Source organism: Cimex lectularius, unplaced genomic scaffold, assembly GCF_000648675.2.
Source record: "Cimex lectularius strain Harlan isolate CLEC.00 unplaced genomic scaffold, Clec_2.1 scaffold134, whole genome shotgun sequence".
Taxonomy (NCBI): Eukaryota; Metazoa; Arthropoda; class Insecta; order Hemiptera; family Cimicidae; genus Cimex; species Cimex lectularius.
Window position 1 is genome coordinate 1,130,778 of NW_019392747.1, and position 72,089 is coordinate 1,202,866.

Below are 72,089 nucleotides of genomic sequence, written 5' to 3' on the forward strand. Positions count from 1 at the left end.
CGAGGGCGAAATGTAATTGTTTTCCATCCTATTGAATTCCCATCATAATTGCTGAATCCTTCCTGAACACCCCCGTGCATCTTAGCCCAACAGTCCACGGGTATCCTCATCCACTTCCCTCTCAATTCAGGTTCCTTCATTCTTTCCTGTGTCCCCTCCCAACCCTTGGTTACAAGGGGGGTGTCCGGGCACAAAATAACAGTGCAGCCCTGAGGGCGTGGCAACCTTTCTAAAGCACAAGCTGTACTCTTGTCCGCCTCGGGTCGGCATGGGCGGCGGGTGCCTTATCAGAGGCACATGAGGGTTAGGGTACCAGATCCTGTCTGCATAGACGGGGAGGGCGCATAACCATCTGTACTACGGGGTTACAGAAATGTTCCAAGGTTCAGCCTGGTTACACTGGGAAGTGTGGGAGTGGTTCGTGGGGACGCCCCTGGCGGGAACTTAGTGAAGAGGCTGTCTTCGTATATGACCACCTTTATACACCCGGCCTCACGGGATACGGCGGATCTTACGGCAGCGTATTAGTGTTATTTCAGATTGTGTTGAAAAGTCCCTCGAATGCGTGAGTAGTGGCTGATGGGAACGGGTAGTGAATCGGCTGCTCCTACTCGAGTATGCTTTGCACGTAGGTGTAGGCTGAGCTCGATTGGAGGGTTTTACCATAGGGGGTACTCCTCTAGGGGGTGGTTAGCAATTCCACTTTAAACAAAACCGCGGCCGGAGCGGATCTGGTAGTTTCTACGCTGGGGAATCCTCAATACTCTGGGATCTATCTAGGGAGTGCGCGGGAGATCAGACTGATGTATTTCGGCTTAGGTAGCCTTGCGCGCGGCATACGGTCTGATGCTTAATGCAGACCCGACCACTCGGAGTTGTCTTGGGCCTTCAGGGCTGAGCTGCCTCTACACTAATGCTGAGGGAGTAACACCATTCTGTCGTATGTAGAGGTGCGTCAGATCTCATCTTGAGAATTAAAACGTCCGATAAGGCCGAATAGTCTAGTTGTGGACGTTAAAGATCCTCATATTCCTTTTTAGGACGACCGAGTATGCGGGAACCCAAATGTTACTAAAAGTTTTGATCGTATGTCGAGTAATCGTCTAAGCATGAAAAATCGTATGTTACAGTCTGTGCGTCTAAGTCGTGTACGGGAAAGCAGTCCACGGGATCGTCGGAGTCGAGGGCGTCTGGTTGTTACCGACTCGGTGCTTGTCGAGCAAGGTCAAGAAGAGTGATTTTTTTGTTTAATTTTAACAATATTTCTTTCTGTTTCGTTCCTTTCTTCTTTTTTTCTGTATATAGTCGACTGCGTCGCCAGTTGCTTTAATATGATTTGGGTTCTCCTAGTGCCAACAAAATTAACTTGGAAAAATTAAAAATTAAATTGTTCTCTACAATAAATAATAGATAGATATTTTAAAAGAAATTAAAAAATTAACCTTTGTTTATCATGTTAATTCATTTTAAGACGAGGGTAATTCGACATGTTAAAATGTTTGTACCTTCGGTTACTGATGTCGGTGTGATTCTGCTTAACGATCGATAAGGATAATTTACAAACAATTGCCCACCAAATCAAAATGAGAGAGAGAGAGAATATAAAAATTAAGTGTACGTTTAATTACAATTAACTTTTTTTCTGGACTGGGAAGAATATGAGTTGTTATCAAAAGAGGCACAGTTGTAAAATTTCCAATTTAATTCCACAAATTGCATTTTTTGGACGGATTCATTTTCGAGCCGGCCGGGCATTTCCACACTTCGGCGAAACGGCCGAAATTCTGCAAGGCAACGTTTACCCTCACAAGAGCTGGGCTGTGCTCGTCTTGTTTCAAGATTTGGCTTAAGCTCTCATCTGTTTCGTCAGAACACCAGTGCTTAAAACAAAAAACAAGTTATTTTGATTTTTTTTAAAATCCGAAAATGCATGGCTTCCCTTACATTTGCGAATGACATGAAGAAAAGCTGTTCGTCGGAGAAGGCCTGGAGCCCTGGAAGTCGTTGTTGTTCTCCCATTTCGGCGTATCGTTTATACGCCCCGTACGCAAACCGCAGACCACCGTCATCTGCCAGGTTCTCAGCTAACGTCAACACCCCATCCACCTCGAAAGATGAAAAACTGTAATAATCGCCTTATAACGATATTATAAATTTAAATTACTGTGGCATTTAGACGTGGAATGACGTAATTGTTGTATTCTTCTTCAAAGCAATATGTCCGATTAGTATATTGTTCAACCGACCTATTCGACCACCAAGGGTACACATTTCCCGATTTATCGTACATTCGACCTGAAACAATTCAACGTTGTAACCGACCGGCTGATTCTTAATTCAACGACTTAATTTACACCTATACTGTCGAATCCGTGCGTGATTTCATGACCTATCACTGTACCGATGGCCCCGTAAATAAGAGATCTAAAGAAATTTTGATAATTTTTTCATTAATCAATATTTTACTGGTTTAATCAATTGTTACAGTTAAACACTTACTCTGTTCCCAAATCGTAAAATGGAAAGTGAAGTATTCCAGCCGGCACAGCTAAAATAGAAAATACCCTTTAAACAATTTTTATAATTTTAATAAATATATACAGTTGACTTGACTTACATTAAATTATTATCATACTTACTAATTGAATTGGCACTCGGGTTATAATAAGCGTTAACTGACAATGGATCAAAAAATGCTCTACAATGCAAATTAAAAACTATTAAAATTCTATGTGTAAGAACAATGTCTACAGATACCTAATAAACATAAAACATTTTTAAACATTAAAATTATAAAATGTTTATACAATCTCAAGACATCGATTTCATTTACAAAGAAAAACAATGTTTTCCTTAATTGAAACAGTGGTGAAATAGAAATTCAATAAATTTAAAAAAGAAAAGAAAGTAGTACTAGTTTAATTAGGGGGCCGAGGTAGCCGAATAAGGCGTCAGACTCTCGGCTAGTTGATCCCGCGGTCGTGGGTTCGATCCCCACCGTCGCCTCTGGACTTTTTCTGACGCCTAAGGGGAAGTGTGGCCCCCGGACACTTGAAAAAAATTGAAACGGCACTCTTCAATGGAAGGAGCGGGATCAGATCTCAGCGACCCTGAATTTGGTCCCAACCCCCTTCAAAAATGAGTTTCTTCGATGGAAAAACACCGGCACACCGGGGGTTCAAATTCACACTTGTGTTGCGAGCCCCCCCAAAAAATGGATCCAGGGATAAAGTGCAATAAGCTGTACAGTGCAGTGCTCAGGAGGGAACTCCTCCAGTTCCTGATATCCATCGTATATAAAAAAAGTAGTTGAATTAAATTTTATATTGGAATGATGTGTCCCACATTATATAACTACTGCCTTCCACAAAAGGCAAATTTTGACCATGGCTTGCCTTCAAAACCTAAATCATCATGACACAGTCTTTTTTAAGTTCGCCGTAAAATATTAGATGACCACCACGTTCGATAATAACCCACATGGTGTTATTTAATACAACTTTCTAATGGCTTTTGGCGCTAGAAAATAGAAGACGCTGAAAAGAAAAAAATGGCCGAGGCGAGAAAACAATGAAAAATGGTCGTGCCTCGTGTAGTACAGGCTCATCATCGAGAAAGTCATTTAAAAAAAATGAGAGAGAGATGGAAAATCACGAAATTCAAAAGACACTCAGCCAAATAACGAGAACATATCCAAAACGCATCCAAAGACAAACAGAGCTACAGATTCGAAGATATCTACTTATCTTGACAAAAAATCCGAAAAAGAAAAATGATAAGAAAACAGTAACGAAGCGAAAGTCCAAAACCACGCCTAAAAAAATTCAAACAAAGAAAGGAAAAGCACAATAAACTAAAATGAACAACCAAACATCTCCCAAAAAGGTAGGTCACCGATGGAGAACCACATCCTCATAAAATTGAGAGAGTATTATCTCTAAAGAAACCGATAAAAAAAAATTAGAACGTAACAAGAAAAATTTAAATCATAGGATGGAATGGGCTTGTCAACACAACCACTGTTAAAATCTTCACGTTAATTCATTTGGCATAAAAAGGAAAATATTTATAAACTTAAACGGTTCCTACCCGGTCTATTAATTCTATCTAACCGACCACTACTGATTGAGGTGCGGCAACGAGCTCTCGGAAGCCACACACAGACCAGCCGGGGTCTCACAATGGAGAGTTCTTGGTCTCATATTTTTTATCATTTACACTGCTGACCTACCTATAAACCCTAATACCGTCATCACTTCCTACGATACTTACGGTACTTTAATTCAAATTCTATACAAGCTTCGCCCAATATTAAAGAACACCTTGAACTTACCGAAGACTGGTACAATAAGTGGATGACAAGACTGAAAGAAGAAAATGTACTCAGTGTAAATTCACATTAAAAAACAGTTTTGCCTTCCACTATACAACCACTACAAAGAGATCTGACTTCCATTCCGTCAATTGTCGCACAATACACAGGAGACAAAACTTAACAGAAGGCTGAACAACTACGAAGACTCCTAGGACGGAAATCTGTCTTGACCTTATACAAGACTTCACTGCGGCCACGTTGGAAATACTATGGGGTTCTGATAAACCATCCACCATCAGCATATCCAAATCTTTCAATAAAAATTCCTCAGACAAATCGTCAAAGATCCTTACTACGTCATTAACCTCACTATCCTCAATGACCTCAATATTTCTTTTGTGAACGAACTAATTCTCGATCCTAAAATTCTCACACCCACCTCTTCATTCCCGCGAACCCGTCACGTCCTTAATCGACGATGAGCTTGAGACTTCCTTGCTCCTTAATCTGTCATAGAGTGCCAGAATTGGCTGGTTTCTCAGGAAAATCTCTTCCGGGTGCAGCGCTGGCGTGTTGGTCTGTGACCGTGTTAAAAAATGTTTGTGATCAAATGTTGTGATAAGGTGCAACCTCATAAAAAAATAAAAAGAAAAGATTTCAAGCATCTATTGATACGTTACAAACAACATATCCACGGAAGATGTCTTAAGTCGAACCGGATGAACAGATCAAAATGGTCGGAATCGGTCAAACTGCATCAGCCACCATAATAAAATACCGCAATTTAAACATATAATTTATTTCTTAGAATGAAAAAGTTTACTACTTTTCTTAGATATTATTTTCAATTTAGTTCTAGCGTAAAACAATCGATAAATAATCTTTGCTTACGTTGAAAAGTTGTTCTCTTCAGCCAAAGAGGAAAACATGTCATAGCTGTGAAGGTCGATTAAGTTCAAGAAGTTCGTTAAGTACGAGTCTTCTTCTAACGTTACCTGACGATTTATAATTAGAGTATTATACGGTTTCTTTTTTGTAATTGCTTAATTAAAAATATTTACATTGTACAATTGATTTATTTCGTCTACGTCTCTCATAACATCCGGTATGCCTACGAAAGAAGACATTTTTTTCAGTTTTTCAATTGAGGATCTCTTTGTAGAATCATCCATCCACGGAAGTGTCCGGATTTCTTCAGCAAACACGTTCTTTACAGCGTCTATTAGGTACATGATCTAGATGGGGCAGTTTTTATATAAATTTTGACTGTTATTAATAATATATTTTTATAATATTTCACCTCGTTAATCGTTTTGTTTTCCATTTTCTCGACGAGGAAAAACCCTGCAGCAGGCGCCATTAATTGATTTACAACGCTCAAACAAAAATAATTCCTATAATATATACTTATTGGTTATATTTTCTTAAAGTAGTGATATTTTGAATAATTACAAACTTGAATGTCAGGTAAAACTTTTTTTTTTTACCTAGTTTCTCCGTACTCCATATCCAACAGCTTGGTCCAAAATGTGTTTATTAAATCCGAAAGCTCTCTGTTAACGTGGGGCGCCAAATTTTCCAGGACGTTCCACCAAATGTATATACCTGTGACAATAACGCATTTAACGTCGTATTTTCGTAGCCCGTCCAATTTAAATCAGTCCAACCAATATTTTTGTCTTCGACCTTTTCAAGGAATTCGGATATCAGTTGAAAATAGTATTTCTGAAAGACCTGCAATTTGGTCTGATTCAAATCAATTTTCACTTCCCAAACATCTTCGTACAGAATACTTATATACTTGGCTAAGTTCAACTGTGGGAGGTAATTAAACATTCAATTTAAAAAAACTATATAAATGTTGAAATCCAAGAACATACCTTCGATTTTCCTGATACCGTATTTTTGTCCAGATAAATTTGTAGTTCCTCAACACTTATCTCTTCAGGAATCTCGTTGAGAATGGATTTCGATATATTTGGACTATTCTCCAACTGGGCCAACATTATACTATTATTACATTGTGTATTAAATAAACAAACTAACTTTTGAAAACAAGATAGAAGAAAATGTTAACACATCTAGTTCAATTATGAGATTTCATTTTGAAAACTATCATCTCGACCTGCCTATCCTTCCCATTTGGTTCTGCCATATAAATATAAAAGATGTCCTTTTTATATGGCCCGGCTGAAAAAAAAGTGCTTAATATTTTTTAGTCGTTTCAAATTTTTACCTTTTTAACGTTAAAACACCACACAACAACAGCCATTAAAAATTAGATTTTAAATTGGTCAAAAAATGGCAAAGTTATGGCAAAAAGTTTGAAAAAACCCATTTTGTTTGTTTCGTTGTTAATTCCAATAATGTGCTTCTTCACTAAGGAAAACATTAATTGGTTTTATTGTTTATATTCTGTCGTTGTTTGTCAAACTCGCATTATGAGAGCAAATCTTAATTCCTGGAAGTAAATAAATTTTACAATAATAACTATTCTTTACATTCAGTATTCCATTCAAAATGAACCGAAGAGCACATTTTTCCGCCATACGTATGATTTATTGATAATGGTGGTATTGCACGTCGTGCAGTCGAGTTGTACGCCCACAAATTTCCTCATCGCTCCAGAGTAAACCACAAAAGTTTAATAGTGTTGCTCGCAATATGAGGAAATACGGGTCAGTTGTTGTTCCACCACCAAGAAACCGGCTGCGTAATTGCGACGAGGAGCTAAATACTTTACTGTATCTTTCAATTAATTAAGGTTTTTTTAGTTGAGATAAAAAAGTCGTGTTCTCGGCTAGATATGCCGCTGCTCTACCACTTGAGCTATCGTGACTTCGATCCACTCGGACACTAACTTCCCATCTCAACCCCACATTTTGAATTTTCCCTCCTTTTTGCCATTTTTCAAATTCAAAATTCAAAAGGTGGGGTTGAGATGGGAAGTAGTGTCCGAGTGGATCAAAGTAACGATAGGTCAAGTGGTAGAGCAGCGGCGAATCTAGCCGAAGGTCGTGGGTTCGAATCCCGCTCGTGACACTGTCTTTTTTATCTCAACTAAAAAACCTTAATTAATTGAAAGATATTAATTGATCAAGCGGACCACGACAATTAGTGAATTTTACTGTGTGTTCGCTAAAATCCTAATTCCACTCTCGAAACTGTCGGAAGGGTTTTAGATTTTTCAAAAATTAAAATTAGAGATGTACTCCAGACTTATAATTTTAAGCCATATCGCTCTAATCTTGAAGAAAACATCCTGGACTTACATAGGAAAGATTTCCATACGTCCTATGGACTGATGAATCCAAGTTCACCTGTAATGGCATACTAACCCGTTGGAATTTTCGAACGAAAGGTAAAACCAAAAACTTTTGTCATCATCAGGTGGTTCACAGTATCAACGTTTAATCTTTTTTTTTTAAAAAGATAGTTCCTACTCACAACAAGTTTTTTTCACTGCATCATTCACCATTTCTATTAATTTCCTAGTCAAAGCAGTAATGGATTATAACACAATCAATAATATTACTTCCACTTGCTTAAAATCTGTTAGTAAACAAGTACTTTTAAATCTTTATTATAAATTAAGGCTTTCATGCTCAAAAATCAACAAACCAATCTGGTTCAATTCCCAATGTTTGAAATTAAATCTAACTCCGAAATTAGTTTTTGCTAAATTAAATATTAAGAACTGTTCAACTCACTTACAACGTAAATGCCAAAAAAACATTTTAAATAATGAATTACATAGATTGTACAGTCAAAGAGATACAAAACGTTTTTATCGATATATTGTACACATTAGGCTTGCCTCATTATTGTCTCCAGTAGAATGGGACGAATTCGATTATGATACGCGATCAAAAGTTAAATTTATCATCGATAAAAAAACAAAGTATATTAGATAAAAAAATCAAAAACTTAAAGTATGGTACACTTATAAATAAAAATACTCATAAAGACCCAAAAACTCCAGTTAAATTTTACCCAAGGGTTATAAACTTAACAATCATGGTACTAAATAAAGAAGAAAACAATTTTAAACAAAGGCTTAAAATTTGTCCCTAAAACAGAATTGGATACAAAACACTATGCCTTGGTTCATCGGTAGATTGTAACATAAATACAAATATAAAGTATAAATGTGCTGAAAAAACTAAACAAAACTTGGTAAATCTAAACGTCAAAAAATTAAATATCCCAAGTACAATTAGGTCTATTGATAAAAAGTTAAAAAGTAGCAACAACTTTTTAAAAGCCGATAAAGGAAATAGTATAGTTTTCATTGAACATCAAAATTTCTAATGTTGAGGATTTCCTAAATAATAATGAGTGTAAAGAAATAAACAAAGATCCCACCTTGAAATTGAAAACTAGAGTTCAAACAGCTATAAAAAATAGTGATTTTTTATTCTCAGATGACCAATATGCATTTAAAAAATTAATAACAATGAACCCGAAACCCCCAATGTTATACGGTACAGTCAAAATTCATAAGGATAACAAACCAACCTATAAGACCAGTAGTGTCCTTTTATAATTCCCCATGCCATAAACTTGCAAGTACAATGAACAAAATGATTAAAACTCAGAGCAATTTCAAACTTATTGTGAGTAGGAACTATATATATATATATTTTTTTTTAAAGGATTGAACACCGCACACACTCACTCCATCATTCACCATTTCTGTATCAACGTTTGGTTTGAACTTCTCGGAAATAAATTAATTGGACGTTATTTCTATGAAAATTATTTAAATGGTGCTGAATTTTTTGAGGGAGGTTTTACCAACACTATTATATGATGTTCCTCTGCAACAACGACACAGAATGATTCTCCAGCTTGATGGATGCCCTGCACAAAATCCTTTGCAGGTGCGACGTTATTTGAATCTTCACTTCCGGGAAAAGTGGAAGGACCTCATGGTCCGATTTGTTGGCCTCCTCGCTCCTGGCTCGCTCACTCGATTTAAAAAAGCCATTTAAATAGAGCCATTTAAAAAACAGTCTCTACGCCAATAATAACTCAGCAACCTCAGTTGAAGGACTGCACCAAAGGATAAAAAATGCTTGTTGTTGCTGGCTCTTTCGCTCTGAACACCTGTGAAATGCTTAAAAAGAGCAAATGTTTGCATCTTTACATGCAGGCAGTTAGAACATGAAATGTGATTAACAAATAGCAAACTAAATTACTAGTTTTGTTTTTTCAAACTTTTTGCCATAACTTTGTCATTTTTTGACCAATTATCCAATTACACCGTTGCTTTCAGCGTAAAAAATCCTTTAAAATGATGTATGTATAGGATCATATATGAAGTTTTGAAGTGGAACTGGCCTGAGTTACCTTATATACTTTTTTTTTCCAAAAAAACGTGAATTTTGAAACTAGACTAAAAAGTATTAAAACGTATTTTTGTTTCTTTGATAGCGTCATTGGTTCAAGGGAAATTCAGCTGGGCCATCTAAAAAGGACACTCTGTATGTACAATATTTTGCAATTTCAGAGTTTGCTACTTAGGCGGACGAAGATAATCAGAAACGTAGGAACTATATTAACTTTAGTGAAAACAAGTCGTACATGAAATATTGGCAACAAGAATTATTAAAAGAAATACAACTTAAGCGCTTATCAGCTTAGCCAATAAGGTAACAATTGAATCAAATTTTCTAAATATATGTATACGTTTCTTATATGTTACAAAGAACCCGTGAATAACATTCAGACACATAACCACCTGTTTGTTGATTTTCGTGCCGCGTTTGATAGTGTGGTCAGGGTGGAATTGTCTGGGGTAATAATGGATAATGGTAGCCCTCCCAATCTGGTTTACAGATTTTTTCGTGGTGACATATAATACGATCTCCTGGTATTACTCTACTCTACCCGATGTATGTCACATGTGACAATCCGGACAAAAGTCTTTACTTTCCCGTGAAGTCAACGGAAGTGTTCAGACGCTGATGCTTGTTACCGTCAATTTGTGAGGGACCCATTTGCTGAGCTTCCACGTTTTCCCAAGTCGATGCAGCTGGAGCGAATGGTTTCATCGCTTACGTTGAATAATCTGGTAAGCTCTTGACACGTTTGACTCGAATCTATTTCGATAATTCGAGACAGAATGCCTTTCAGACCGTGGCTCATCTTCAATCCCTTCATTCCTAGAGGTTAAATTTTGAACCATTTTTGGGCAGTGCACTCACTTACGTTTCGTCACCGAACGAAGTACAAATTTTACCAGCTGCCTCGGCCGCCTTAGTACGGAGCTTAAATTCAATAAGCACGCACGAATTGGGTTTTGAAGCCACGAGAAAGAAAATATTTTATAATTTACAGTGAACTGTTCAATACTCTGTTTCTTTATGAACTGACTATCTTCTGTTAATACGTGATGTAAACACCTAGTCTTTTTATGTAAATAAAACTGTTGATTAATGGTATTAAAAAAATAATAAGTGAAAAACCGCACAAACATTTCTGTTTAGTTATTCAGAAATCGTGAGTATACGGTCTAGTGTGATGTAGGTTTCAGAAAAACATTTTCTTTATCGTGCCAACGTTTCGATCTTTATTGAGATCATCTTCAGGGCCCTTTATCCCTTTCTATATAATCCTGAAAGGATAATCTGGCCGAACCATTACCAACACATTTTTTCCCTTCGTCGGCTCTTTTCACCTTAAAGACCAAAAATGTCTTTTCTAAGCCGACTTCCTTCCCCACCCCTTCAAAATCCAACGTATATAAACATAAAACAGCAAAATCTCACTGGCACTCTCAACACGACACGCAAGAATGGCACAATTACACAGAAGACAAACACTTTGAGTGAGTAGAAATACTTTGATTGAATATAAAAAATATATTTTGCATTGTATAAATTCACTTTTCCACATCCTAAATGTATTTGTTAAATGTAAACAATGTTTGTAAATCCCAGGCCCTGAAGATGATCTCAATAAAGACCGAAACGTTGGCACGATAAAGAAAATGTTTTTCTGAAACCTACATCAACTAGACCGCATTCTCACGATTTCTGAATACTTATGGATTAACGGTCACTAATCACCACACATTTCTGTTTAGCTTCTAAGTAGGAACATCTGAAGGTTTTCTTTTCATAGTTAAACTTATTAAAGATGTAGAAATAATTATTTACTTAATACATACCTATTTCCCTATCCAGTGGAAACTATCTTTAATAACTCCAATACCAAAACCAAACAAATCCCCCAGTGCCACATCCTCTTATAAACCAAGAAACCTCCTTCCTATTTTATCCAAAATCTTTGAACGTATCCTCCTTAAAAGACTAATTCCTATATTCGACTTCTGAAAACGTAATTCCTAACCATCAATTTGGATTTCGTCCTCTCCATTCCACTGTTCAGCAGTGCTTCAGAGTAGTCGACACGATATCCTCGGCTCTAGAAAACAAACAATACTGCTCAGCCGTATTTCTGGACGTTACGTAAGCATTTGACCGAGTATGGCAGCCCGGCCTCCTCTATAAGTTAAAATGTATCCTTGCTCATTCCTACTATCTTACCGTGAAATCCTTCCTCTCAGATCGATGGTTTAAAGTAAGAATCGGCACCGATTTTTCACCTATCACACCAATCAAAGCTGGCGTTCCACAAGGAAGTATCCTAGGCCCAATCCTCTAACCCATCTACATTGCTGACATACCCACACATTCAAACACACAAATCACAACCTACGCGGACGACACCGAAATCTTATCAACACACTCCAATCCTATCCTAGCAACAGAAGCACTCCAACAACACCTGAACCTTATTACCAACTGGTGCCATCTGTGGCGGATCATGTTAAACGAACAAAAAAGCCAACAAGTTACTTTTACACTTAAACGTCAAACCTGTTCACCAGTGCACATTTACAACAAAATAATACCACCATCGAACCAAGTCCGCTACCTTGGGCTTTTCTTAGAACTTAACAAAAGATATGGACTACTCAGACATCTACTTGGACCAAAATCAAAACTACATAGATAACAAACTAACCGCTTACAAAACACTCATCAGAACTATTTGGACCTTCGGAGTCGAGCTGTGGGGCTCTGCCAAATCATCCAATATCCAACGAATTCAGTCTTTTCAATCTAAAGTTCTCCGCCGTATCCTCAATGCTCCCTTCTATGTCACCGATCAAATGATCCATAAAGATCTTAAAATCCCTTTCGTGAAAGATCTTATCCGAACACGCTTCTTCACTTTCCATTCTAAACTCTCCCTCCACCCTATCTCACTAGCCCTAATTCTTTCCTCAACATCTCACCCTTACAATCCTCCGCGCCGTTTACAAGGACCATGGCCGCATGACCTATCTAAAGCACCGAATTAACTTTACCCCCCCCCCACCATTAAATAAAAGAGAGTTCAGCACTGATTGATTTCTCTCCCCACTGCCTCCTGGTCTGACATGTTTTTCAGATTTCTTTATAACTATTTGCTCAATGTACATTATGTACAGATAGCAATAAATAAAAATAAATATCTTCAAAAAACTTAATAGTCGTGCAGGCAAACATATTTTATTAATTTTTTTATCATTTATATATTTAAATATTTTTAGTACTTAGTAGCATCACGAATTAACAATAAAGCAATAAAAATCATTAAGTTAATTAGTGTGTATTACATTCCAGAGTGCTCTATTCAGATCGACAAGTGAAGAAATGGACGCTTCCAATTCGTCTTTTTTTATCTCTCCACCCCCAGATTTGATAACGAGGAGGATAATTTTACCAACTGATTTAACCCATGTATTTTTCACGTCGTCCGTCAAAGACTCCTTCATTATTTTCTTGTTCTCGTTGCCCCAATGGAATCTGAAAGGAACCGGTCGCATTACGAAAAGCCTTTTGTTTTACACAATGCGTGTCGTACCCGGTAAATATTTGTTCAGCTTGATCCGGTGTGGAGAACATGATTTGATTTGTCGAACTGTTTGAAATCGATTCTTTTACACTCACGCCCAGGATTATGTTCAAGCCGGTGTATCGGCGTATTTTAGCGAGAGAACAGAGCCATTGTTCAGCTGACATTGGGTTACTAAACGGGTCCTTCGGCAGACCGGTCGTGTTAAGAATATCCCAGTAGGTCTCTAACCCATTTTCCTCCATTGCACCTGACATTATCACAAATCAAGTCACATATAAAAACAAAAACAAAATAGTTCATATCACTTACTGAAATCTACACACGAGTTGTATAACGTTCTTCCTTTTTGTACGAATTCAGGATCATCGTCTTGGCTTTTTTGAAGAAGAAAATCTGCAATGAAACTTTTTATTGATTTGAAAACAGTAAACACGTAGAAAAATAACATTCAGTATGTAAATTGCACAAAACGAAAGCATTCACTACCTAGACCTACATATTCGCCAAAATCTTCTTACAAAATATAATAGGAAACTATGTAACTGAGGATTGTCGGAAAGGGTTCGGGATGAAAATGTGGTGGGCTAAAGGCGGGAACACACCCCGTGCAACGCTACCCGATGCTACCCGACGCCTTACTACGTTTTGGTAGGGTATGCACATCTATGCGAAGTCAAGCACACGCCACTTTTTGTCACACAGCGTGTATCACAAATCAGTTTCACAATCGCAACGCCTCATTTGTTCTTAATGAGTTATTTTGAGCATGTAATAAAATGTTTGTTAAACNAAAAAAAACTAATGAATTTTTGATCTCGGTTAAGTTGGTTTGTATTAAAATAAGTATGTTGTAATTAATATAACGACAATTATACATGTAGTTTGAATAAGAATATGAGTGTCCGGTTCTTTTGTCTTCGACTGTACTCGATTCTACCCGACGAAAATCTGCACAATGGGGATCGCAGTGCGTACAGTAGGGTAGCGTTGCATAGCATCGGGCAGATGTGCACGGGGGTAATACATACCCACATACCCTCCAATAATACCTTATGGAAAATTGGAGTTTGGATTTGCGTCGGGTAAGTGTGTTCCCGGCTTTACGCGATGCAACGCTATGCGACGCTACCCGATGCCTTGCCACGTTTTGGAATAAACTACAAAAAATATGAGTGCCCTGTTCTGATACTACTCGACGAAAATGGTGTAATTGTATGAGCAATACCATGAAATAATTGTTAGTTAAATCCATTATATCAAAAAATGGTATTCCGGTGTTTTGATCAATGTTCTACCAAACCATTAAAATTAATTTTAAAAAATAAAAACTAATGAATTTTTTATCTCGGTTAATTTGATTTATGTTAAAATAAGTAGGTGTAATTAATATAAGACAATTATACATGTAGTTTGAATAAGAATATGAGTGTCCGGTTCTTTTGTCTTCGACTGTACTCGATGCTACCCGACGAAAATCTGCACAGTGGGGATCGCGGTGCGTAGAGTAGGGTAGCGTTGCATAGCATCGGGCATTCGGCAACCGAACGATTATATTTAATATCAGAAGGAGTGACTGTTTTGCCTAAAGAAATAAAATCAAATTTCACTGTGGAAATTCATCACAAAATAATCTTTCACGAATTTACTAGTCATACTCCCTGAAATATTAAAGTAAAGAAATTCCTGCCATAAATGACCGCCTATCCATTAGGTGTCGCGGACGACGTGTCAGATCCGTATAAATTTATATTTAAATGAATATAAAGACTCACCCGTAATATCCCTTTTTATGAGAACCTCATTTATCATAAACCAACTGTTACCCCAATTGGGATCAGGTGCTGCTCGCTCCGTTCGGAAGTTGCCGCACACAAAATTGTAAAAATTATCACACGGGTCCTGCGATTTATTCATTGACGACAGTATCACAGAGGCTGAACGAATGATAATTGATTGATTAAGATTCTACAAGCGGCGTGGTCTACAAACTTACCAGTTCTGATGCACTGATGAGTAAGACATATGTAAGGTGTAACGCCCAGTTTCGTTTCAACGACTGTAATTACACGCCAAAGAGGATCATAATTACATAAACACATAGCAAATATATATATTACCTAGATAAATGGTAACGCACAACGCGATTAGCAAAATAGAAATGATCAATATTGTAAATATTAAAAACGCTTCTAAGTGTTTCTTCGATGTTTTCCCGAACCTGAAAATATAATAGTTTAGAATGTGAATTTCATTCGGCGTTTGCTCAAATTATTTTTAACGGACAATTTCGTTTTTGGCCCTTTCATGTCCTCCGACGGTGGGGCTAGCTGCAATTGACTACCATCAATGGTATAGATGGAATTTTGTGAAGACAAAGCTGTAAAGCAAAAACAATATGATATATTGTAAATTTATTTAAATACAATAAGGTTCAATAATTTTTTTGCTTACGCTGGTGTGATTTGTTGGTGGTTTCCATTTTTTTTATGACTCCCTAAAAAAAATAAAATAAAGAGATTTCAAGTTTTGATTGTACGTAAACTGCTCATAAATAAACACTACAAAATGAACAACTGGCAGTTTCAAAAAATTTGATTGTTAAATAAAGACTCATATGCAAGGAACAGAGAAAAAGGACAGTAGAAGGACAGTATCATAACATAAATAGGCAACTAAGACTGGAAGTGGACATTGGGTGTAAATACTGATGATTTGGGTGTAATAATTAAACTTAGAGGGGAATTATTAAATCTTAATTATAAATGTGTGGCGTTTAGTGACGTTAGCCAATGATTGTTTGGAGATCGCGAGACGCGGTCTGGTGTGATGTAGGTTTTAAAGAAACATTTTCTTTATCGTGCCAACGTTTCGATCTTTATTGAGATCATCTTCAGGGCTCGAAGTGTTTGTTTTCTTTGTTGATGTGTCATTCTTGTGTGTCGAACGTCGTAAGCCTACAAGAATAAGGCCAGACCACATCATACGATCTCCAAATAATCTTAACTATAAACATTCAATTAATTTAGGTTTTTAAGTTGATAAAAAGTCAGTGTCACGAGCGGGATTCGAACCCATGACCTTCGGCTTGATTCGCCGCTACTCTACCACTTGAGCTATCGTGACTTCGATCCCGTCGGGCACTAACTTCCCATCTCAACCCCACCTTTTGAATTTTCCCTCCTTTTTGCCATTTTTCAAATGTCGTGTAATCTATTTGATTCTCGGCGACAAATGAAATGGCCACGGAGAACTTTAGGGTTAACTTCATTTTACTTACTCTTACTTAGTGCCCTAGGGGATCGAAGTCACGATAGCTCAAGTGGTAGAGTAGCGGCGTATCAAGCCGAAGGTCGTGGGTTCGAATCCCGCTCGTGACACTGACTTTTTATCAACTTAGAAACCTTAATTAATTGAATGTTATTAATTGGTCAAGCGGACCACGAAAAATAGTGAATTTACTTAATTATAAACCCTACATCCCGGGAATAATTCATATCTGCTCCTTATGCAATAGGTAAGAAAATGAAGATATATTCCACTTTTTGGTTCGTTGTCCCATATTAAAGAGCACCAGGAAAAATGTGTCCAGTTCTGAACCCCTGTCTGATGTAGCCGTAGTAAATTTTTTTAATCGGAACCCATTGGCTAAATTTATTAAATTATGAAAAGGAAGTTTTACAGGAATTTTTTAGTTGAAAATTTGAATTACTAATTAATTATTGAATTTGTTTTTCTTTGATTCTTTTGTATTTTTACCAAGAAAAACTAAATTTTATTTTCTGTTTTGATATTAGTTTAGTTCTTGTTAAAGATAAATGTTTGGTTTTTACAATTATTTTTTTTTGTATTCAATTTCTTTTTTTTTCTGAATCGAATGTAAAATCCTACCAGACGGCCTCAGCTATTGTTATTTTTTTATACTTTTTTATTATAAATTTTGTATTTTTCATAATATATTATAAATAAAAATTATCTATCAAACATATTGTGACATACTGTCAATTATCTCCGCTTATGATGTTTGTTTGTTGTTTACGAACAAATTTCTGACATTAATAGTTCGTAGATTGATCACTATTTACTTCAAAGTGTTTTGCAGGTTTATTCTCCTTGAACCCTTTATCAACTTTATATTTATTGTGTATATAAGAAATTATTGAGTGCAAAGGACGACGGCCTATAAAATCGATATGATTTAATCTTTGATGCAACAACCAGAATTTCGTTCGCTGATCTCGTAGTAGTAATATTGGGTTTTTTGTATCATAAAACGGGCTTATGTAAACTACATACTATTTTTTGTAATGAAATGTAGCCGAATAGTTTTTCTAATATTAATAATAATAGCGCCGAGAAATATCGAGTATTCTGGGGGAGTGAATGTGGCCAGATTTCTATGTTTGTATCAAGTGTTGTGTTTTGTCAATGTTATTTACTAGCGTGAAACGAAAGGGTTGTTTGCCGAGAAATGTTGAATACTTTGGGCGAGTGTGTGATATTTATATTTATAGACAATATTTAGATATATCATCGGGCCTGTGCAGTCTTGGAGCACGGTGAGGGCTCAGATTGTTGTTCGGGTATATAATGTTTGTGTATGTTTACCTTAATTTATTGGAAGGAATTTATTAGTGTGAATGGAGTGGGTTAAACCCCGCCCCGAAGAATAACGAATACTCTGGGAAGCGAATGTGATCAAATTTCATATCGGATGTTTGTTTAAGGTGGTGATATAAATCTGTTGTAGGTCTAGTGACTATTCTGTAGTTATCAACTTTAGGTACATATAACAGGCTAGCATTTTAAGATAACGAATTAAGCCGTGAACACACTTATCCGATGCTAAGCCATGCGACGCTACCCGATGCAACCCGACGCCTTGCCACGTTTTGGTAGGGTGTGCACATGCGACGTCAAGCGCACACCACGTAGTCACACAGCGTGCATCACAGATCAGTATCACAATCGAAACGCCTCTTTTGTTCTTAATGCATTATTTTGAGCAAAACCATGTATTAAATTGTTAGTTAAATTTTATGAGCACAACCTTGTAATAAATTGTTTGTTAAACTTCATTGTGCTAAATAAAGTTATTCCGGTATTTTGATCAATTTTCTGCCTAACAATCATAATTAAACAATTTTTATAAAAACTCATGAATTTTTGATCTCGTTTAATTTGGTTTATATTAAAATAAGAAAGTTGTAATTAATATAACGACAAAATTTCATATACCTAGTTTGAAATAAACTTAAAAAAATATGAGTGTCCTTTTCTGACGCTACTCGACGAAAATGGTGTAATTTTATAAGCAAAACCAGGTAATAAATTGTTAGTTAAATTTAATTGTTGTAAATAAAGTAGGTCCGGTGTTTTGATAAATTTTCTTCCTAACCATCATAATTAAATAATTTTTATAAAAACTAATAAATTTTTGATCTAGGTTAATTAGATTTATATTAAAATAAGTATGTTGTAATTATACATGTAGCTAGAATAAAAATATGAGTGTCCGGTTCTTTTATCTTCAACTGTTCTCGATGCGACCCGACGTAAATCTGGACATTGGGGATCGCGGTGCGTAGAGTAGGGTAGCGTTGCATAGCATCGGGCAGATGTGCACGGGGTAATGCAATATTAGGGAATTTGCGTCAGGTATCATCGGGTAGCGTCGCATGGCGTAGCATCGGTTATGTTTGTTCCCGGCTTTAGTTTCTGTACAAAGGCGTCAGTCACATGTGGAGACACTCAAATGGCTGCAGGTTGAAAAATACGCGAGAAAGACCAAGAAACGAAGTACAAACATGCAGAGGGTCGACGATGTTTGTCGGCCCCTAAACTTTCAAGTACAAATAAATCCTTCATTTCGTTTTCACTGAATAAATCCTAGACTTTAATTGGGTTTAAAACGTAAGTGGTTTGTTGTGTTATAGACCAACATTCGTTTTACCTATATGGTAAGGTGGAGTGTCAAACAAAGGAAAGTTTGAAATTGATATAAATAAGCCAGTTAATCGGGTTTTACTCGACGCAAGGTTTTGTGAGTTTACGAGTTGGACTTTGAGGCTTAATGGCCGTTTTGGTTTACGGACCAGTGAGAGTTTTAGTTTCCCTGGTAGAATAGGTTGTTTGCTCGAATGACCCACTTACCTCTGTCCGTTTTGTGCCCACTAAAATTAAAAACTTTGATAAGTTGACCAAATGAATTTTGGACGCTTGGAAAAAAATTAAAGTTTCTTACATTGAACAAAGATTTTTACTTGTAAATCTAAATAACTAATAAAATACCATATCATTTCATTTATTAAGATATTAAAACTAGTTAAATTGAACTATTATCGTGTTTTTTATGGCTGCCTTGAGTATGTTAAACATTATAAATGGCTTAAAGTATTATCAAGTATTTTTCGAATTTTAACGGAAAACAATATAAGGCAGGATAAGGCTGCAGCTGCCTAATTACAAGTTTTTGGCAGAACTGGCTCTTTACCAGAGTTGGATTCAACTGGAGACTAGAACAAAGAAAGGGCTAAGATGTTTAATTTTAAAAAAAAGTTGAAAAAGTCAAAATTGTACGGGACCACCTTGGAAGCCCTTAGCGTGAGAGACTCTCGGCTCATAGACGCCGAGATCGTGGGTTCGATTCCCACCATCGCCTCTGGCCCTTTTTCACGATAACCCCCCCCCCCATATGAACACACATATAAGAATTCGTGACCATGGTTAATATGCATGGATCATAAGGCAAAAAAAAACCTTGGAGGCCCAGAGAAACCAACAGAAAAACTTTAGAATTTTGGACAACCATTTCACTTGAAAGATTTCAGAAAAAATAACATAACTTTATGCTTTATGAACTTCAACAATTTCAAAGAGAATCAGTAAACTGGTTCTTACAAGTTCAAAAAGGCTGCGCATTCATAGAAAGTTGGAAATAATTTGAACGTGTGGTGATTAGTGACCTTTATTCGATGATTATTCAGAAATCGTGAGATGCCGTCTGGTGTGACGTGGGATTCAGAAAAACATTTCCTTTATCGTCTCAACGTTTCGATTTTTATTGAGATCATCTTCAGGGCTTACGCAGAAAACAAACACTTTGAGTGAGTCAAGTGAGTCCCTTCAATACTTTGATTGAATAATAATTTTTTTTTTCATTGTATAAATTCATTTTTTTCCACATTCTACATGTATTAGTTAAATCTAAATAATGTTTGTAAATCCCCGGCCCTGGAAATGATCTCAATAAAGATCGCAACGTTGGCACGACAAAGAAAATGTTTTTCTGAAACCTACATCACACCTGACCGCATCTCACGACTTCTGATAATTTGAATGATTCATTTATGGTCCTCGGATTACCAGGCAGTACTATGGGGGTACTTTGGCACAAAATTTGCCGACATTTATGATTTACTAACGCTTCGGCTTGATGATGACGCGACTTGACCAGTATAAAAATAAAGAGGTGAGAGAAAATGGGTTGTGTTCTATTGGAAAAGAAATGAGATTGCCGGACGTAATATTGCTGATCAGAACTGATTAGTGATTTACATAAGTTCAGCTCTGCACATGTACATCCATACACAAAGAGCATACCGAGTCAACTCAGTAAGTCTAAATCCAAACCCAATCACACTCTCACTCATTCTTAAACACCTATGAAAAAAAAAATAAGATGGTCAGAACCATTAGAAAGAACATTCATATCAAAAATTATCCGATTTTTATTAAAACATGTGAGTAACTAAAGTTGAACAACAAAACGTGATAACACGCCTTAAGCCTACAACGTCCTATTCTTAGCCATGCCAAAATACAAAATAAACTTTACAACCTGCATAACACAAGCACTTTGTTCTCCTCAAATATATAATATGAAAAGAGATATCTATTATTTAGATTCTATAAGCGGTTTATAATTACAAAATTTTGGAAAAATCTACTATGCGAACGAACTGGATTTCACAAGAAAAAAGTGAAATATTGTAAAAATAAAGGTCAATTTTATGTCTAGTCCAGGAGGAAGAAAACAAAAGAACGATATTTATTTTTAAAAATTCCAATTTACTAAGATAAGTCCTGTAAAACTTTTTGTACCAGTCTGAATTTTTACACGTACTTAAATTTTCTCTAAGATATCTAACTTCTTCTTTCATATGAAGAACTGAACGAACATACAAAATAAATCAGCTATATATCCAATCAAATAAATGAAAAAACCTTCAAACAAATATACATTTGTTACTTTTGAATTTTCCCTCCTTTTTGCCATTTTTCAAATGTCGTGTAATCTGTATATTGAAATATCTGCAGGAGCCAGATAATTCAATAATTTAGTATTTAAATGGGTTTTAAGAATCAGAAGGTAGGGGCGTTGGTTCCAGGTTCGAATCCCGAGGCCCTGCATTCAAACTCGACACCCTTAAAAAAAATTTTTTTCTAAAACACCGGCACCCCGAGGGTTCTTACAACCTCATAGTTGAAATGCCCACGGAAAAAATTAGAAGGTATCAGAAATTTTTCAATTAATTAAGGTTTTTAGTTGAGATAAAAGAATGTCACGAGCGGGATTCGAACGCACGACCTTCGGCTAGATACGCCGCTGCTCTACCACCTGAGCTATCGTGACTTCGATCCACTCGGACACTAACTTCCCATCTCAACCCCACCTTTTGAATTTTCCCTCCTTTTTGCAATTTTTCAAATGTCGTGTAATCTGTACGATTCTCGACGACAATTGAAATGGCCACGAGAGCTTTAGTGAAGATATACTTTATTTTAACTTATTCAATTCACTAGTTTTCGTGGTTTTCTTGACCAATTAATATCTTTCAATTAATTAAGGTTTTTAGTTGAGAGAAAAAAGTCAGTGTGACGAGCGGGATTCGAACCCACGACCTTCGGCTAAATACGCCGCTATTCTACCACCTGAGCTATCGTGACTTCGATCCACTCGGAAACTAACTTCCCATCTCAACCCCACCTTTTGAATTTTAGATTGAGGTTTGAGATGGGAAGTCCGATTGTATCGAAGTAACGATAGCTCAGGTGGTAGAGTAGCTGCGTATCTAGCCGAAGGTCGTGGTTTCGAATCCCGCTCGTGACATTGACTTTTTTATCTCAACTAAAAACCTTAATTAATTGAAAGATATTAATTGGTCTAGCGGACCACGAAAACTATTGAATTGAATAGGTATCAGAATTATTAAGAAGCATCGAGATCGTTCTGAACTAACGAAACTTCCTTGAGCCTATCTCGTTGGCTAATAGTCCAGTTAAAAAGTTGTAATTATTGTATTAAGTTGTAATCCAATAAACAATACAAAAAAGTGCATATGTTTGATTCGCAAGCAGTTAAAGTAATATTAAATTTAACAATACATTTGAAAAACAATGATTAAGTCATCTGAATGGTAGACCTTGAAATTTTTGGTATGCTGTTTTAGAAGTATTTGTTTAGAGATTAGAATGTAAAAAAAAAACACGAATATCATTGCTAATTGGAAGAAAGAAAGATTTCTAAATTGAGGAACTCAATAAAGTTTAAAGTTTCTAAACTAAAAAGTACGAAGCCCCTAAATTGGCCTATAAACTTTTGGTAAACGTAAAAATGACTGTTCAAGCAACTAAAATGTCAAACCGAATAATACAGTGAATTAAAAACACGTATTAGCCACAGCTCCATGTTTCATTTAAATGAAAGATCTAGTAATTCTCCAAGTCTAGGTTTTATGTTCATAATTTAATAAAATCGGCAGGACTTAAATTCATAACGTGGTTGGTGTAAAATAATTGTAGTTCTATTATTTTAGTTTTATCCTAATTATGATTTAATTTATGTATATATGATTTTATTAAATAAATAAATTTGGAGAAAAAAAAATTGCTTACGAGTGTCGTTGGCTTGAATACTCAAGCACTTGTGAACAAAATGTGGAGGGTATTCCTGTCTCCCTATTGTAGGTACACAAAGATCCTAGTCATTGTTATTTTAGCTAAGAATATCTTGTGGATTTTGAATGAGTTTTTACGAGGCAACATTACACGACAAAATTTGTACAAACACAAGTCAAACCGACTTCGAAAGAAGCACGGAAAAAGGACATGTCGAGACTGTTTCATTGAATCATCGCAAAATAGTTTCTTACTCAGCCTCAAGTCGATTTGACTTTTGAACTGTTTACATCCGCAGAACAAACAAAAGATCAGCAAAGATTATCGTGTCACAATCGATAGAAAATATTATGTAAATACTTTACTTTTATACTAGTAAATATTCATAAGAATTTTTGAGATTGGAGATTTCAGCTTACTAATTCAATTTTAACCGATATTCGTCATATTCACAATTCATATAGAATTAATATCTATATATTTATTTCATGTATGCTTAGTGATCTAAGTGATCATGAATCTATACATGCAGGGTGCCCAACGTTTCGAATAAGTCGTTCACATATAGGAATAAATTCACTAATTTCGTGGTCCGCTTGACCAATTAATATATTACAATTAATTAAAGTTTTTAGTGAGAGAAAAAAGTCAATGGCACGAGCGGGATTCGAACCCACGATCTTCGGCTAGATACGCCGCTGCTCTACCACTTGAGCTATCGTGACCTCGATCCACTCGGACACCAACTTCCCATCTCAACCCACTCCCAATCTCAATAGGAATAAATGTGTGGTAAGTAGAAATACTTTGATTGAATACAAAAAATATTTTTTGCATTGTATAAATTCACATTTTTCAACATCCTACATGTATTTGTTAAATTTAAACAATGTATATAAATCCCAGGCCCTGAAGATGATCTCAATAAAGATCGAAACGTTGGGACGATAAGGAAAATGTTTTTCTGAAACGTACATCACACAGACCGCATCTCACGATTTCCGAATAATAATATATGAATAAAAGTAAAACATGTAACCAGGATATCAACAATTATCAGGAACTTAAAATACACACAACCACAACCACCATCAAAAAACAAAAAAAAATAACAAGAGCATGTTTTGTAATAAGGTTAAATAACAAATAAAATAGTTATTATTATTATTTTTTTTTTACAATGGATACCAGGAACTGGAGGTCTTAATATCTCTGCGTTTTCAAGTCCTTTGATGCTATTTATCATTTCACGCTGCACTTCGATGGGCAATGAATTTGAAATTCCATTTGGGTATACAGTATCATCATTGAGCCCTTCTGGTTCTAGGAATATTTGATGACTATTTTTTTCTGCAAATTTAAAGCAGAAAAAGCAAGACCAACCATGTGTAAGCTGGTGTTGAGTTTACGTTCGCAATTTTTCCACAATCGTGTTCCCTCCTGAGCACTGCAGCTGTACAGCTTATTGCACCCTGGCTCCAGTTTTGGGGGCTCGCAACACAAGTGTGAATTTGAGCCCCCGGTGTGCTGTGTTCTTCCTTCGAAGAAACTCATTTTTGAAGGGGGTTAGGACCAAATTCAGGGTCGCTGAGATCTGATCCCGCTCCTTCCATTGATGAGTGACGCGTCAATATCTTTCAATTGCGGCCACCGGTCCTCTTAGGCGTCAGAAAAAGTCCAGAGGCGACGGTGGGGATCGAACCCACGACCGCGGGATCTACTAGCCGAGAGTCTGACGCCTTAACCACTCGGCTACCGCGGCCCCAAATAAAATTACAAAACTGTCAAATGTACAAGTTCAATGTATGTTTCCCTCATTCAGCATGACCTCTTGTGACATAATGTGGTATACACCGTACCGACGTATCCTTGAAGATGCATTCAGTAGGTTCACGAGGCTTGTTGATTTGGTGTTGCGGCTTACAACAAAATTCAAGTAAGCAGTTGGGCCAAATCGTAATTAAATTGGGCAATTGAATAAAATATGCGAAAATATCTCTTTTCGGCTAAACGGCTAAATGACAAAGGGTACAAAACAAATTAGAACCAATCTGGTATATCTGATCGAAAATAACCAATTTTAAGCGATATTTACTATAAGGGTCTGGAAAAAGACTAGTTTTTTCAAAAAGAGCCCTGTTCAATAGGTAGGGGCTAGTGCAATCAGGATTCTGAAACTACTACAATTATATTCTCTCAATGTAATGTGGTAATTTTCTTTTAAGGAGTACTTGTATACATCTATAAGATAAACTATACTATGGGTCAAACTCAGAAGAGAGGTAGGATTACTAACTGGTCACTGGCATCTGAGAAAACATCTACGCAACATGGGTATACAGCGATGATCCCATTTACAGATTATGTAATGAGGAGGAGGAAACAGCCACTCAGATCATCTTCGAATGCGAAGCAAAAGCTCAACGGAGGTTTAACCTAACGTACGGAAAAAACTTACGGAATCAAATTGCAACAGCGACAGTCAATGACCTGATACTTCTAAGGAGAAGTATTGGGTCTATTGAACTGAACTAAGGAACTAGGAAGGTACAATAAGCCAGAAGGCTGCGGTGTCTGGGGTGTACAAACCCCGCTTCCTTTTCTACCATACCATGGGTCAGTTCATTTACAGCTTGTCGGTACCACAATCACCTTATTTCCAAAACAGGCTCAATATCTGTGAAACCCACTCGTATGGCCCTCCCTGTTTGATGGTGAGGGAGTATGAGGTATGTAGGACTAATAAATCACAATGACAACAAATATTCGTATAAAGCATGCTTGAAACCATAAGTTTCAAAACTGTAAATAAATTGACCATATTGGTTACTTTTAAATTATTAATTTTGATTTCAGATTCGAATATGTTTTTTGTTATTGTTTATATTACTATCTGAAAGATTGAAAGTTCTGTTTGTCCGATGTATAAATAGTTATATTGTTTTTTTTTTTACCATGTCAGCAATATTTAAATTATTTTTAAATTGTCAACACCACACTAAGGCAGTGCGTTATAAAATCCAATTGTTATTGTAACTTTGTTTTCGTCAGAATTTATACATTCCGTACCTTTTCACCCGCGGCTGATGGTCGCCGGTCGAATTGTCGATCACGACTGGCTGCCAAACACTTCCAAACCGGGAAAATTGTGGAATCGATTGTGACCGAGTTCAAAGCGTGTTGTCGCGTATCCATAGCAGCATTTTTGCTCAAGATAAGAGTGATGCGACGGTTTTATGTCGTCCCTATGCCCATGAGACAATATTCCTGGGAATATTTTTGAAAGTCAAACAGATAGTAACAATAGGTAAGTTATTTAACCGTCTGTTTCGAGTCACCAAGGTTAAAAATAAGTGAACGGAGATTCCATTTAAAACGCCCAAAAGAATTCAACGATCGCAATGCCCTTATTTTGTAAAACTTACATTCGTCCTTAAACTAACTAAGCTCAGATCTGCTAAATATATTGTGTAGTTATAGAGGCTAATTAGGCTATATACGAATATACTATTTTAATCATTGTCTTCCATTCAGACAAACTATATACTAGCTGTACTTAAAAAATAAAACATAAAGGAATGTAGTTTTTCAAGAATTTTTTTTAATGCGGTATTTCAACTACGAGGTTATATGAACCCTCGGGGTGGGTTTGAAAAAAAGCCCATTTGTAAGTATGTTGGGGCCGCTGGATTCGAACCCGGGACCTTTACTTTACAGTGACGAGCGCGTCTACGCCTAAACTGTGCTGCCACCGACACCCCCAATCTAGATTTTAAAATGACAGATCCAAACTTACAATTATGAAGTATGTTTTTAACTTATAATTGCATTAATTATACATACAGAGCAGCACTTTGTCCATTACTACAAACTATAAAGATAAATAAGATCGTTTTTTAAATAGTTATTATAATGCTACTCTAGGAGTATTTGTTCCTTTTGAAGTCGAATTTTTTCCAATGCATTCTTTTTATTAAAACTAATCAAATGCGACCGTCTGTCAATTTTACACTGGCTAATAACTATAATGATTATTTGGAGATCATGAAATGCGGTCTGGTAACCAAATAATCATAAACTAACTGTCACTAAACACCGCACATATAATGATAATAATAAACACTCTTAGACTTCACTGATTAGTGATCCAGTCTATCTAGTATTCGAGCTATTTTTTTCGTTTAGTTTAATGAATGCGATGAACGGCAGGTAAGCTCCAACTGAAGAATGGCTTCATATTTAACATTGGGTCCATATAGAGTGCAAGTAGAACTATGCTACCAAATACTACAATTGTGCGTGAAACGGCAGCGATTTTTGGAGGAAAAGGTGCTGTTATATGTATCTCGTTTTATGTTATATTGGGAGTGAAGGTATTTATTAGCTTCACTCATTTCGTGGTCCGCTTGACCAATTAATATATTACAATTAATTAAGGTTTTTAGTTGAGATAAAAAAGTCAATGGCACGAGCGGGATTCGAACCCACGATCAAAGGAGGGAAAATTCAAAAGGTGGGGTTGAGATGGAAAGTTAGTGTCCGAGTGGATTGAGGTCACGATAGCTCAAGTGGTAGAGCAGCGACGTATCTAGCCGAAAATCGTGGGTTCGAATCCCGCTCGTGCCATTGACTTTTTATCTCAACTAAAAACCTTAATTAATTGTAGTATTTATTAGCATGGAAGTGAAGTGTGAACCGATGACGGAATATTGAATACTCTATAGATCCCTCAATTAGATTAGACTCGTTAATTATCTGTAAAGAAGATGGATGAATGTGTTCTCGTTCCTCCTTGAGTAAATGGTATGAAATAGAAAAGAACATGTTCAGAATGAGTGAGATTCAATATCTGACTAAATCCATTTTAATTTTTTTTTTGTACTTAGTACATTGTTTGCGTTTCCTACTTAATGTTGGAATTAAATGTATTTGCTTGCGTCAATGTGGCAGAATCCGAAATGACATACTCAATTTTGATGTACATGTGGGTTTGAACGCATATATTCATCCAGCGTTGCATTTATGTAAATCAATAGATCAATTTCAAAACTAAAATTTCTGAAAAATTGTACCCAAGAGAGACGTTGCCACTTTTCGTGTTTTATTTAAAGTAAAATTAAGATAAGTATAAAAAATAAAGATAAGTATATAAATATAAAGAAAACTAGAACTATTCTAAACAAAATTGTTATGAAAAAAGGATTAACATAATGATAAAAGAAATTGATTTTATATGGTTCAAATACGAATTAATATATTTACCTACATGAGAATGCCTAGTACCAGCTATGTATATAAACTAGTTTTAATTGCCACTATATTAAATTATATTCACTAATTTCGTGGTCCGCTTGACGCAGCGGCGTATCTAGCCGAAGATCGTGGGTTCGAATCCCGTTCGTGCCATTGACTTTTTTATCTCAACTAAAAACCTTAATTAATTGTAATATTAAATTATGTTAACATACAACATATAGATTAAAACTTTATACCAAATTTACACAAATGTTATATAAAATGTAGATCAATTACTTAGGTACAATCTCATGCAATGAACTAACATAACGCTATCTTGCATGGTCCGAAAAAAATCATATTTATTTGTTCGCAGACGCGCTTAACAGCCGTATAATTTTAGGTTTATGATTGATATATTGATTAAAATATGATCAGCCCTGCCACATTTTTGATTTGATTAACGATAATCGAGACTTCGCTATGGCCTAATTGTTGCTAACCGTCAATTAGTCCATATAATGTCAAGCCAAACCAGTTGTTCAATCCAACATTAGAAGTTACAAAATTGAGATTCCCAGTGAGCTTTTCGACCGGTAAAATATGGATTAAGTCAAAATAACAATATTTAGTCAAAACCAAAAGTAAATGATTATTTGGATATGGTGAGATGCGGTCTGGTGTGACGTAGGTTTCAGAAAAACACTTTCTTTATCGTGCCAACGTTTCGATCTTTATTCAGATCATCTTCATGGCCTGGGATTTACATTACATTTAACAAAAACATGTAGGATGTGGGAAAAAGTGAATATATACAACGCAAAAAAATATTTTTCTACTTATATGCTATAATTTGATTGAATATAAAAAATATTTTTTTGCATTGTATAAATTCACTTTTTTCCACATCCTACATGTATTTGTTAAATTTAAACAATGTTTGTAATTCCCAGGCCCTGACGATGATCTCAATAAAGATCGAAACGTTGGCACGATAAAGGAAATGTTTTTCTGAAACCTACATCACACCATACCGCATCTCACGATTTCCGAATAATCATAATCATAGACTAACGGTCATTAATCACCACACACTAAAAGTAAACTTTAATGACTGGAAGTTGAATCTATTTTGTAATTTATTTATTGTTTCTGTTGATTAGAAAATTTGAAGGTGAAATAAGATAAGAGAAAACTCACAATTTGTTCCATTTCAAAATAGTAAAAAACAATTTAATACGTGATTAAATCGTATTAATGAATTAATTAATACCAATTAAATCCACTGGTCGGTGAATTCCAGCAGAAGAGAGACGATGAGATGGAAAGTTGCATCAGCTCTAATTGGACGAGATGTACCGTCGGGGGTCCAAAAGCCGAATGCCGTTGTCAGTTCTTTGCGGTAAATAGATCTAAACTGCGGCCATGGGCGTTTATGCTACTATTCCCTCGTTTCCGGACGTTTCGTCATTGTACATTGTACTTGGACTTGGGCGTCTCCCGAATCAAGTGCCGTCCACGGTGGAATTTCGACCTAAACACACGGCCACCGGCGGTGCAAGATTAAAATACCCCGACGTGCTGTATCAGTGCCTTATTATCTCTCGGCAGCTACCCTCTTATCTTATCCGTCGTTTTATTGTTGAATAACTACAATTGTTCCTTAAACAACAAAACAATGGATGGGATTAGTACTGAGTGAAGCCTCCTTTAGAGAGCTAAATTCCAGACACCAGATCGAAAACAAAAGTTTTTGAACGAAAAGCAAAAGAACACCATTATTTAAACTATGTATATCTTTCATTTCCAACAGGCTGAATTTATGTCTTAGCGAGAGAGAAAAAGGAGGGAAGAGAAAGAGACTTTAAAAAAAATGATTTGGATGCCCCATGAAATATTACATTCATAAAAATTTACTTTAATTGGTAATACAGAGTTATTTATACAACGAAAAATTCAAAATTAAAACACAAAATTCACAATTTCTACCATACTTCATACCACAAGAAGGATCCAAGGTAAATCTTGGGGATTGAAACCGAAAATGGCCGATTGGCGTTACACGGCAGTAATAAGACCCAGAATAACCTATGGATCACTAATCTGGTGGAACAAAGCTCAACAAAAAGTAGCTACCCAAACATTAGGCAGCATACAAAGACTAGCAAACCTATGTATCACAGGGGCAATGAGAACAACCCCTACGAATGTATTAGAAACTCTGCTAAACCTACCTCCATTGGAAATATTCATAAAAGGAGAGGCTAGGAAAAGCTCACTTAGGCTCCAGAAAAAATTAAATTGGAAAGGAACTAACAATTCGGGCATACAACCATAATCAACAAAATCAGAGCCATTATTAGAAATGATCCCGGAAACCCCCCTAACCATCCCTAACCATTCTTCACAACTTCCTATAAGTCTCAACGGACTACAAAGGAGAGAAAGAACACAGGAGAGCATCAGATACAATGATATGGAATACAGATGGCTCCAAAACAAACGAAGGAGCCGGATCAGGCGTTTTCTGTACAAGTCAGAATTCAGTACAATCAATGCTTGTACCCTGGAAAATCTTACAAGAGGTTACACTGGCAAACACATCCTCATAAGATCTGATAGCCAACCAGCCATTAAAGCAATAGCATGTCAAAGAATCACATCAAAATTAGTCAGTGAATGTATCCAAAATCTCCAAAATCGGGGGAAACACAACATCCTGATGATATCTTGGGTGCCAGGGCACAGGGAAATTTTGGCTAACGAGAAAGCAGACAGTCTGGCCAGAGGAAGATCTGCAAGACCATACATAGGACCTGAACCTATAACTTGGGATAACAAAAACAAACATAGAATCCTCCATCGCAGAATGGATCCGAACAAAGCAAAAGGAAAAGTGGATAAACTCTAGCGGTGCTAGACTTAGTAAACTTATGGTGAAACAACCCTCACCAAGACCGGCAAAAGCATTGCTGCAATTGGAGAGGGCTGAACTCAGAGGAGTGGTAGGACTACTAACATCTGAGAAATACTCACTGACATCTGAGAAAACATCTACACAACATGGGTGTATACAACGATGATCCCATTTGCAGATTATGTAATGAGGAGGAGGAAACAGCCACTCATATCATCTTCGAATGCGAAGCAACAGCTCAATGGAGATTTAACCTAACATACGGGAAAAACTGGCCCTCTCAATTCCTGGCAAATAGATGGGGAAGAAATGGAAGTAGTGACAGACTTATTTTCTTGGGCCCCAAGATCACCGCAGATGGGGACTGCAGCCAAGAAATTAAAAGACGCTTGCTCCTGGGGAGGAAAGCTATGACAAATCTAGACAGTATACTCTGAAGCCTTTGAACTCTGGTGCTGGAGAAGACTTCTGCGAGTCCCTTGGACTGCAAGGCGATCAAACCGGTCAATCCTGGAGGAGATCAACCCTGACTGAAGGAAATTTTTGACCAAATATCCTTGCAGCTTCACGTCCAACATTGAAGCATAAAACATTAGANTAATAAATTTTTTTGGGGTTTTTCATAGTTACTTAATTTATTTGATAGATTTATTACTTCCTTTTTGGTTGATAACCATGCTTTTCCTTTCAGCATGACGCATTATCTGCTCAGTGATCCCATATGGATGGGGCTTGAGAAAAGATTGCCATCCCACGCGTAATGATAAGAAAATGTCAATGGAGATATTTTTCGTTATCCGAGGCGCGTTTTACTAAGTAGTGTGAATAATCCTACTTACGGAACTTAATAGAAAAAGATGCCCGAGAAATCTGTTCCAGTTGATTTCGAGCTACGAAGATAGAAAAGTAGAAATGTCAACACAACACACGCAAAAAAAAAGAAAAATACAAAAATACAGGGAGGTTGTACGCAGAGATCTGTGCTGAGACCAAGTTTTTGGAACGTAGTTTTCGTAGGACTTGTTAAAACTGTTTCATGAAAGTGGCATAAAATTCTTGGCTTCTATCGATCACCTCGATAATTACTGAGGAGGACAAAAGGAAAAGATTAATACAAACGGCGCGAAATTATATCCGAATGGTGTCGTCAAACCGACTTAAATCGTGAAAGGCCAATTAAATACACTCTCAATAATCCGAAACGATGGAAAGCGAAAAGTAAAATACCTGGAAGTAGTGTTAGGAGAAAAACTGAGCGCAAGACATCCAGCAATTAAGGTGAATCTACTAAAGTATACGAGGTTAAGCATCATCAGTAAATTAAGGTTTTTAGTTGAGCTAAAAAAAGTCAGTGTCACGAGCGGGATTCGAACCCACGACCTTCCGCTAGATACGCCGCTACTCTACCACTTGAGCTATCGTGACTTCGATCCACTCGAACACTAACTTCCCATCTCAACCCCACCTTTTGAATTTGCCCTCCTTTTTGCCATTTTTCAAATGTCATAATTAATTGAAAGATATTAATTGGTTAATCGGACCACGAAAACTAGTGAATTTAATAAGTTAAAATGAAGTATATCTTCACTAAAGCTCTCCGTGGCCATTTCATTTGTCGCCGAGAATCAAATAGATTACACTGACCATTTTATCTCAACTAAAAACCTTAATTAATTGAAAGATATTAATTGGTCAAGCGGACCGCAAAAACTAGTTTAATCAGTAAAGTAGAATGAGGTAACCTAGGGCAGTTTGTGGAGCTTTTGACAAGTTAGATGGCAAAATTGTTTAAAAACAAATTCATAAAAACTATATTATCTTATATTGATATTCTATTCTATAGGTTGGTATTAAAAAATTTTTTTGCTTGACTGTCTCCGTCTATGGAATAGAGTGGGTCAAGTTTAAAAGGTAGATTACCCATGAATATTTATTATTTATGTAGAGGTATTTATTATTTATGTAGAGTATAAGGTGGTTCTTGATTACTGGATAACCCAAATTTTGACGGGACAAAGAGAGTTCCAGCAGTTTCTTACAGCTTCAAAATAGATAGTAAAAAGTGCTAGATGTAAGTATTGCGAAACACACGAGGCCAAACACAAACTTTTTGTCAAGGTCACGAACGTTCAATGATCTCATCAAAAAAAGAGGAAACATATAAAGCCTTCAAGGGGTTCGCGTTGGAGTGTTTTATACCCAACAATAGGGTGTAGTGGGTTGTTTCTCTATATCGCAGAAAAGAGGGAACCAGTAAAGGGAGACCTTAAATTAATAATGGCCCTTCCATTATGAACATTTCTTAAAATAAAGGGCCCATAAAAGCGATTAAAGTAACCCCGCTCATAGAATTAATTTCTAATAAATTGAACCGACGTGGTCACCCGGTATGGGGTCTCCCTCAGGAACAGCAATGGGAAGGCAAAAACAAATGTCTTAGTTGTTCCATCCTTTTAAAAAAAGCAACAGATCCTTTAACAGGATGAAGCAAGACGCTGACTCCTTGGATCATTTTCGATCAAATGATTTTACTTTTAAAATTAATAATATTTAAGATTAATAAAAATAATTACTCTTTAGAGTATAAATCTCGGAATATATAACCATCTGGAACAAGGGCAAATTGTGAAACAAACACATATTCAGAATCTTTGGCAATAACTTCAGGTGTACCACATGTCACTTATTGTCTTAGAAAACCATCACTACAAGACAATTTTTCTATTAATGTTTTTGAGTTTTATGTTAATTGTAAAAAGAGCAAACAGTGGTGAACACAAAATTAGAGTACAAAAAATAGGTTGAAAGGTCTGTTCTGAGCAGTCCTTCTTTCCTATGTACGTTATTATCTAGGTTGACGGTTCGGAATGGATTTGAAATACCCTCGGAGCATATTGGGATTGTGCGAATTTTCATGTTAAGAAAACATACATATGTAGGCGTGGTTATGCAATTTGATTGGTCCGGAAGGATCCAGGTAGTACAAACTGCTAATTTGCCCAGCTCCTGTCCAGACTAATATTATACAAGTCTTACGTCAGATTCTGGAGCACTTTACATAAGGATTGCACAAGTTTGAACGTCGTCATTTTTTTTTCATTATTTTCCTTTCTTCTTAATAGCCGGCCATTTTCAACTTCGGGATGATCTCAATTTTTAATACATCTTAAACGCATGTTTAGTCCACTTCCGTTTCACCTTGGGCTACCATTTGAGCAAACAGGAAATCATAATTTTTAAAATGTTCCTTTACTGAAATACTATTAAGGATTTCAAGAGGACCAATCGCAAGCTACCATTTCCTAATACAATTCACATTAAGAAAAAATATTATTTAGCGATATAAACACAAATGTACATCATTATATTTCAAAGATCATATCAATTATTTGAATTTCCTTTCTTCACAACAAAAAATAGATAACAATTTTGTTTGTAATCACTGCCAGGTTGATTGCTGTTTCACTTAACCATATCCGGTGCTATTCAAGCGATTTAAACGTCACTATTGAACAGCAGGGGTGAATATTTCCGCTAATGAATCTTTCCTCTCAAATACAGTTAATTACAAATATTTTCGATTGACTTAGATAAAATATATAGAAATCAGTATAGAGAACACAATCAGGTCATATAAAAACTACATTATAAAGTAAGAAAATATTTAATTTAAAAAAATACAAACGATGGTATATTGTTTTCTTCCCTAATTGGTAATGCTGGCAATTATTATTATCACCACACGTGGACATAATTTCTGTCAATATTTACAATTAATTTTTTCATTGATTCAATATTAAATGGTAAAAATAAAAATAAGGGTTGGTAACATAGAAATGGTAATATCAAGAAATAAATGGTACAACTTTAGAAGACATTTGGATAATAATTTAATAATTTAAAAAGACATTTAAAAGAACATGTCTTCTACGAGAAGGACCCGATATTTACAAGCAAGGTTGTGTTTGCCTCGTTGGGGGAATTTAAGGAAATTGAGGCTCTAAAAAGTGCAAGTATGGCACGTTCGAGTAACATAGGGTAAATAAACAATATAATTTTTTTAAATGCGAGGTAAAAAAAGTTATATACAATGGCTGGTTTAAGCATAAATCCTTAACTTTTCGTCGTTGTATACAGTTCAGCCAACAGCGTTAAATATATAGTGAAAATTCAAAGAAAATGTTAGTTAATTGAGATTTGAATGCTGCATGAAATCTTGAGGAAGTTGAACTGCGGTTAGAATGAACAGGGAAAGGAAGTGGGGATCGCTGTTTGACTAAAAGAGGATTTGACACAAGGAAGGACTTAATGTCCAAAAACGGGCTTGGCTACTTTGGCGGCAGCGGAGTGGTCTTCTTTGCTGACGGTCGCATGGAATCCGGTCTCCCAGTCGGCGACGTAGTTGACGGTCCTCACGGAACCATCGGGTTCGACGAGGGAGTACTGTCCTTTGACGACATCTCCGTCACGTTCTTCCCATTGGTGTTTCTTGTCTCCGGTGTGAGGGTCGTCGACTCCGTATTCGAAGGCGTACCTGGGGTGGTGGTCCTAAAAATCAATTAAAAACGATTCAGCAATAATTCCCAAAAAACTTTAAGATTTGTCAGAGACACTGCCTGATCGCCTCTAATGGTGATGATGTAAAGGCAGGATTGGTGTAATAGTAAATTCAAAATGATATACGTACGTAGTTTTCGAGGTATTCTTTGTGAACGGATTTGCCGACGGCTACTTTGGCGACGTGAGCGTGACCACCGTAAGAGGCAACGACGGGAGCAAGTGGGGCAGCAGCGGCGTAACGGACTTCAGCGGCGGGTGCGGCGTATTTGACAACTGGGCTAACGGAGTAAGAGGCGACGGCAGGAGCTGCGTACTTAACGACGGGAGCAGCGGCGTAGGAAGCAACGGCGGGTGCTGCGTATTTAACGACGGGAGCGGCGGCGTAAGAGGCGACGGCCGGGGCGGCGTATTTTACAGACGAAGCCTGGTGGTAAGAAGCGACAGCGGGAGCTGCGTATTTGACGACCGGAGCAACGTTGTAAGCTGCGACGGCGGGGGCGGCGTGATAGGTGGAGACGGCAGGGGCGGCGTGGTAAGTGGCGACGGCGGGGGCGGCGTGGTAGGTGGTGACGGCCGGTGCGTGGTAAGCCACAGCAGGAGCTGAGACGGCTACTTTAGCGACAGCGGGAGCGACGTAAGAAGATGAGAAAGAAGCACCGTTGGAGTATCCTCCGGAATATCCTGAGTATCCTCCTTGTGAGTAGGAAGAGTAGGAAGGAGCGGAAGAGACTTTCAAAGTCGGGACAGCAGCAGCAACCTTGTGAAAGAAATAATAGTTTAGTAAAACAACATTAAAAAAATTAAAATTCCTGATAGATCACGTTGGGTAAATTAAATAGCAAAATATGCAGAGTTAGAGTTCCCCATAAAATGAATCCAAAAATCTCAATCCAAAATCCTTTTATGGATCCAATGAAATTATATACAATAACCTTAATTACCCTTCGTACGTAAAATCCTATCTAGATATTGCAAGCAGCTCCGGTCAATCTTTACCACTCACCAAACAGCAATATTCAATTAAAAATTAAAAAAAAATAAAATGCAGGAGCAAGTTGTTAAAGACTAGCAAAAAGGAAGGAAATACGCCAGATTTTTACCCACTTTGTCCTTATTCAGAATATATAGCTTATTATTAATTATATTGTAGTCAACAAGAAGTGGAAAAACATAAAATAATAACAACGAATCGTATCTTAAGCGAATAAATAAAGGAATAACAAGCGTTCTGAACATCGACCAAGTTTTTACAAATGTTCATCGTCCATAACTCGTCGTAATAGTTTTGTATAATTTTAAATAATTACCTTAACAGCTGGAGCGACGTAGGAAGCGACAGCCGGTACAGCAGCGGCCACCTTGACCGCAGGTCCTGCTGAGTAGGCGAAGGCGGGGGCTGACTTGTAGTGCGTGTTAAATCCGGTGGAGTATGTCTGCACAGCGGGTACTGCATACTTGACAGCAGGAGCGGCCTGGAGAGAGTACCCACCCCCTACGGCGCCACCGGAGTAATAGCCCTTAGAGACTCCTAAATAAACCAATTAATAACAATTATCCAGCCCGTTACGCCGCTCTCAATTTTAATTTTTGCGATTTCGCTTCATTAGGCACAATGTCAGTCATGCTTTCAGCAATCCATTATTAGAAAAGTATACACATTCATTAATAAGTAAGTCATTAATATGAAAAATAAATTCGATTTCTTAAATAGAATCTGTGAGGTGATTCCAATGCTCGATTTTATTAATACTTTATTTTTATTAATACTTCCGGTCCTGCCTATCGTAGGTATCTAGTTTGATCTTTCAGACAGATCTGTAACAGACCAAATAGGCGAGACTAAGCAGACAAGTATTATAGGATCAACTTTAACGGTTTTTTTAATTATATTTATTAATAAAGTTCATAATACTGCTAAATAAAAGCTTCGACCCCTTTAAGAGAAAAAGCCTTGATATCGACCAAATGTAAAAAAAGATTGTCTTTGCCCCATTGACAGCTAAACTAAAACAGCTGGTGAAATTCGCTAGTAAAGATGCCAATATGACTACCTAACTTATTACTTATTCAATCACACAAGTTTATTAATTATTATACCCTTTATTTCATGTATGTTTTATTACGCATTCATCAGCTTTTTAGTAGTTAAAAGGATGAAGGGAAAATTCCTTCTTAAGAACGGTTACTAAAATAGGTTTGTTATAAGATCTAAAAGTAGTTCCCGATTTTATATCTTATTGTTAAAACTTAATAGTGTAACGTGAAATTTTATAGTTGATAATTACCTCCGAGGGAGTAAGAAGCGACAGCTGGGGCGTGGGACACGTATCCTCCGTTGTATCCGGCGTTGTATCCAGCGTTGTGTCCGCCGTTGTAACCTCCGTTATAACCGGTGGAATATCCTCCAGAAGAGTAGACGGAGTTTCCTCCGGCAGAGTAGCCTCCGGCCGAGTAGCCTCCTTGGTAGCCGTGTCCGTAAGCGCACTTCGCGTGGTACTCAAGTTCCGGGTCCCAGGAAGCCGAAGCCAGAGCCAGCAAACAGGCTGCTCCGAGCGCCTGTAAATCAAACGTGTTCGGGTTGTAAAATGAGCGGGTGCAAGCGGACCAGTGAGATTAATTCTGATCAAACTGATGACATTATTAAAAGAAACGATTTCGAAATGACCCGTTGAAATAAACAACCAAGATGAACATTTAAATGTATCTAATTGTAAGTATAAAATTAAATATTGGGTTATTTCAAGGCATTGAAACAACATGACTTGTGAATGCAATAAAATACAAGTCTCAAAATTTAAAGCTGAATTGAGAATAGAACGTTGATATGTTCTACACATTTACATGTAAAAGAAAATTAGCTATTGCAGAGATGAAATATAATGAAGTTCATAATGATAAAATGGGCGTGAAGTAGCTGTTTTTTGCTTGACCGACCGTCGAAGTCTCTCCGGTTTTTGATTTTGCCCAACAAAATTGGAACCCGTCCTGTCGGTACTTAATTGGCGGACAGTTATATATCTGAATAAAATAGGGCATCGGGCTTAGTAGGTGAAAGGTGGGAGCAAGTGCGTAAACCGTTTACGTAACAAAGGCAAAGTCCAGACACTGTTACTTCGTTCGGGCCCAATCAATAATGCATATAGTCCGGCGATTTTGTAATCGTAACTTCTTCGCAAAGGTCTCATCGTTTATGGGTTTTTATTAAAGCGGTAATGGATTTCGCTTGTTTATGAGCCTTCATCCGCTACACCCCGTAAATCGAATTGGAAAAATTATTGAGCTCACGTCTCTCAGCACGCCTTTTACATAAGTGAATACGAACGCGGAACCTGCAGATTTAATGGAAAGTACGAGCTCGCTCTCAGCCTGTGTACTGCCCGCCTTTCGAAAATATTTGGTCGTAGTGTCGAGATGGCAAACGGAAAATTGGTCCGAACCGAGAGTGTCTCCAGATCGGGCCATTAATCCAAACCGAACTTTCGATATTTTCCTGAAACGCAGACGGCAGGCCAATTATCGGCAATGATAAAGTCCCGCCGGCGTTTCCTTAAATGCCCCCTCCTTCCTACCCGAAAGTGACAACCCAGAAGCATAAATTATTACGAAATGGGGTAAATAAATCGAACCTTTTCCTCCGTGCTCCCTACTTTGAAACGGCTCTTAAGATTATCTAACGGGGATTAGATCCAACAGCAATGCCAACGTTTTACTGCAGGGGTGTAAAAGGCCACCCTGCCACTTTCCTCATTTACGTAATTCAAATAAATTATGCTTTTTAATTAAATCAGGCCAATATATATTTCGCCATATTTCGAACTGAATTCCAGATATGACAATTAGATAACAAGCAAGTGAAACATCTAGAAAACCCAAACTTACACATTATTAACAACTGTTATAATAAATTTTAAGAATTTATTATTATTATACATATTAAGCTATAATATAAAATACTTATTTGCCAACAGTTTAATGACGTTGCAAATTAAAGAGAGGAAAAACAAAACACACGGTACAACTGTTATAGCAAGTTTGGAAAGAATGAGTCTGATCGAAATTGAATTTTGGTCAATGCGTTCCTCAAAGAACAGATCATTTTTACTAATAAACTGAAGGGAGATAAATTAAATCTCTGTACCGTTATGTTGTTTTTAAGTCAAACTGAGAAAATTCCACAGCCACTTTAAATACCTCGTGAACTTAAAGCATCCATTATACAGAGTTTACCATTAAACATCTAGTGAAAAAAATTCGGATAATCCATTCCGCGAGGCACACGGGGAAGCCGGGTTCGTACAAATAGGCCGGATCAAATCACACACGCGTTTTTATTTAAATCTTCTAAAACGTTATGTACCTTGATAAAAGCCATGGTGATGATGTGAATGGAGAGCACGTAGTGTTAGGGGTAAAGAGCCCACTCCGTGCTTATATACTGGTCCAGGGCGAAGGGTGGGGCGCCGAGTGGCAAGGGTGTGGTCTCGCCATTTCGGTAACTCGTATGCAGAACGTATGACCCCTGGAAAGTAACCCCTTTCAACCCCGGCTAAGGCCGATTGTTGTCTCGGCCAGTCTCGCTTCCTCCTACCAACAACAACTAACAGTTTCAAAAAAGGACTCAATTCGCTTGCTCGTTTTTAATAAACGCACCCACACTTTTGTTAATTTTTTGTTTTTAAAATACATTACATACATATAATTTTGGTCGGAATAAAAAGATTAAAAAAGGTCGCGTAATAAATATAAAAATTGCATTTTTTTTACATTTTCACAAATAATTTTCATCTCACAATGCTTACTTGGTTAGTTTTCAACGCAAATTTTATATAAATCGTTGACTTGAAACATTTTTATCAATAGTACAGTAAAATAAAATAAAATATTTCGCCCAATCCACTGCTGAAATTTCGTTTTTAACCACTCTAATAATTATTAATTAGTTCAAATTATATTAATTTGAGTACTTCAGAAGCTCAGATTGATTAATTTATATATGTTATATATATACATTTTTATTTCATNGGTCAAGCGGACCACGAAACCTAATAAAATTGGGTATATATTTCGAAACATTTTGTAACAATTTCAACAATTCCAAGATTCATTTGTTACATCATTGCTTAATATGTGGAGTACAGCATAAAATATACAATCCTTGATTTTATGTTTTTTACACTCTTTCCTAGCATATATACAAAATCCATGGTAAATTTGAATAAAAACAAACAAAAACACTTAGTTCCTTTCGTCTTTTGTTTTAGAAACTTTCTACAAATGTATCTCCTTAATCAATACTTTGAAATTATTTCTAACGATTTACAAGTTTAACAAACATAATCTACTTACAGTATAAAAAAATTATGTGTTTAACCATAATGAATTTATGGTTTAGCTTAAGAGATTAGACATTTCTACATGTATTGATTTCTTTTTTCTTCCAAATTTGCCTTATCCCTGATTTTTTATTCCTTCTCGTGAGTATATGAAAGTGTTTCTTAATTTTAGATTGGCAAGCTGGTAGTTATAAAACGTAGGTTTGTTTTTTCTATTAACACAATTTAATTTTAGTCAGTATTTGTTTATTATTATTTATCAATCTCACTGGTGTAAAGAGTTTACTTCAATAAAGGGAAAATGTAATAAAAAATTTAATTAATTAAGGTTTTTAGATGAGATAAAAAAGTGTCTTCGATCCACTCGGACACTAACTTCCCATCTCAACCCCACCTTTGAATTTTCCCTCCTTTTTGCCATTTTTCGAAGTCACGATAGCTCAAGTGGTAGAGCAGCGGCGTATCTAGCTGAAGATCGTGAGTTCGAATCCCGCTCGTGACACTGACTTTTTTATCTCAACTAAAACCTTAATTAATTGAAAAATATTAATTGGTCAAGCGGACCATGAAAACTAGTGAATGTAATAAAAAAACACTAATTTTATCTTTTCGAGCGACTAATATTACATTAGATTGCACACATGATCGCAACACACACATATATCCTTGCTAATTACTGTATACAATTAATTTTAATATACTAATTATTGTATGAAACTAATATTTTCATTAAGGTTAATTTATTAAATCAGACTGCTATGTGAAAATAACTTTACCTGTTTTGAAACGGAATGTGACATTTTTTCATTAATGGAAACAATGAAAGTCGAAATACCGTGAGATTTCTTGTTAAGTGTTGAAAAATTTACAAAATAACGTACAGACCAATAACCGAAGATGGCGAAACGGCGAGACAGCAAGGATATCGCGATTAATAGTTAATTTAAAAAAAAAAAAAAAAAAAAAATAAAAAAAAAGGGCCGAAAAAATGCCGATGTTCATTCAATGTAAGTGGTGGATTATAAAGTGTCAACATCCACTCATCAAAAATTATCCGACGCCGATTTATCTCACACTTTAATATGTTAATTTGTCTTAAAACCAGTTGCATATACATATATAGGTGTTTTTTTGCAAATTCCTCCTGACTGGCGTTCAAATGTCGATGATGTGCCATGTCTAAAATATCAAACGCCCATCCGGTTTTAGCGACATTGACCATCATCCCTCGACTTGTGCAGAACGAGTCATGGCCGAATTCCGTCCACTCATCCAAATGCTTCCTTCATTCCTGAAATAATTTTAAAAAACACGATTTCAACTTAAATTTAATAGCTTCATAATCAATTTACCTATTGAAATTAAGGAGCTATCCCGGACGACACAATCGACCAAAAGAACTAAGTCACACGCATATTCACATAATATGATTACAGCAATGACACTGCAATGGATCTTAAGTAAATCAATAAAAACATGACATTCGCTGTGGAAATTATAAACTTTCACAACATAACAAGCCATCCCTGAAATATTTAAGGTAAAGAAATTTATGTCATATAGGGGGGCTTAAAATCCAAATACCCGTGAATGAGGGGTCAGAACCACTTGGCAATACCTTTTATATTATTCTCAATAAAAAAAGCATGGCCTATGGCGGGATTCAGTACCCAACCACTCGGCTTTAATCAATTTTCCTACTAGAAATTACAGATCTTAAACAACGTATTAGTTATAAAAAAATACACCAAACTGATACACTTATTTCAAAGAATAGTTAATTGATTTTGAAACAAGCTGTTAATAATTATTCAGAACTCGTGAGATGCGGTCTGGTGTAATCTGGGTTTCAGAACAACATTTTCTTTATCGTGCTAACGTTTCGATCTTTATTGGGATCATCTTCAGGGCTCAAAGTGTTTGTCTTATGTGTAATTGTGCCATTCTTGCGTGGCACTCTCAACACGACAGGCAAGAATGGCACAATTGCACAGAAAACAAACACTTTGAGCTCTGAAGATGATCCCAATAAAGATCGAAACGTTAGCACGATAAAGAAAATGTTGTTCTGAAACCCAGATTACACCAGACCGCATCTCACGATTTCTGAATAATTATCGATTAACGGTCACTAATCACCACACAAGCTGTTAATGTTCATATAATGCCAATGTATTGTAAAAAAAATTGCTTTAATACTCTACCTCTTCCTAGGGCGTCACAATTTTGGCGTCTTTGAGAAGGTAATTTCAAATGGTATATATTTATATTAAATTAATGGAGGTTTTTCAATATTTAAATTAGTCGTTTTCAATCAATTTACCCTGACGTTGCTGTGCGTTATTTTGTCAATAGTAACTTTTTTTTTTAATTCGTCAAATCAATAAAGTTGCACTAACCATGTACTCTATAAAAAAATACCTCAAGAAAGGGAACTAGCGGACACAATAAGCGACGCGAGGAAAATCAAGATTAGTAATTAAAATACTTTAATTGAATATAAAAAAATGTATACTTTTTTGCATTGCATAAATTCACTTTTTTCCACATCCTACATGTATTTGTTAAATGTAAACAATGTTTGTAAATCCCAGGCCCTGAAGATGATCTAAATCAAGATCGAAACGTTGGCACGATGAAGAAAATGTTTTTCTGAAACCTACATCGCACCAGACCTCATCTCACGATTTCTGAATAATAATTGATGAAACTATTCATTCAGAAACGTAAAAAGACACGAAAATAACGCCAACATCCGAAGAAGGTGAAAGGCCTAAAGTCAGATCGACAGCCCCAACAAAACCAGAGACGATCGAGCTACAGATTTGTCGCAGAATTCAACCCAATTTTTAACAAAAAATTCTACGCTCAATTCATTTAAAAAATTGTTAAATCAGTTAATAAATTATTTATACAAAGCCCATTTCTGGCCAGTTAAATCTCCACCTGACATAAAAAATCGATATATTCATCCTACTTTGCATACAAGATAATTGGTTCATATTCATAGATAGAAAACCAATAATAAAAAATAAGTTTTAATGGTAAAATTAATTTCTCCAATACCGAATGGCCTATTCGTTTTCATCTAACGTGGTAGGCTTTATTTTGAATAATATACGCGTAACATTTTCACCCTAGAAATGTGGTTCATACACTCATACGTTTGATGTGTGGGATGTTTGCGCTCAGAGATTAAATTCAGCCACCAACTGGGTTAAGGTTTGCATCATCCTTCTCGAGAAAATACTAGACTATTTTGTGCTGTATGGATTTATAGTTTATAGATCTTGGCCTCGTTTACATCCGATCTCCGACAGGTCAAGGCGATTAGTAACAAACATTGAAATTCACTTCGAAGTTGCTAATCTCAATAAATGCAAGTTTTAGTGATTGATTTTATATGCCTGAAGAATCCTACTTGTCCACTTTTNGGGAAAATTCAAAAGGTGTGGTTGAGATGGGAGTAGTGTTCGAGTGGATCGAGGTCACGATAGCTCAAGTGGCAGAGCAGCGGCGTATTTAACCGAAGATCGTGAGTTCGAATCTCGCTCGTGATACTGACTTTTTTATCTCAACTAAAAACCTTAATTAATTGAAAGATATTAATTGATCAAGCGGACCACGAAAACTAGTGAATTGAGTATATTATATATATTCAATTAATTAAGGTTTTTAAGTCGAGATAAAAAAGTCAGTGTCATGAGCGGGATTCGAACCCACGACCTTTCGGCTTGATGCGCTGCTACTCTACTCTTGAGCTATCGTGACTTCGATCCCCTCGGGCACTAACTTCCCATCTCAACCCCACCTTTTGAATTTGCCCTCCTTTTTGTCATTTTTGGTCAAGCGGACCACATTATATTATATATAATTTATTCTCACTATTAATTCTTCTGATAGACTGAATTTCGATCATGTGATAACTAATTACGTTGATTTACGAAAAAAGTTAACTTTATACTATCCTATATTACGTATGTGTATAGATAATTTTATATATACGTACAGTGTGGTTGAGAGAGAAAAGTAATGTCACAAGCGGGACTCGAACCCACAACCTCCATTTCTAGATATAGAGCCGATGGTTGTGGGTTCGAGTCCCGTTCATGACACTAATTATTAATCAATTTATATTACAATGATGAGTATTTAAAGCGAATTAAAATTAAGATTTTTAAAAGAAGAAAAAAAATTCAATTTATGTATTATCTATAAAAATGTTGGTGGTCATTGTTGTACTTGCAGTATTATTGTATTATTGCATTCAATACAATAGGGCACTCTCAACACGACTGGCAAGAATGGCACACTTACTCAGAAAACAAACTCTTTGAGCCCTGAAGATGATCTTAATAAAGATCGAACCGTTTGCACGATAAAGAAAATGTTTTTCTGAAACCTATATCACACCAGACCGCATCTCACGATTTCTGAATAATCAATACAATAGGTCGTTTGTTGTAGAATTTGGCAAGTCGAAGATGGAAGAATGATCTGTTTCATGTACATCTGCCAGAACCATTCTCGATGATCTTCAACCTTTTTAGAGAACATTTCAGCATTCAGAGAAGTTGTATTGTTAACTCTGGGCATTCCTTTTTGAATCAATTTCGCTCGAGTAGTACTTACACATGGAATGTTGGTGGGAGGTCGAAGGTTTCCGATAGGTCCTTGCTTCTCATTGTTTTAACTTGCAGTCTTACATGCGCCTAAATCCATTTTATTGACATTTCCGATCGATCAGCATGTTGAAAATGCTGTGGACTGTCCTTTAGTGCGTTTTCAGGACATCAGCAAGGCAATAGAGGTCTGGCTGTGCTGAAGAACACAGAACCTCTTCCTCGAACCCATTTGAAACCACTTCTATGGACATATTTATAACATGTATTTTTTTTAATTATGTCGTTTTTATTATATGCGTTCTTAGATTTCATTTGATGTAGCCGGTTGAACGAACCTGTTTTAAATATTTCCGCTATCAATTATGACGAGAGTCAATCAATTTGTGTTTCATGCTCACTTGTTTGAATAATCGTGAGCAAGTGAAATGTGTGAATCATTTCCTAATTGCCGTTCAACGTACGCGCTCCGAGAAAGATACATTTGCACGGCTTCTAACTGAAAAAAATCGACCAGGGAGAAAGAAATAAAAGTATAATAACGTTCGAGAAGGGATTGTAGGACAGTTGTGGGTGGTGCGTGCACACCGGCCCGAATTGTAAACGGACACCTAGTCAACCAAGTCAAGGGCGACGACGTTTCATCTAAAACCGAGGCACTTAAAACAAAGACCTAACTTTTGTTTTTGATTTTACTGTTCTTTTGAAAATTATACTAGTGATCAACGTACACGTGTTTTGTAGATATTATAGTTAGTAAGTATTAATCCATTTTTGTTTTAGTGGTCAATTGACCAAGTTACTTCTTTCAATTTATTTATTCTTTTTATGTAAGGTCTTGGTTGAGATAAAAAAAGTCAGTGTCACGAGCGGGATACATAAAAATAATAATTGAAATAAGCAACTTGGTCAATTAACCACTAAAATATAAATGGATTAATATGTAATAAGTAAAAGGAGCATCACTTCACCAACAGCTCACCGTGGCCACTTCATAAGTCGCTCATAATCGAATTCTGATTACTCGACATTTGAAAATGTCAAAAAGATGGAACATTCCAACGGTTGTAAGTTGAGATGGAGAGTCCGAGAGGATCGAAGTCACGATAGCTCAAGCGGTAGAGAAGCCGGTCTTGAGTTCGAATCCCGCTCGTGACACTGACTTTTTTTATCTCAACCAAGACCTTACATAAAAAGAATTGAAAGTTAGAAAGTATACTTTTCACTTGACCAGAATGAATGAACTGGTCTTCCACCAGTTTCTTTTATGATATACCAACTCTACATCTGAGTTTGAAACAGAAACAATCGCCCGGACAATCATTGGAAATAGGACACTCGTTAATAGTCAACTGTCCCATCTATGACAAAGACCAGCTGTCAATATACTTGAAGTTTATATTTGTTAAGTGTACTTGTTTCATAAAACTATTCAACCCAATTGATTCTGAGTTCTTAAACCTTCAATTTTGGGAATTCATTTGACAGGTTAAATAACAGTATAATTATCTATACCAAGGGGCGTCGGTGGCCGCAACGGTTTAGGCGTTGACATGGCGCTCATCACTGTAAGGTAAAGGTCCCGGGTTCGAATCCAGCGGCCTTGCATGCGAACCCGACATACTTTCAAATGGGTTTTTTTCAACAACACCGGCACCCTGAGGATTGATATGACCTCTGCTGTTGCGAACCCTCGTAAAAAAAGGAATGGAAGGATGTTTTTGACTCCTTGCTTACAGGGTGTATGAAGGTCGTAAGAACCCGTCTGATTGTGAGTAGCGAGTTCCGGTTCTATATTGTACCTCACATTCTATCGTTTTCAGTCCTTCCTTAGGTGCAAGTACTTCACTTTAGACTGCCTTGGGCTGTTAGTAACAGCTGACAAACATTTGGAATTTGTGCTGTTACGTTAGTAAAGTCCTAAATGATATACTAAATCTAATATATAATGTTGACGAGAAAACAAAATCGGTAGCTTCTAACATAAACAATAATTGACATCATCTTAGATGCACCTTGGTACGTTAGCAACTCTTGACTAGGTGTACAAGGATAGACGGGTCCAGTAAAATGATCTATTATTAAGTATTTCCGTAAACGCTACTGATCTTATTAGTCCGTCCACTAAGTTTATTGGCAGTAAGTAAAAGATATGGCGTTTAAATACGAACGACAAACGAAAAGATGTTAATCCGTGAATAAATCTTGGTAGTAGGTATAGTAAGTATGTTTGGGGCAGTATGTCTATTACACAACCCTGTTTTTTGAAAGTTGAAATTTGTTATTTATTGCGCCACTATTTAACATCATTCAGACGGAGCTCTAGATCTACTTGTACAGTAGAAGGTTATATTAGAATCTGCCTTAAGAGCAGTTGCATGAAGTGTAAGTTGAGAGTTACCATCCTGACAGAGAACGAAATGAACAAGAATGTAGTACAAATAAAGGAAAAAGCCAAAAACACTTCCTAAAGACAAAATTGGCTTTAATGAATTTGATAGTTATCAATAAAACACGCGATGCTTCCGTTAACTCAATTATTCTACCTTCTATTTTCACCTTAATTACTTTCATTTCCAACGGTCCCAAGGCAGATTTGCATTGCACTTTCCCGTTGTTTTAACTAATTGTAAGTTTGACTCCCGATTAGCATTTTGTAACGGTTTTTATCTGGTCGTTGCATCTCCGGACAGCTTCTTTTCCTCGGGAACCCTTTTTAAACCAATTGACACTTTTATGCCTTGTACTTTCCCTTTTCTTAAAACGGGCTTTGCATTAAACTAAATCGTCCCGAAACGAAATGGCTTCTTAGCTCCAGTTTTCTATGAGGCGGGTGAGAAATTCGGATTGCGACCTGGTACAACAAGAAATAAATAATATTCCTAGTTCCAGTTCGTGAATGTCGTCGGTAATTGGAAGACTCGGGTCTGGAAACTTATTACCGCTTCACAAGTTCACTTAAGGGAAATAATTTTTGCTTGACCTTTCAAAAAGTTGTACGTTAACAGCGAAAACGTGATTTTTTCTAACTGCGAATTATCAGCAAATAATTCATCCGGCGATAATTCACATAAAAGTGGAATAGAAGGGAGTTAATTTTTTTAAATGTAGTCAAAGTTCAACTGGAATATATTTTTTAATCTAAAAAAATCTCAATTTCAACAGAACAACTAATTTAAAAATTGTCTCCGCAAATATTCCAGCAATATATGCTAAAGGTAAAAAAATACTTGTGTTTAGTAAATTCATTTGTACTTCTGTGTGCCTTGTGATACCAATAATTCATAAGAAATAAGTTATACCAAGCCATTGATTTTTTCCACAAATGGCCAGGAGCCAACATAGGTGAGGACAACTTTGTAAATTACCAACCTATTTTATTTAAGGCCGAGTCGCGTGACAATAAACGATATAATCGATTACACCTTAACCTATGTCAATCAATATATCGATATGTATAGAGAAATTTGTATAGCTGTATAAAAGGTATTCAACATGAGAGGAACCCAATTTATCGGAGGGCTACTTTTAGTGAATATTTCAGGCCTAAGCAGATCAAAATTGAACCCAATTTCTCGATTTGTAATAGCAAAGGATAAAATCATTCAAAGACAAAACCGGAAGCGTGTATTTATTTGATTATTTTCCATAACAACTAGGTATAAAGATTAATAGTTGAATTTAAACGAAACACGATATTAATAAGTTGTTGTATACCTTCATTTACGTTGTTACCAGAATCAAATTATCCAGTAATTAAATTGGCTTTTGAAATTGTTTTCTTTGAAACAATAAATTTGAGTAAATAATTAATTATTAATGTTTTCTTCAAAGCATGGTTTTATGTCGAAAAGATCAAAGTCTGGGCAAATGCTTGCTGTAACGATGGATCGCCCGTTACATGGCCCAAGACCTGGGTTTGCATCGCTCTACTATCCACGTAGGCCTACAACGGTTTACGGCCTCGGAAGACTCGATCGAAGAGAAGGTAGAAATCTACCGCGATGTACGACTGCTAGAGACGCTCGTTTTATTGCTCCTACCGCACTACGGAACCGACCGGGAAGTTTAATCCCTGATAGCTAGTCAACGCCAAATGGTCCGTAATGTAAGGGTGAGCTCTAAACCTGACATCAGAAGGCATCGTTCGAATAGTTTAGTCTATACATCTCCCCCATCAGGTTCCCTACTATCGGTGAGGCATCGAGTAGAAAGGCGACTACTGTCTTACCGGTTTGGTTTGTGGCTATCAGATGACCGGGGCTGTGTGTGAGAAGACTTGCGGAACGCTATGCTTCATGTGCCAAGCGTGAGTCATGGACAATCAACGTCCATGCCCGTACCAGACTGATTATCATACAGAATGGATCTTTGATTGCACTAGGTACATTGAGAAAGTTCTTCTGTAAGGTGCAGTCCCATCCTCTCCATTTTTCTGGGATAATTTCGTCGTAATGCATGATAATCCTAGATCTAGCTCGAGTTGCCTCCCATAATTTGTAGGATGTAGGAATTACCACAATGAATTGGCGAGCACGTTCTCCTGACATGAACCATATGGAACACTTGTAGGATGTGGTAAAGAGACGGGTTAAACATCGTTCACCGCCTCCAACAAGCGTCGAACAGCTTCAAACAGCTCTTGTTGAAGAAATTGATCTTTTTTGTCATTTACTCGATGGCTAGAAGACTTAAGGTCCTCCGCGTGGCCGGAGGAAGATGTAGATATAGATATAGTTTCGGAGTATAGTACACTGCGCCCTTTAATCGGTATTGTAGCCCCCGTGCTCTGCCTAAAACACATCGGTGAGTCCTATTTCATCAAGAAACTTGATTAATAGGCCCGGTTTCAATGGTTGAAGCTCTTCTATGGTCACATTGTACATCCCAAAACATTTCCTCCTGCGGGCTATTGTAGCTCCGCAGTTTGTTAGTAAATGTGTTGGTGTCTCTTCTGCCTCTTTGCAGAATCTGCATGTGCCATCTTGGATTATTCCAATTTTATTTAAGTGTCCATTTAACCTGCAGTGTCCTGTTAGGAATCCTATTAGGATTCGCAGTTTGTTTCTGCTTCCATTGACACATTCTGTAATTTCTTTTCTTCCGAATTTTGTTAAGAGATTCTTGGATTGCCTGTATCCAATGAGTGAATTCCATTGTTCCTTCATTTTCTTTTTGTTCTTCTGTCTGAGATACTCGTTAATAGTGTGGGTTCCTATGCCAGAGAAGGGTTGAGGCCGGAGGAAGGAAACATTGAACTTTTTTGGCATTTACTCGCTGCCTGGAAAACTTAAAGTCCTCGGCGAAGCCGAAGGAAGAAAACATTGATCTTTTTTGGCATTTACTCGATACCTGGGAGACTTAAGGCCCTCCGCGAGCCCGTGAGGAAGCAAACATTGATCTTTTTTGGCATTTACTCGATGCCTGGAAGACTTAAAGTCCTCTGCGAAGCCGGAGTAAGCAAATATTGATCTTTTTTGCATTTATTCGATGCCTAGAAGACTTGAGAGGCAGCAATAAGCGCTATTAAGAGCAAAAGCAGGTAATAAATTGTTGTCAAGTATTAATCGTTCGCTAAATGATTTTCCTGTGTGTTGGCCGTTCTTTCAAACCATCATAAATAAATTATTTTTATTAAAACTAATGAATTTCTGATCTCGTTTAGTTTGGTTTTCAGTACAATAAGTATGTTGTAATATAACGATAAAAATACATACAGCTTGAAATATCGAGAACAAACATCGAGTATCCGGTTTTTGTCTTTTAATATAAACACGTTAAATTTATACAGACAATAACCTTTGAGACAATTAACTATTTTACGGACAATTATAATTCCGGTTGAAGTACAATTAGAGCTATAAAACCATTGTTGAATGTGTGGTGTTTATATACGTTGGATTATGAAGATGTTCTCAATAAAGATCGAAACGTTGGCACGATAAAGCAAATGTTTTTCTGAAACCCACATCACACCAGACCGCATCTCACGATTTCTGAATAAATATTGCTGAATATTGATCCCCAAATAACAGGAAGTGATGTTAGGATAGATATTGACCAAACGTTCGTTTTTCAATGGAATGAAACTAATTAATAGATGCGGGTTACACGCTTTCAGGCTAAAATAAGTCTTTTAAAACAAAAATTGTATTAACTTTCCTCTATCCTATTATAAACGGATAGGCGTTAAAATGTCATCGTGCTCCGCCCTTAATGGCGAAGAGACGTTATAATCTTTATAATCATACCGGTTATTCACTTATAATTTACTTTGCGGCTATCCATATCATAAAACTAGACTTTTAATGTATAATTTGTAGAAGTCTGATTCGAACAGTCTTGGACAAAATGGTCGGATCTAATTACCTGTTTAAACTGGAGGTTGCTTTGAAGTTTTTAACGAGTTGGTATAAAGCTTCTTTAATAATATTAGCTATTAAAGTTGTTTCAAGGGGTGAATTAATATTTTTGTCATATTAGTACCTATAATCGATTCTTTAACACCTTTGTAGAAGTGTTTTAAATGGCTATTGATATATTCTGTATTCTATTGGCCTAAATACATACAGAAACTTAATCACCATACCTGGCGATTCGATTTTCAGGTGAACCAAGTTAATTGTGTATTCTAATGAATTCAAATAGTATTAAAAGGGTTGAATTTATATGAAATTAATTCATACTCGGATTGCGGGAATATTTAAAGGTTGGTAATTTATAATAATTGGAATGAAAAGGGGCGCCCACATGTTGGTGGTTTGGTCGCAGACAATTTTTCAGAATTAGATAGGGTTTAAAGATTAATTTGGAGTCCACTAATCCCCGATGGATTTAGTTGCGATAGATAGGTTGTTTGATCTCGTGCTATATGATACCAATTGTAAATATAACCAATGTATATTAATAATTAGTCATGTCAATTTTCATGTGCGTATGTCAACTTTACACTCATAAAAGATTCACGAGTTTTAGTGGTCCNAGTTGAGATAAAAAAGTCAGTGTCACGAGCGGGATTCGAACCCACGATCTTTGGCTAGATACGCCGCTACTCTACCACTTGAACTATCGTGACTAAAGTGAATTTAATAAGTAAAAATGAATATATATATATAGACACATTTATAGAACTACCTAACTCATTTTTCGATTGATTTAGCTGAATCTTTTGGTAATTGTTGTTCAGTTTGTCAGTGAATTAAGTCTAATTAGAAATCCGCGATGTCTGGTCAATATTTGACCAATAACAATAAATAATCGTCTAAGAGTCAATAAATCTTACACCTCCCCCTACTAATTGGTCCTAAATTATACATATTAGACTAATCACATCCTTTGCTTGTTTATGAAAGTAATCGGAATCTATCATTTTGGCTATAATTAACCTATTTTTTTCACTTTATATTGCTGGTGAAAGCACCCACACTCAGACAAATCACTCACACAGTTTTTTCTTTTGATGAAAAGAGGATACAAGAAAAAAAATCGAAGAATTGAAAATAATATAAATCCTTCGAAGAGAGATTTACCCAAATTTCAAGATTTCTCTTTAACTAAAGGCTACCCTACTTTTATATGTAGTTATGTATGTTTTATATTTATAGTTGAACAAACCTAATTTTATATGTCATTCCATCATCTCCCGAGAGCACGGCAGATTAATTGCACAATTTTCCAATGTCTCGAAAGTTCAAAGCCGATCACAATTGAAAGTAAGTGTTTTGTCTCTATTGCATTCCAGGCCTTCCTCGGATTGTTGTGTTAGGACCTGTTCCAAGTCCGTACGCGTATCGGCCGAAAGTAAAAGGGATTTCGACCCGATCCCTACAGATTTTACGCTCCGTTTAACGTTGTTTCAACAGAAATGCATTATTGTGCAACTCGTGTTGAAAGCGTATCCGTCCTTTGAACTAGAATAGCTATGACAATGCTTGCCAACCAACATATAAACTAAGTTCATGATTAGCATATGATTTGGTAATTTCCTTTAAACAGTCCAACGCGGTATTTCGCCACATTCAGTGATTGATATGTACAAGGTTAAGGTTATGACAAGTTGGCCTCTTTACGATCTACGCACTGCGGCCAATATTAGTCTGTTGTGCAATCTCCATTACTGTCTTCAGTATGGTTTTTTTACCGGAAGTTACTGTGTCAGTATGGTTTTTTATCCAAAATGTTAAGGCAAAATATGGTTGAATGGCGACTGTGGCGCGGCCGCTATCTGAATTCTCTGTCGATCCGGTCCACCGACGCTGTCAGTTTCTTTTAATTATGTTTTTTAATGCATTTTTCGTGCCAGTGGACCTGATTGTCGGTTGGGACGTCCCGTCCTTAGCTCTCTCTCTCATCCGCCTTTTTGCTAACCTCCCGGTACCCGGATAACAACCACTGTTCTACCATTTTTCCGAGACGCTTCTGGTAGAGCTCAACGAGAGGGTAGACAGAGGACCTGTTACGACCTGTTACGGACGCATTGAAGGAGACGATAGGCAGACTAGAAATTATAAATTGCTTTGTTCTTAAGTATTATTTTTGCGCGTTTTCATCGATTTGTTTAAAATGTTAGAATTTAATATCTAAACGGGAGAGGCTTAATAGACTATATTTAAAGATAATTAGATGTTTTAACAAGTGATTTAGAATAATGTGAGAAGTAACTATAATTTTCGATTTGCAGTCAGAAAATGAAATTAATTAGAATAAATTATAGGTAATATTCCAAGTCTCATTATCATATAAAATTTCACAGTAGGTTTTATGTTCATACTCTTGATTTACAGTAAATATATATGTTCCAATAAAAACAGTGATTTAAAGTTCGTTTTTCCACGGATTTTATAGGAGTTTGAGCGAGTTCTTTCGACTGATTGAGAATTATGTATGAAATAACAGCTCGCCGGGCTGGCCACAACACATAAATCCTTGCCGCCAAAGACGTTCCAATTGAATTGCTAATATCTCGACGACCGCATGCCTGAGATTAATTAATAGTTGGCCCATGAGCATTGCAAATGTCATAAGTATTGTTTACGCCGTGTAGGAAAGGGATATTAGCATAAGGAGGACAAAATTTCTAAGGTTTCTATATCGAAAGCTGTTTTGTTACGGTCTGTAATCGTGAGCATACAATTTTCGTACAGGACAGGCATCCATCAAGAAAAAAAAATGAATGCTGAAATAACTGGGGCAAACTTCTTACAAGATCAACCCTTCCAGCTATGCTCGGCAGAGTTATACGCCTATTATCTTCTTTCAGAGTTAACACTGATGAAACGATGTACGAGATTTACTGAATTAAAATTTCTAATTTCATAATTAGCAATTCGTAAGGTAAAGTTTGATAATTACAATTTCGTGGACCGCTTATTCCCGCGGTTTTTCTTATTTCTTAAGCCATTAAATCTTTCGTTACCCGTCATTCCGGGTTCCTAAAGGCGAAAAAATAATAATTCAACTTCCGTTGTCTGTAATCACGTTTTTTCTATATGTAAGGCCTTCTTGAGTTTCTCCTGCGTATTTTTCAAATTATTTAACCGCTTTGTTGCCAGCTTTATACCGGCCACCGTCCATACTCTCAAAGAGCACAAAATCTACCTTCACATTTTATGGCACAATTGGTTTGAAATTACGACAGACAGGACAATATTCAAATATAAAACACAACTCTGACTCAATAATGTCAAGGCAAATAGAATATAACGCTAGTTTACTTTACGATCTCACAGGCTTTTCACTTTCTGGATTACATCGGTCACTTACAAAATACAGGTCAACCTTCTTCTCTTTGGAAAAAATTTTTATTGTAATAAAATCCGAATGCGACTAATTTTCAAAGTGGTAACTGGAACTTTTAGAACGGGGTAATCTGATGTTCTGTCACTTTTCATTTCCTCTCCCTCTCCCTGTCACTCTCTCATTCTCACTCTCTCTCTCTCTCTCTCTCTCTCTCTCTCTCTCTCTCTATCTATCTATCTATCTATCTATCTATTTTTATATATAAAATATATATATATATAATCTTTATCTCTCTTTGGTCTATCTATTTATCTCTCAACATCGCTATGCTTTGCCTGTCTTTCTGTCTATCTACCTGACTATCAATCCTTTTTCCTCTTTCCGTTCTTGATTGTCTGTCTGTCTCTCTTCTCTCTTTCTCACTCACTCTCTTTATTTATCTTTTTCATTCACTTTCATTCACTCTCTCTCTATCCCTCTTTCTTTCTTTCTCTTTTCCCTTCATTCTCTCTCGCTCTTTCTCTCTTTCTTTCTATTTTCCCTTCATTCTCTTTCTTTCTCTTTTCCCTTCATTCTCTCTCCCTCTCAGTCTCTCTCTCTCTCTCTCTCTTTCTTTCTCTTTTCCCTTCACTCTCGTTCTCTCTCTCTCTTTCTTTCTCTTTTCCCTTCATTCTCTCTCCCTCTCAGTCTCTCTCTCTCTCTTTCTTTCTCTTTTCCCTTCACTCTCGTTCTCTCTATCTCTCTCTCTCTCTCTCTCTCTCTCTCTCTTTCTCATTTCCCTTCACTCTCGTTCTCTCTCTCTTTATCTCTCTCTCTCTTTCTTTCTATTTTCCTTTCACTTTTATTCTCTCTCTCTTTCTTTCTCTCTTTCTCTCTCTGTCTCTCGCTCTCTCTCTCCCTCTATTTCTTTCTCTCTTTCTCGCTCTGTCTCTCTCTCTCTCTCTTTCTTTCTCATTTCCCTTCACTCTTTTTCTCTCTCTCTCTTTATCTCTCTCTCTTTCTTTCTCATTCCCTTCATCTCTTTCTCTCTCTCTTTCTCTCTTTCTCTCTCTCTCTCTCCCTCTCTCTCTCTCTCTCTCTCTCTCTCTCTCTCTCTCTCTGTATCTATTCATTTCACTCTCTACCACTCTCTTTTTCGCACATTAAAAATAGAGCATCATTGACAATTTATCTGAGCACTCGTTGCTGCAACTCACCTGAAGCAGCGATCAGCTAAATAGGTTTCCAACACTGGATAATAAGGAATGGGTAGGAAGCATTAAAGTTTATAGAAGATGCCTTTTGCCAAACCCTAACAAAAGGCTAGAATATACCTAAAGATGCACCCAACCAATCATCTCACTTCTTAGAGCTATATTCATGTGTCAACATCTCTGAAACGTTGCTGGATCGTAGAAAGCGTGGATGATGACTAACAGAAGTTGGTGAAATGCCAAAACGCGTCTAACAGACTAAGCAAGAATAGGCAACCCGAAATTATCTGCAACGACAAAAATATAGTGTAATCTTTTATTGTCGTTATGTTTAAAAAATAAGTTTTAAAAAATTGTGATAACTAAATAGACCAAAAGGTTTTATAGAGTTGTTTAATATGTAAATCATGTTCAATGAGCGGGTAGTCCTTGAAAGTATACGTTGGGCGATAAATAATAAATTCATTCATGGATTCATTATCTGTTTTCCTCTCCCCTGTTTATTTTTTGCTCCCACTCTCACTCATCCTTTCTCAACCCCTTCATTTGACGATCTTGTACAATCACTTGATGGGTTCGAAACACATGATCTATAGTCTCTTTTTGAATATTTGAGATCGCGTGCAAAACAGATCAGTGACCAAATTGATTTTCAATAATCGATAACACATTCTCAAGACTGCTATCATAAAATATGTGAATAAATACAAAATCTAATGCAGAATCAGAACTAACAGGTGGAGTACGAGTGGGTTTGAACGTTGATTTGAGTATTATTCAAGTTCACTTTTTAAACCAAAATCGAAACAAGCCATTTTATTCGCAAGTCAATTCCAAGGAGGGCAGCTTGGCGTTAAACGACCCATTGAAATAATGACCTATATGATTTTCCTCAATTTGCATGTTTTCACGTTTTCGAGGAAAATAGGTCCTATATCGCGACAGTTTCGTTCAAAGTTTTAATCAACCGAAATGAAAGTTGTTTTGGACATATATGTTGTTTTTTCTTTCAAGCAGAAACGGGTTCACGGCCTTGATCAAACAGATACAATTTTGCATAAGCAAAACTGACAAAATTATTATGCTTGCATACACACACTCACTCACACACACACATACACACAAGCTGCACTATTGTGTTTAAAAGGGGAGTTGTTGAAATTTGAAATTAAATTAGTATAATTGGTTGTGAGGTCTGAGCCGGCGATGGCTGGCCGTTAGGGCGGTGCCGTTGAGTCCACCCGACCGTTGCTCAAGAGGGCCGCCTTCTGGTTAATAGCACAATTGGATCTGGAATGGGCGATAAATTCTGGATGGGATCGTTTTGAACTTTTAATGAGATGGACGACGGTCCGGCCGAGTCGCGATCCTTACTTTTGGACCTGTCGGACGAAACGCCTGTAAATGGAAACGCCTTACCCAACCGGCAAAACCTCCTTTCACAAAATGCAATTAATCTTTTCTAGCGCATTGTAATTTTCCAATTATTGACTGTCCATCAAAAAAGGCGTTTTTTATCTCTTGGAATCTCAACCTTATTGGGTTTGTTTAAGCAATAAATCCCATTAATACTGTAATGTTTATCGATTTTGTTTTGTTTGCGACAATGGAAGTTCTTTCGTTTAATAATTCCCAAAGGATTTAAACAATTAATTTCTGTTAATGAATTAACAAAGTAATTGTATATTAATCTTAACAGATTCCCTCAGTCAAAATTTTCACTGAACTCTTCATCGATTAGATTTTTATCACAAATTGAAAACACATATGTCCTTGAACTGATTTAATAAACAACTCGGTCCATACATTAAAAAAACCTTTACCTCCTAAAATCTGTAAATCTTCTCGAAATTTTCTGACTTTTTACGTACAAGAAACAACGAAATTAATTATCCATGATTATTCGGAAATCGTGAGATGCGGTCTGGTGTGATGTAAGTTTCAGAAAAACATTTTCTTTATCGTGCCAACGTTTCGATCTTTATTGAGATCATCTTCAGGGCCTGGGAACAAATACATATAGGATGTGGAAAAAATTGAAGTTATACAATGCAAAAAATATTTTTTATATTCAATCAAAATATTTCTACTCCCTCAAAGTGTTTGTTTTCTGCGTAATTGTGCCATTCTTGCGTGTCGTGTTGAGAGTGCCAGTGACACTTCGAGTGAGGAGAAATACTTTGAATATAAAAAATATTTTCTATATATTAAGTATAAATTCACTTTTTTCCATATCCTACATCTATTTGTTAAATTTAAACAATGTTTGTAAATCCCAGGCCCTGAAGATGATCTCAGTAAAGATCGAAACGTTGGCACGATAAAGAAAATGTTTTTCTGAAACCTACATCACACCAGACCGCATCTCACGATTTCCGAATAATCATCGAATAACGGTCACTTGTCCATGTTGAGAATCGGCCTGATTGAGCAATCTATATTTCCTCGTTATTAAAGATTGACCAGAAATTGAAAATACAATGTTTACGTATAAACATCACTTGTTCCATTGATAATTAAATTTATTTATATTACTTGTTTATTTCGTAACTATAGACTATATTTATTTAGAAATCGTAAGATGCGGTCTGGTGTGATGTAGGTTTCAGAAAAACATTTTCTTTATCGTGCCAACTGAATATAAAAAATATTTTTTGCATTGTATAAATTAACTTTTTGCCAATTGGGCACTCTCGACACGACACGCAAGAATGGCACAATTACACAGAAGACAAACCCTTTGAGCCCTGAAGATGATCTCAATAAAGATCGAAACGTTGGCACGATAAAGAAAATGTTTTTCTGAAACCTACATCACACCAGACCGCATCTAACGATTTCTAAATAAATATCGATTAACGGTCACTAATCACCACATATTAGACTATCCTTTTTTTCCAAATGGGAAGATGCTTTACGTTTTTCTGAACTTCATCTCGAACGCAACTAGATAGTTCCTAAATCCTTTTAATCCAAATGACTACATTTATTACATGTAGGGTTGAATCTAATTACTTATAACCTTCTTTCTTCTTCATTTTTAATTGGATTTTTTAATTTTAACGTAAACCTTCAGAAAGTAGGTGATAAGTGATACATGAACAAGTCCTCTAGTTTTATTTGCTTTAAAGACACACCTAGATCTGCTGAACGCGCCTCGGCCAGTCCCTATTCTTCTGCTTATCTCTTCACTCTGTCTTACCTTCTAAGAAGTGCCCGAGGTGCAAAAAGCTTTCAAATCTTTATTAATTTTTCCTTCGGGTTGTTAGATAAGTAATTCCTTCTACCTCGTACATTACCTATTTATTTTGTTCATCATTTAGTTCTATCCATTATATTTTGTGGTCCGATTGACCAAATAAAATCTTTCAATTAATTAATCTTTATGTAACGTATTGGTTAAAATGAAAAAGTCAATGTCACGAGTGGGATTCGAACTCACGACCTTCGGCTAAATACACCATTGCTCTACCACTTGAGCCATCGTGACTTCGAACCACTCAGACTGACTTTTTCATTTCAACCAATACCTTACAATTAATTAATAAAGTTCTGTCTACTTTTCGTCGGTTATCATTCAACCTACAACACTACTACTATGATTTATTGACATTTTCGAGCACACAGACATGTAACTAAAGTGAAACTGTAAACTAAAAAGGTTGTAGGGCAAGGGGACAACAGTCCAGCTCGGATTAGCACGTTGATTTTGCGAAGTGTGTTAAACACATTAAACACCAGAAAAATATTCCAAAATAAACAGGTTGTGCCTACGGGTAGGGGTTCGGATATGTACATCTGGCTATCTCATAGCCTGATACTCCTCGATCTGAATGATCTTTTGTGCTCTCTACTTTCGTTACAGCTCATTAGTCAGTGTTAAGCTGTTAATCACGTACTTTAGCTTGGTTAATGGATCTTTTGTGTAAAAGATTGCTTGCGGCTTTTCTCACCTACCCCTGGATAGAGTGAGACACTCAATGTGTTTCGTAGTTGTCTCTTCCTCTTCTTGGCAAAGTCCGCACAATGTTTCTTCTGCCAATACTCCTTTCCAGTGCAATGCGCCTTCTTAGGCGACATTCGGCGACAGTGACTACTCAGGAGACTTACCAAAATTCGAGCTTTATTTTGGTTGCCCTCTAGTATTTCTTCAGATTTTTGCGTGTGGTCTATCTAGGAATCTCGCCGCGTGTCTCATTGGGTTGATCTATCAGGATTTGGTCTCAATAAGGATCCTTTTTAGTTTTGTGCTTTTCTTGGCCAGTATATTGATCCGTTTATTACCCAAGTCCGCCAAATGCTCGGGGACCCAGAAACATTCACATCATATGAAGTGCTGCCTGACGGCTGAGGCTATCTTCATAAAGTTGATTCCCTGTTTTTTTTTATTTCCCTGGGGCAGTGTTCAATTGGTATAATTTACAACTGATGACCGTAGCTCTCAACGGATCTCCCCAATTTTGAGCCATCACCAGAAAGAATTGGTCTTAAGGAGTATTCTTTTAGTCAGTCTTCACTTTCTGGTACGTTTACTTTGTGCTTACTGGTAAAGTTGAATTTGGGAGTTGTAATATCAGTTGGAATACCTAATATGCCATCAGCCTGTAACTCCTCTTTTACCTTTACCTGTTTGTTAACAGGTCCCAGCTTTGTGGTATGGTTGTCCTAGTTTCCTATGAACAGTTGATTTTGCTTCTCCTTTGATGAATATGTGTAACGATGAACGGTTTTCATCATTTTCAAGCTGCAGTTGACGTTGTCCTCATGGCAACCGTCTTGATTGTTCAGATCAAACATACATAATACCTAAACTACAAGATAATAAAAATAAATACGTAAAGATTTAATTAGACAGTAAGTTATTTTATAATCTATAGGACTTAACGCTAGCAAGAGAGGAGAAGAACGAAAGAGAACCTAATTAATTAGTATCCAAAATAAATATAATGTCATTTTCTAAAGTGATTAAGCAAAATTGATATGAAAATTGTGCTTGAGCACGTCAGCAAGTATCTGCGTCTCCTGTGTCTTGGAGGGGGGAGGTAACAGGGTTGTTTTATTGTATGTAGAAATGATAGTTTTGAATTCCTAACGTGTGTTGAGAGAGAATGTGTAATGTGAGAAGTCCGATGGCGGAATTTTGAGTACAGTAGTGAGTGATGAAGGACCATCTAATAGTCCACCACCCTAACTAAATGGATGGTGTGTAAATACAAAGAAGACGAAAAATAACTTTATTCTTGGACTGGTGTCCCCTAAGAATAATTTACATAAAATAAATAAAAGAAGTTTCTTCTATGAAGTTAACAGTAAAAAAATTGAAATCTTGACACAATGTATACCAATAAGGCAGGACAGAAGAAAAAATTACGAGAGTATTAAACAAAAATAACAAATGTTAATGTGAGGTCTCTGCTTGGAGGGAGAGGAGCTGATTATACAGGTGGGATTTAAAGGAGGAAAAGGAGGCAGCGAATAGAAAGGGGAAAGAAGTTCCAGAGTTTAGGGGCTCGGATCAGAAAGGATCTTTCGAAGGTATGGGTTGTATGTTGCTGAAGGATAAGGTCGATTGGGGATGAGCGGGTCTTAGAATGAGATGTGAGGAGTTGAATTGGAGGGATTGGATGATGTAAGGAGAACGACGAGTGCGGATGGACTGGAAAAGAAAGCAACCTAGGAAATACTGTGCACGGAAGGAGCGGAATAGCCAGGAAAGTTGGGAATACAACCCCGAAACCCGGGGTGCCGTACACAAATCTTACGCAACAATTCATAACACGCTTCAATCGCACGTTCTCCCCCTCCGAGAGACCACTGTATGCCAAACAGCTATAATCGAAGAAGGGAAGATACAAGGAGTTTGCGGGTGGAGAAAGGTAAGAGAAGCCAGGACCGACGAAACAGGCTGAGGGAGGCAATGGAATGGCGGGAAATTTGGGAAATGTGAGAATGCCAGGAAAGGTTTTGGTCAAAGACTACTCCTAGGTTTTTAACCGAAGAGCAGAAGGGGATGGGATGGTTATTTAGCATGAGAGGTGGGATGCTGGGGAGGAAATTGAGGAGTTGCCTGGACCCGATAATTAAAAGAACATCAGGAATAGCTGATTTGATACAATGACTGTATTGAACAGTTGAATATAATTATGTAACAAGATAAAAAGAACATAAAACCTTGTTTGTTGTTGAACAAAAAACTTCTTTTTTCCAATTAATTATTTTTGTAATAAACACGGCAGACAATACACATGTGCACAGACAAAGATTACTTGTCCTCAATATTGAAAATTATATTAGTTGGAAGTTGAACGAAGATCGTGCTGTTTTTCAGGTAAGTACTCATCATTTACTTCATATTATTCTTCAACTCTTACAATTCAACAGTGAAACGAAAACCTTAGAGACCAAATTTTTCATTTAAACTCAGGGAGGATCTGTTAACGAATTACGCAAGTTATAAATAGTAATTAAAATATCATTAAACTTGATCTTTCAGTAATTTTTGGAGTAACTACTGATCATTGAAAACGGTTGACTGGCTTTGGAGAAAAGTTTATTACCGAAAAACTGAAAGACCAGGCAAGATGGTCGGTCTTTGGGTGGTCCGACGCAATTATGCTACTCTCCGAAAATGAAATACTGCCGACGTAAATATGATCATGGCGTTTCAGGGTTCGTTAGTGTAAATTGAAACTGCGGGTTTAAAATTAAATGAACGAACAATTGTGAAAGTCACTTATTTTTATAGTTGCCTTTACTGTACTAATCAGACAATTAAATCGATTCCCCGAAACATTGAATTTATTTCCTGGTTCTGAGGATTTTTAAAAATTCATAGACGAAACTCATGGTCAGCCTTCTTACAATGAAACTATCCATATTAAAGTCAAGTTTAATATTTTTAAGGCGATAAGTCGTGCAATTCTGTGTTATGGCTGTCGAATGTGGGTATACCGGAGAATAAGTAGAAAATAATAGAAAAAGTGCAACTTTTTTTGTAAGAAAGTTATTCACATAGCCATCTAGTACACCAAACTATATATTATATTTAGAGACAAACATGGATTTAATTTTGGTGTTTTTAATATGTGTGCAATAGGTGTTCATAATTTTTGAATTTCCAGAATACGAAAATAAAAGAGATAAACTGCTAAAAAATCTGAGCAAAATTCCAAACGTTTCCAAACCAATAAATTAGAATCTGTTATAATAAACAACAATCCATCAGCATTCAACATAATCTATGGATTTCTAAAGTCGATAAACGTTTCTTTTTCATTGTCTTCAGCCATGAAAATTTAGAAGATGAGAAGATGATGGAGCTGAGTGAGTGGGTGCGGGCGCGCGGCGGGGACCTGGTCCTGGTCGGCCGATCGACAGTAAAATGAAAATAGAAAATTTCATGGGTAATATGCCAGCATAAACCCAAAAGAAAAAAAATTGGTGTATACACTTAAGCTTCACTACTCCTATATTGTGAAAGCTCTGATGTCTCCCGATACTAGATACTCAAAAATAACATCTTTGGCGGTAATAAAGACGAATATTTCATGGTTCGCACACTGGAAATATTTGTGTGAAAAGTACAACTTGCCCTTCCTCATATCCTTGGACAACTTCTGTGACTGGCATAATTATTTTTCAGTTCTTATCAATCAAATTAAAAAACAACATCCGAAGAATGCCGGTCACGTGCTCAAGCATCTACGCATCTCTCCCTTTATTAAGAAGTACAAATTTCTCCTGCATTGTTCGACCCCCATGAAGATAATTTTGACGGCCTTTGTCTCAATGGGTTGCGATGGCTATTTAAGCTAAGAAGTGAGGTTTTGCACTTTGGCTGTTTGGATTAGAGGGGAATTGGGAATCTGTTCTTTGTGTAATTCGCGCTCTATTGAAACTGTATCCCACTTCTTGGCGGAGTGCTCATCCCTGGGTGAGATTCGGTTATTGCATCTCGGATGTTTCGCTCTCACCAGAGTTGACCTTTTACGGTTTTTAAGTGGCTCAAATTTGCAGCCCTTAATTCGTTACGCTAGGCATAGGAACTACAGATATGAGTTAATTTAGTAGTTTAATTTTTGATTTGTATTATATAACCTGTTTTCCTATTCTCTTTTTCGCATTTTAACAGTTGTTATTTTTCCTTTTTTTCAATTTATTTTCTAGGCTATAACTTTTATCTTACTTTATTGTGTATTTTTTTCTGATTGTTTAACCAACGACCTCTGGCAGACGGATCCAAGATCCATGCCCTTAAATGCTTTGAAATCACAATATTCATTTTTCCTTTCTTAAGTTCAATAAAGCATTATTATTATTATTATTATTATTATTATTATAAAATTCATAAAGTTCTTTTGTAATGTTAGGGGGGCATCTAAAAAAAATTCTAAAAACCTTTGCTTCATGCGACCTATATAGTTCTGTATACTTATTGTGAAACCCTTTAATTTTAATTATACCTTGGAAAGTGAAATTTTTTCTATAATTCTAAGCTTTCTTCGGCCCCTCTTGGTGCACCTCTTTTGTTGTGACAATCGTTTTGCCGAAGTGGCTGTATCGCCGGGCGAATAATTCACATTCACAAAGGACATGTGTGGATGTTTCTGGATCCTCCTACAGAGTCAGCACGTTATACACACAAGTGGATAAAACATGTAATGTGGGTCGAAACCCCAGAAACACAAACTGGGAAAAATACGGCGAGTTACTGGGGGAAAATACAATAACTACAATGGCTTACATTAAAACCACCCTCGATACTGAGATATACAATTATCTATATCTCAGAAGAGCATCAGGTACAATGGTATGTATGGGAACCGGATCGGGTGTTTTTTGTACAAGCCCAAAGTACGAGCAATCAAACTCATTAGGGAAGTACATTTCCGTCTTTCTAGCAGAAATACATGCCATAAATGGTTTTGTCCTAGAAAATCTGACAATAAAAGAGGCTATATTGACAAAAAAATCCTCGTAAGATCTGTTACGATTTTTGCGTGGACCTCCTTCATACGAAACAACTCGTTTCACTCACGAGTGTAAAATAAAAATGAAAAGAATATCTGAGCCACAAACTCAAACAAATTAATCGCAAAAAGACAAAAATCGGGACCTGACCCAAATAAATTATAACAATAACTTCCAAAAAATAAATGTATTCAGATTAAGAAATAAAAATTAACGATCTGTGACATGCACAACTCATTGCCATTTACAAAAAAAGGAGCAGGTGCCTTCACCAACTGGAGAGTCCTTCCTCGTCCTTTTCTGTCTCAGCTCGCACTGCCGAGCCTGCGGTTGGGATTAGCTTATCCTTTGAGATAATCCTCGTTGTTGAAAATATTGTTATAGATCGGATAGACAAGCTATTAAAGCATTAGCGTGTCAAAAAAATTACATCAAAAATAGTTAGTGAATGCATCCAAAATCTCCTAAACCTGGGAAAACAAAACAAACTGACCAGATGATATCTTGGGTTGATGATATGTTGGATAAGGAAAAAAGCAAACACACTAGAAAGAGGAGGATCTGCAACCATATACAGGCTCTGAACCGATAATATTTGGGTATAAGACAAGGCGAAAAGGACAAAGTCTAAGGACGCTAAACACATTAAGCTTAATAGAAATGATGTATGATGGAGTGAGTACGGTGTTCAATCGTTTTTTAAAAACATAGTTCCTAGTTAGAAAATAGTAAGTTGTTTTTCAACAATCCGGATTTTGAGCCCTTAGCTCATCATCAGGTTTCATGTCGAGAGACGTGGTTGTAGAAATCCTTCAACCTGATGATGAGCTAAGGGCTCGAAATCCGGATCGTTGGAAAACACCTTACTATGAGTAGGAACTCTTTTTTAAAAAAAAACTAAACTATGCTAAAACAACCTTCACCAAGAATAGCGAACTCACTGTTGCAGTTTCTTAGGGCCAGACTCAGAGGAGTGATAGGACTATTTACCGGTCATTGGCACCTGAGAAAACATCTGTATAACATGGGTATATATAATAATATAAAAAAATAATAATATAAAAAATAAAAATGATATAATAATAAATAAATAAACATCTCGTCCAGGGTATTTATTACCCTTAGCCGTACGATGACTCTTTCTACTTTTAGTGTCGTGAATGGTGCATCTAATCCGCCTCATCCATTTAATTTCTTGGGACTGTGAAATATATCATGTTTTAGGATTTTTTGAAATTTGGTCTTCTCTGATAATCTGGTCAAACGTTCTAACTAGTTTTGTCCTTATGTTGTATTTCTGTATTTTTCCATTTTCCGTGGGTGTTCTCGTGTTTTCTTCTACAGTCCAACCAAAAATTAAACAATCCAATCCTTTCAAATTATTCCAATGTATAATTCTAATGAAAATAACTGTATAACTTGTCTCTAAAACATTGAACTAATTTTCTGGTAGTTAATTTTGTTGAGGTGTAGTAAATGGATAGGTTTGTTGTCGCTTGTTCAGTTTTATATGCATGGCATATTTCTACAAATCTGTTATGCGTAATCTTTGTGTGTTTCATTATTGCTCTATGGATTAGTTCTTCACTCATGTTTTACGATTTTTCTGCACTTCAAGACATAATTAAATAATCTCATAGTTTTAAATTATTTAACTTAAGAGGTAACTTCATTTCAAGGGTCACGTCACTTGTCCCAAAACATTGAACTAATTTCCTGGTCCTGATATTAATCTTGCATCATGTAAGGTCTGCCAAGTGATAGATTCGGTCGTCTCTGATAATTCTGGCCAGCGCGATCTAGGTAGTTTTCTCCGTTTGCCGCATTTCTCCATCTTTCGAGATTGGTCTATATTTTGTCACTGGTGACCCTGTTGTATAGCCCAACCGATAATTAATCTAATAGTTTCAAATTGTTTCAATTAAGGGTTAATACAGGTCAATGTAACTTGGAACTTGACCCTAAAACAGTGAAATTATTTTTTGGTCGTGATAAATCTTGTTGACGTCTGCGATGTGGTGTCTTTCTTGCAATCGTTGTCATCCATCATCCTCGTCCGCCTTTTTTAGTTAGATCTAACTGGGACATTTTTAATTTTACCAACTTTTGTGTTTGATCTAGGAATTATTTTGTCCCTCGTATCCCCGTTTTAAGTTTGTTCTACAGTCCAACCGATAATTAAATAGTCTAATAGTTTCAAATGTTTACTATTTACGGCTAAAGCATGTCAAGTGTTTAATTGGTTTCCAAAGCATTAAATTAATTTACACTCGTTACGTCCTACAAACATTATTCAGAACATCTATAATTTTCCATTTTGAACTTTAAACTTTTTTTAATGAATAAATTGTTGTATACGTTACAAAAACAGACAGTATACGATTTAGTAGCTATTATTTTTAATTGGATCTCTATTAAACTCATAATTGTAATGTTTGCGAATATTGCAATGAGAAATAGCTCAGTCAAGGTTTTGGGCGGTTAATTTAAATAACGTAGACACGTTTTCATTAAGTCACTTTCAAACGTCTGTTGAGCAAACGACATTTTATAGATTATAATATTTTTGATCCCTTAGAAACCAGTTTAAATATCTTAAAGAATTTAACTGAATTACGTAATGTAATAATTTCACTGAACGTTTAAGCGTCATTGTTTTCCCTTTTTCGTTTTGCGGGCATATTCGTTAACCCACAAAGAGACTTTATTGGCCTCACCCCAACAAAAAAAAGTCCGTTTGATGGTATCCTGTTCTGCCACCGGTTAAAGAATTTTTTAATTAATGGAGCGTACATAAAATTACGTTATGAAATTACTTCCAGAAGTTGGAATACCTCACAGAGTCGTTCTTCGTCTCCGTAATACGAAAACGGACCAATTTGCAATCCGGCTAAATCGAAATTCAGTCATTAATCTCGCCTTTCTTTTGGCACTTTACACGTTTCGTTAATTAATTATTATTTACGGCGCAGTTTATGACATGACTTTCATATCCTGTTAAACAGGAGCTGTTTCTAGCAACGCTTTTCTAGTTTCTTGATCACCGACAATAAATTACTCCTTAACGCATAATTTGACAAATATAAATAACTGACCAATAAAGAAATTATTCTTTAAATAGTGTGTTTACTCTTCCTATTTTTTTTGCAAGATTAACGCAAAAGTCTTAATTTAATGAAATACCTATTTTAAAACTTCAAAAACCAATTAATTTTTGTTTTCAGATCTAATATTGTAGTACGCATTCGTAAAATCTTTAAAAATTCCAAGATGGTATTTTACAAAAGCTTAAAATTTTAAAATCATAAATCATAAAAACCTACAAATTTCAAAAGGCGTGTAATAATTTCATCAACCGGCACAATTCGAGTGAGGAAAAGTTCATATACTTAATTTTTGTACCAATTATCAACGAAACTGAATATTGGTCAGGTTACAGAGTCACAGTTCTTATGTACTGAGACCTTTAACTACACTTTTCCTTAAAACAAAAACCACTAGAAATCTGAAATAAATAATGAAAACTGTAGCGGACTTAGCACTGCCCCATGTGGCACACCCACACTAACTTCTCTAACCGGCAATTTTTATTCACTTGTTGGTCTGTAAACTAATGATATAAAAAAGGAAATACATGACGAAATAACACTCATACTGATGACACAAATAGGCAATAAAGAGATTTTCCATTTCGTTTACGCTATTTCAAGGTCACCGTTATATTTAACATCTTTATATAGCGTTGACACTGTTTGAAGACTTTTGCATAACGAATTTTGCCACTAACGCTAAGTTTCCTGGGGAGTTGTTAGTAGTTCAGCTTATAATAGAATTTGTTTTACCCAGAACAATATTACCCTTTATTCACCCACAAATAATTGGAAACTTCATTGTCATTGATATTATTATGTATTACCCTACGAGAGAAAAATTAAAAAAAAAAATCTACGACAGTAGAATCTTTAAAGCTTATAAACAAAGGCACCATACACGCATGGATGGATGGAAAGGGATTTTCTCTTGATTGCTGACGATGGTGTGGAGCTTAGGATCTGATAATCGTAGAAGCTCTCACCTAGAAAGTAAACATACATATGTAAACATTAAATAAAATTGAGGACAAAAAGTGGCAAAAACTCTTAAGGAAAAAAGCTTTTAACTTAGGTTAACACTTTTTGGAAAAAATAAAATTTAATCGTAATAATTTAATCATTCAACACCTGTCTTATAGAATTTTAAATTTTGAAACTGTATTTAGGCTGTTAAACGAAAGGGTCTGTTTTACACAAATGCTCTCGCTTTACTAGGGGAATGATGTGTAAGGATGCCGTATTGGTAGCAACCTGTCATTCATGTTTTTGTGTATATAAAATAGCACATCAAATATACATTCATTCTTGGTCGGGATTCATGAAAAATTTGTACGAATTGTAAAATGTTAATACAATTTTATTATAATTATACACACATGATATTATTTTTTAAATTGGACAGTATCTCCAACAAAAAACTGCTTTGTTGATTTAACCGTCAAAAACTCTATTCTAAGACAAATAACGTAGGACGCTATTTCAGATAGCGTTCCATTAAATCTGTGCAAGCGGCAAGACCGGAAACGACTAAATTGGAAAAGATTAATAATTTTTAAATTCTTGAGATTCAGTAATGTACACTTGGGTGAACAGATGATTAGAACTTAATCAGATTTATAAAACGGATGTAGACAAGAAACAACGAACAGACAAAGATTGACACGACCAAACTATAGACAAATATCACTTGTTTATTTGAATTTTAAATGTTTTACATTAAGACAGTCAAAACGTTTAAACACCTCATGAAAAGAAACTGGTGGATTAATATATATTTAAATTGAAAAAATTGAAGAAAGGGGATGGATGAAAAGATGGCCTCACAGACTCCCCAATTTCCCTCCTGAACTTTGTTTACCGAAATTTGTCGCGAAATGTGTGATTTTTGTCAATATTATTTTTGGAAAGACTTGAATTTTAACTCGCCAGATTTCTTCTTGGGTTCATCACCCTAATTGGGTCATTTCCGTACATCCAAGTCTGTCTAAATTTGGACAGACACCGTTCAATCAATCCACGTGGCCTTTTATCCTGTCGTTAGGTTTCTTAAAACATAAAAACATGCTGGGAATGCACAAATAAACTAATGATTATTGCAAAATCGCGAAACGCACCTACCCGTTAAACTCCGGTGATGATAGGCTGCCCGGAATGTTTGAAAACGAACATATTTTTAGTTACAATAAAGTATTTCCTAGAAATGATAAATGGTGGAGTGAGTGTGGTGTTCAATCCTTTTTTAAAAAAATAGTTCCTACTCACAGTAAGTTGTTTTGCAACGATCCGGATTTCGAGCCTTTTAGCTCATCATCAGGTTGTAGAAGTCCTTCAGCCTGATGATGAGCTAAAAGGCTCGAAATCCGGATCGTTGCAAAACAACTTGCTGTGAGTAGGAACTACCTTTTTTTTTTTAAGGATTAAAGTATTTCCTGTCATGTAGGAGGCCTTAACGTACAAATACCTATTGGGTGCCGCGAAAAAGAAGTAAAAGCCACTTTACAATTGTTCTTTTAAATTCTCAATTAAAATTTCATAGAATGATTCGAACCCAAAACCTCCCAGGCCCCCTATACCGTGTGATGTTTATTAAAAACATGGCCTTTTATTTTTACGCTATCTATTTTATTGTAAAACTAAGTATGCGTCCAAAAGTAATTTTGCACATAGAATTTGCTGTGCTATCAGGATTTAATGGTTTAATAAATCGACACAATTTAAATTTTCAATCGTTACCATTCGATTAAAGTCTTGTTTACAGCAAGGTGTTGGGGCCATAACGTATACCTTGAATATACGTATATACCATATATATATTGAAAGACCGTTATGAAAAATTATATTTCATTTGACTTCAGTATAAGAAATGAAGTTATTTTGCCCTCCAGTTAAAAGAAAACTAAAATAATAATTAAACAATGAAAAAAGTTGAAAGGTTGAGAAATATCTCAATAAAAAAAAGTGAGGCACATTCAAACCAGTTGATTAGCATATGTAAATAATGTGCGAGTGTTAAGGCAGCATCGGCCGCTACACAAGAGTGAAAGGGAGTAGTTGAAAAAACCCTCAGGACGTGTGAAGTATATAGATATCAAATTGCCACCTAAGATCGGAATCTTTATTTGTAAACAAATACATAGAAAAAATTGTTGTCAGACGTGGTGTCGGACGTACAGTGTTGATCAAGGTGTGTTATGCAGGTGCTGAGTCATAACGCTGGAGTGGTCGACCCCAGTCGTCGCGTAGTCAAATCTAAGTCAACGAGTACGAGCTGCTCTCATATCAATTCTCATTACGATATGTTCGT

The 72,089-nt window shown here is 36.3% G+C and overlaps 2 protein-coding genes across 7 annotated transcripts; both read right to left on the reverse strand.

Annotated features, from left to right (window-relative positions):
* Positions 1-1,679: 1,679 nt before the first annotated feature.
* Positions 1,680-29,931, reverse strand: LOC106670195 (endothelin-converting enzyme homolog). Of its 6 annotated transcripts, none has more exons than XR_002910344.1 (21): positions 29,634-29,931; positions 15,680-15,722; positions 15,512-15,605; positions 15,346-15,446; positions 15,222-15,284; positions 15,001-15,162; positions 13,538-13,621; positions 13,235-13,475; positions 12,987-13,176; positions 6,196-6,309; positions 5,983-6,130; positions 5,803-5,920; positions 5,616-5,709; positions 5,377-5,550; positions 5,207-5,310; positions 2,618-2,698; positions 2,500-2,548; positions 2,357-2,424; positions 2,165-2,295; positions 1,945-2,106; positions 1,680-1,880 (listed from the first exon to the last, which is right to left on the reverse strand). XR_002910344.1 is itself a non-coding variant. In XM_014400302.2 (21 exons), exons 2-21 carry the CDS (start codon positions 15,705-15,707, stop codon positions 1,701-1,703), a joined length of 2,364 nt encoding a protein of 787 aa, XP_014255788.1. In that variant the 5' UTR covers positions 15,708-15,722; positions 29,634-29,930; the 3' UTR covers positions 1,680-1,700. The 6 variants fall into 6 exon arrangements, 5 of the variants coding, with proteins under 5 accessions (XP_014255788.1, XP_014255786.1, XP_014255787.1 ...); XM_014400302.2 differs by having other exon boundaries at positions 2,640-2,698; positions 29,634-29,930; XM_014400300.2 differs by having other exon boundaries at positions 2,500-2,565; positions 29,634-29,930.
* Positions 29,932-34,971: 5,040 nt separating this feature from the next.
* On the reverse strand, positions 34,972-40,290 carry LOC106670205 (extensin-1). The gene is made up of 5 exons (XM_014400316.2): positions 40,195-40,290; positions 38,123-38,393; positions 37,145-37,365; positions 35,965-36,594; positions 34,972-35,825 (listed from the first exon to the last, which is right to left on the reverse strand). The coding sequence occupies exons 1-5, from the start codon at positions 40,207-40,209 to the stop codon at positions 35,583-35,585; spliced, it is 1,380 nt and encodes a 459-aa protein (XP_014255802.1). The 5' UTR covers positions 40,210-40,290; the 3' UTR covers positions 34,972-35,582.
* Between the last annotated feature and the right edge of the window lie 31,799 nt (positions 40,291-72,089).

Coding starts and splice junctions, on each gene's coding strand:
- LOC106670195 (XM_014400300.2), bottom strand. CDS start 15,707: ATGGAAACCACCAACAAATCACACCAGC. Junction 15,447..15,511: donor AAAGGGCCAAAAACGAAATT/GTCCGTTAAAAA, acceptor TTATATTTTCAG/GTTCGGGAAAACATCGAAGA. Junction 15,285..15,345: donor GTGCGTTACCATTTATCTAG/GTAATATATATA, acceptor GTGTAATTACAG/TCGTTGAAACGAAACTGGGC.
- LOC106670205 (XM_014400316.2), bottom strand. Junction 37,366..38,122: donor CGCTTCTTACTCCCTCGGAG/GTAATTATCAAC, acceptor TGGTTTATTTAG/GAGTCTCTAAGGGCTATTAC. Junction 36,595..37,144: donor ACGTCGCTCCAGCTGTTAAG/GTAATTATTTAA, acceptor TTCTTTCACAAG/GTTGCTGCTGCTGTCCCGAC.